The following is a 62,201-nucleotide window of genomic DNA, read 5'->3' as shown; positions in this document are numbered from 1 at the left end:
CGAACATGGGGGCAACATGTGTTTAGGATTTGGACTCGTACGGGTTTTGCCCCTTTCACCAGTCAAACACAACGTGTATCCTTTCGCTGACTGGGCGGACAACACATGCACATATGTAACAACATGTGTACAGACGGAAAAAGATCTGTGAGAAAGATAGATGGAGGAGTTGTGTCCAAAAGCGAGAAGATAGCGGGTACGCGCCAAGACAAGAGGTAGAGCTCTGTTTTACTGACGATTTAGTGCAACACTTGGCTGTTCTCGAGTCTTTCCTTTTGTTTTTGAGGGAATAATTATAAAGTAAATTCCAACCTCCATCCTTATATCCGTTCTTTGAATTGTAAATGTATAAACGTAAAGGATAACTCAGGAAGAAGAGGACGAGGACAGATTTTGTGGCTTTGTTTTGCTCTGTCACTGATCAAGAGGACTGTGGGGAAAGGATCCTTCTGGAGAGGAGAGGATGGGCGTGAATCTTTTGTCTCAGTTTGAGTCCACTCTTGGCCACGACACTCTGTCAGCTGAGCAGCCCAGCAAGGCTAACCCCCGGCCCTCCACCTCTGACCAATGGCTCTGGCATCCTCGGCTCTGGCACTGAGACATCCTGGGGGAATCTTTATTCTGATCACAATACACGGCCCAAATCTCCTATAAAGTCCCACAATAAAGTGAAACAGAGGAGCCATGGACTGTGCTGGAGAGTCATTTTTCATTGGGGATTCTACTTTTACTGATTTTTCCTACAAGATACCTTTCTGTGCTTCAACAAAGAACAAGGAACTGTTTTTCTGCCGCTGCTACTGCTGTCAAATTTTCAAGCACTTTGAGAGACGGCCGTAAGAGTTTGTAAAGCTCTGCGTGTCTTCCAGAGGTATCCATTAGTGTAGTGCTGGCTGTTTGATTGTGAAGGAGACCCTGACAGTATACTTGACAAACAGTCGGCTGATCCATTTCCTTCCCAAAGGAGAATGACGGGGGGCTCCCTTTGCAGTGAGCGGTCCCACTGTGTGCCTGTAAGAGCTGAGAGTTGGGTGGTCTGTCCATCAACGGCAGATTTGGGGTTAGGCATGAGAAAAGCAGCTCACCCATATCACTTTCAAAGAGTGAAACCCTACTCGCCGGCCGCGCTCTGCACGCTGCGGTCTTATACGAACAAAGACACCTGTTGTTCAAATTTAATACAAAGTTTTAATCAGTTAAGGTGTTTGCAGCCAAACAAACACAAATGCCATCTTGTGTTCAGTTTGATGAGTTTCATGTGATTAAAATAACAAGTACATGTTTGTGATTTGCAATTCACCACTTGAAGCAACATCGATTGTGCACAGTTTATGACGTCAGGCCTCGGTCCTCACAGTGTTGTGAAGCTATTGAAGCCAGATACACTTTTCCAGCAACATTCAGCCTGTAACAGGAATGAGACGGTGATAAGCTGTAGGATGTTTGTAGTTAGGTGGTAAATGTTCTCATTCTCACTGCTGCAGGACACCAGGATGTCCTCACTGTCCTCATACTCAGACAGCAACTCTGCGAAACTCTAATAAAAACAAGGGCTCTTCCAAAACCTTCCTGCTTCTCTGTCTCCCTGTAGGCCACCCTGACCAAGCCAAGGACAAGACCTGTTTGAACTCAAATGCATCAGAAATGATTTTTCCGCAACCAAGGTTTTTATTTTCTCATAACAAAGGGAGATAGTTTTTCCTGAAGCAGCTGATATGATGTTTGCTGCTTGCTATTGGAGAGACAATGGGAGGCCTGCTTCATGACTACTTACATTTTACCCATGAGTAATGATGTGCATGGAAATGTAATTGATGATCTCTGGAGGACACCGGTTGATCGTGTTTGGGCAGAAATTACATTTTTACTGAGGCTGAACAAACTGAGGTCAAATGTGATAAGGTTTGGCTTTAAAATGTAGTAATATAAACACATACAATTTGTAAACATCATCTGTAACTTGCTTGAAATTGATTTTTTAAGCTAGCATTTCATCTACTTTAAAAAGAGACATTTGTCTGAATGAATAGGGGCTGTAATCCACAATTAGATATTGTGCACGGAGAGGTCCTAATCTGTTCATTTCCTAAAACAACAAACAATATTGATAAACTACGATGTCTGAAATGAAAGTTTAAAGTTGGAAGCATGAAATTAAAAAGTGTTAATAAGCAACAAGTTAGTTTACATTAAGAGAACTTAACCGCACTTTCATCGCTGCGTGTCTGACACTCTTTAATCCAGTAGTTAAACAGTGGACAATTAAGAGAGACTGAAGTTCGCTGAGGAAAGATGGGATTGGTTTCTACCTACATCTTTTCAGTAGAGGAAAGGCAGATATGAATAGCTGTGGTAATTCGATGAGGCGCTGCCCCTCTTTGGGATCACACACTGAGAGGAGGCTTTGTTTATGTGCCAGATGGATTTATGGAATCAAATAGAAGTTTTCATTTCCTTGTTTGAGTCGACGTGCAGGGGATTAGAAGGAGGAAAAATGTGGGCAAAGACAAAAAGTAGTTATCAAACACACCGTGGCGGAACAAAGGCTCTTTGGTTTTACCTGTTGGTTGTGCTCTGATTTTCCATTTAACTTTGGCTTCGAAGAGCACCTCTAGTTTGGTTGATAGTTCAAGAAAGTTGTCGTGGAGTTCAGGATCCAGCCACCAGATATTCAAAAGCCTCTATTTTTCTATATTTTCAAATTAAAGTTTACAAACACACACACCCACATTTGGCTTATAAACACATCTTGTTGAAGAAAGGAAGAAAGTGAGAAGAATATAAATTGGAAGTCATTTCTATTTAAAACATGATGAACTATTCAAATAATCTACATGAGTTCATTACTATTAATTATTATTTTTATTAGTTGCTGCTTATTTAACGTAACGAGCTGTATCCTCCCGTTTCTTTATGCAAACTTTTTGTACAAACAAGATAACAAAGTTAAAAAGAAGCAGCCAGTTTCTTTGCCAGTCGCATTTAAGTTAGTTTTTCACCTTCTTCACATTCTGAGAGTCTGACAACATCCCCCTTTAAATCATCCGCTGATTACATCAACTTTACTTTATGTTACCGTGAAGTTAGAGCGACTTCATATCACAACATTGTCTGCCTGCCAGCCACCAGATTGGATGTGAGACTCCCCTGGCCATTGCAGACAAAAAAACAGCAACATCATGGATGAAATATGGAACTATTTGTCATGGCATTGTGTGTATTTTGACTTTAAACATGCTCTAATTGGCTTTCGCATGTGAGGAACAAGTGAGGTTATTAATTATCACGCTCTCTCAGCTCTAGTAAAGGCAACAGCTGCAGTTCATAGAGGACTTGCAGGCAGCTTTGTATATAAAAAGCAGGACAGAAATAGACCTTTGTGCTTTAAGATGTGTTACACACAAGTTTCACCATTTTCATCAGAGAGCTGAAGTGACTGAAAGCACAGGCCAATGTAAATGTTGATGTAAATATAGCAGTTAGGTTCCTGATCGTGCTTTTCCTTATTGCACAGTTTACAGTGAGACATTAACTCAACATCCTTACCAGATAATCAATGTAAATAAAGAAGCTGCTGTTTGTATATTGCAGGGTCAGTTCTGTATGACAATAACACAAGATACATTTTTCCACATGTTCGAAGAATATAATTTACATGACCTGTAACTCACACAATAATATCACCTCATTAGTTAAACATTGCTTCATAATGTGGAGAAATCCAAAGCCTGACAGTCCTGTCCAGCATCAGACGGACAGTGGCTGCTGTGGAACAGGTTCCAGTTTAAAATAAAGAAAAAACTAATTGTGGGGAGACTATAACGCGTGGTAGGAAGCAGAGGAAATCGACCTGGTGGTCTCTGTTTGTTGCAGTAAGTACCTTTCCTTCTGTTAAATTCAGTAGTAGGATGATGGAGACAGGACACACACAGCGGCAGCTTCTTCAGAAGAAATGAGCATAACCTTTGGAGTGGCTTGTGACGGTAGTTCATATATCTGGCAATGGTTTTGTCAGGTGGACGGATGTCCATAAACACATTCCAGAGGTCCAGACGTGAGCCATTTTCCAGAGAAGGTGCATAGCAACAATGTTAAAATTACAGGCTTGTTAAGGTTTTTGCCGAGTGATCGCTGCATTATGAAACTTCACGTCTTTGACCCCCGGGCTCTGGAAATGCACATGTGGACACATAGCGTTTTGATTGTTCTCACAAAGCCTGTATATTGTCTGCCTGCTCTCTCTGTGTCTCAATCAGAGCAGAGACTCTGATTCTGCTCTGCGGATGCACCTGGCCCATAAGGTTTCACTCATATGTCCTCTGCCTTGGAATATGAAAAGTGAGTGGTGCTGTTGTGTTTTATCACACTGCTCTGTGGTACAGTATTAGGTGCTATTGTCCAGACGGGATGCCTAGTAAGATTTAAAAGCAACAAGGGCTTTACAGGGACATATCCTGTGTTCGGGAGATTAATCCAGGATAATTTAAACTGGATAGACTTGGATGAAGGGATGAGGTGTGCAAGAAGTCTGAGGGAGGCTGAGACTTTTGCTCTCAGTCTTTGCTCCTGCAGAGGGGCACAGACTCACTGTGGATCGGCCCAGTCATGAGCCTAACAGATGTGGTCCTCTCTCTGTTCCTCGTCCAGGCTTCCATGGCAGTTGTTCAGTTATTCTCTGTCAGAGGTTCAGCCCAGGGAGTATAGGTTCGGGCCTTGCGTGCGCCCTCCCAAGTGTTTACCCTTTGTCCTGTCAGCATGGCTGCATACTGGCTGAAAACAGCCAGCAGTTGATGATGTCCAGGACTGATAGAGGTCTCTGTTTTCATTAAGGAAGGCACTATTAGCCCGTGGTGTGAATTTAACGTTTGTTGTTCGAGGCCAAGCCGCAAATAAATGAATGGTTATCTATAGCTCTCTAATTAGAACCACCTTGACTCTCGTTTCTTTCTCTCCCTCCATCCCTCCCCTCCTTTCTAGTGAGTGATTTCATGACTTTCGTCCTTTGGCGTCACAAGAAACAGATGTGAGTGAGATTCCTGCTGGTTTCTGTTTTCTATTGAAAAGCTGGTAGATGGTCAGATCGATGACATTTTGTTTGCCTGTGAACATGTTTTGCATTTGGATTTATGGAGCGTCTCTCCATTTTCAAAACACCTGCTACATCGGGTAGAAGTCAAATCCCATCTCCTACATTGCAGTACAAAGGAGAGTCGAACTGAAAAATAAATAGTGTGAAAACACGAAAAAGATCTTTTGTTTGACGTGCAATTTGTACAATTTGTGAATATTTTTAATACTAATGAAACAGATACATTTATGCCGTAGTGGTTGCATTATACCTTAGGGAGGAGGCACATCCATCATTAATTTATGCCCTTTAAAGAATATTATCTTGACAAATTATGCTCTCTTCACCAGAGTGCACTCAAACGTGAAATATCACTGAAATATTATGTTTCTTTATTATGGCAACCATGTCCAAGAATGTTGTCCTTTCATCTCCTCATGATTTAGCACTATGTCAAGTGTTAACTATAAGGAGAGCAACATGAAACACAGCTGAAGCACAGCATACATTAAAGGCAACATGACTTGTTATAGGTTCATTATGTTTAATATCTAGTATAATAATGAAATCAACAGCACCATTTAATCAATCGCAGTCCAGCTTCGGCGGTCAAGTAGAAAAACAATTAATGTTGGATCTGAGCGTTTTCTCTGCTTTGTGTTTAACCTGCGGTTAACCTGATAACTCCAAGAGCTGCTCTGGAAAGTGGAACGACTGTCTATTCTTTCTCCTGGCTTCGGAGACCCCTGTCACTTCACATTAGCGCTAACAGCCAGCTGCACCTCGGCCTGCTCTGTCTGGCAATCAGCTCGAGTGCCTGAAACACCTGCTCATGTTAGGCAGTTTCCATGGAATAATGCAGTAATCCCATCAGGAATTGATTGGGATTGGGAAAAAAGGGGGGACAAGGGAAAACAAATATGTGCCTGCACATACAGTAGACTCGATTGGAAAGAATGCCAGTTTGTTTTTTCAAGCGAAGGAAAAAGCTCTCCTCTTTTACCATGGGAGATCAAAGAGGTTTTGTGATATGAAATGGTCTGCATGCACCGCTTTCCAAGTGAATTACAGCCCCTATTCCCTCAGTGCAGTCTGTAGCCCCGTTTTGATAATTGTAAAACAAAATATGAGCCGTTATCTGCTTTGCCGTGGGTATCTGTCTTTATTTATGTGAAAAAAGTCAAAGTTCAGACATAAGGTTTAGCTCTATATTTGGATAAAAAAGCTACTTGCTCTTTGAGATTCCGTGCATATCCAAGAACCTTAAATCAAAAGCCGAACATCGACAGGCTGAGCAAATTATACATGAAGCCTCTCAGCTCCTCACACAATTTTATGTCTTTGCGGTATTTCCTGGATCATACTGTTAGCTGTTTTTGGAGAACATGAGTCCTTTTTAATACCCCTCAAAGCCCAAAGAACTCCCTTCTACTTTAGACACTTGCACAGTTCTGATGTTTCCTCGACAAACTTTTTTCTGTCTCTCTTTATAGACACACAAATGTACACATGCCAGTGCAGCTCAGTCAACCACCTTGCTCTTTAGTGCTGTTGCAGGAGTGTTTCATCAAGGTTGTGCCTCGGTACTTTGGGAGTTCCTCTCCATTAACTTCCACGATTCTTCTATTTCGACAATTATAATAATTTTCACTCCTTCCAGAGGGGAGGATAAGTTTTAGTGTTCCTTGCTAGAGTTGAGCATTCTGCAGAGGAAACATAATGAAGAGTTAGGAGGCAACTCTTCATCCATCATCTCACTAGAGCACAGTTAACACCATCGTGTAGGAGAGCACAGAGCATCTCGCTCAAGCTACTAACATTCATTCGGATATTCTTCATTCCTTCCAGAGCATCCTTTCCACAGCCTATACAATGGGTTTGTGTTATTTATTTAGAATTGTTCTACAGAGCAAACTATGACCTCTAGTGGTGACCAGAAAGCACAGTTTGAGATGTCAGTAGTGTCAGTAGTGAAAATGAAATGAAATTACATTAACTTACATGTGAAAAAAAAGCTTTTTCATGGTGTTGTAACTTGTTTTGCTGCTACTTTCTCATGCTATGCATTTTGCACATCAATTAAAATTGTAATGGCTGAAAATATGATGTCTTCTGTTTACAAAATGTGGATTCACTGATTAACAAAATGTGTGGGCAGTAGAACAGGTCGTCTTCTTGTTGTGCTGACTTTACTTTGTCATCTCAACCTGCTAAGACATGAGACACTGTCTTTTCACAGGTATTCTACGAGCTGTCTCTCATGAGTCTGCACCCACACACACACACACACACACACACACACACACACACACACACACACACACACACACACACACACACACAAACACATTTTTGTATTGCAGTCAGCATGAGAGCACTCATTGACATAATTCATTTCCTAGCTCCCTCCTGTAGTCCATGCAAATCTACTCAGTTTAACATTTTTAATTTGTCATGTGTACTACCTCAGTCTAACCCAAACCATCACAACTAACCGCCTCACCCTTAACTTTACCATAAACTTTACTCTAACCCTAACCAAAACCTAATTTTAAAGCTAACCCTAAAACCTAGTCTTAACCTCGAAACTGCTCTTTAAACACCCTTCTCATTGTGAGAAAATGTCCTCACTTTGGAGAAATGTCCTCAGTCCAAAGCTACCTAAACACACACACACACACACACACACACACACACACACACACACACACACACACACACACACACACACACACACACACACACACACACACACACACACACCTTCAGGGCACCTCCACCTCCTGACTGACTGAGGAATGTTTCTTCTCACTCACCCATCAACACAGGGGGAAATGCATGTTTGTGTGTGTGTGTGTGTGTGTGTGTGTGTGTGAATGAAGGAAGGAAGAGAGAAAAACAAGAGTAATTTCATGGCAGTTTTTATCTGACAAGACAGCGGACAATCAGATGTAATCCCTCCTGTTGCAGTACTGGAGACACGATCACACATGGTCGACCACAGGCACACTCATGTTTCAGAGTGAAGCCAGGTAGATTACATCAGGTGATGGGTATTAGGGGTATTACTTCAGGTGATGCCTTGTCATTTGCAGGGCGCTGCTGTTACATATGGACTCATGCAGTGAACTATTGTAAGAGGCATTTTGTTGAGGCGAAGACAAAACTGCAATGAAATAAACATGTTGTCAGAGCAATATCAAGCGTGTTCCCTCATGCTTGCAAGCGGCGGCGGGAGTGTTTCTAAAGCCCCACCGCCATTTGTGTGCTTAAACACCTGTGGCACACGTTGTATGCAAAGCCTGGGAAAAGCACGGTTGTGGTTCCCTTGGGAAAGTTGGGGTGGAGACGTGTGTGTGTGAGGCCTGAAATAGTGTGTGTTTCTGGGGTGTTTTTCATGCAGCGCAGAGTGTGGTGCTGAGAGCTGCTGTGGTCTCCGGTGTATGTTCAGCTGGATCTGCAGGATGGTTTTAGAAGGGAGGTGATCCCTAACAGGTGCTAACAGGTTTTACCTCTGACGACAAAGGGTTACGTGGTCAGTGCATCATGCGTCACTGCTGTGCATAGGTCGGTCTCAGTGCAGTTGTAGGGCTGTTTCAGTTGCTGCTGTGTGATGTCTGCATCAAGGCAGCCAGGCTTGTACGCCTTCTCCTCTCTGCTGTCAGTGTGTAAGAAAGCCTGTTCAAAAATCTGGAGGTTTGTCTGCCCCACCAGGCCTCAGAGAGCCCTCCATTCACACTTTTCCCACAGGCAGCAGCAGCAGCAGGAGGAGGAGGAGGAGGAGGAGGCCTGATCCTCACAGCCAGTTCTGTGCAGTTGCAGTAACTGGCTGGCTGCTCCTCGCCAGCAGGAAAAAATAAATAAATATAGGGAACTTCACTTCATGACGTTTTAATTGGCTTTGGAGGCTTAGCTGTGGCTCGCCTGTGGTTACCGCGGTGAGGCAAGTGTGGAGAGCAGCAGCCACTGGATGTTTTAGGCTCTAAAACATACAAATGCTCAAGAAACACACACTCAGCAACTACACTCTGTCTGTCTCCCACTCTCTAAAGGCCAGGAGTGCTGTACCACAGAGACCAGCGTTTCCTTTGAAACCACCACTCGAAATCCTACTCCTTCATTACCCTCTGTTAGAAATACTGCACGCTGCGGTGAAACTTCCCCGTGAACCCACCAATGGCTGAAACGGATCTTCCAAACAAGTCAAAACACACTGAGCTTGTTCCTGTTCGACCTCCCGTTCTGCTGTCTGTCTGTGTGTTTCAGTGTTTTGATGTGTTTTGACTTGAGGCTTTTGCGGTGTGTGTGTGTGTGTGTGGTTCCCATGCCATTTGGAGCTGCACTCGATAGGAGCGTGTCAGCAGGGAGCCGTGATGAAGCCTGCATGTGGCATCTGATGATGTCATTATCTGTTGGAGCTTAAGAAGCATGTGTCTGTGTGGCCCCTGTGGTTCTGATGAAATGATATGAACCTCTGTACAAGATGTTTCTCCTGTGCCAGTGTTTCCTGGTCCCCTGTAATTCTGACTGATAGAAACGTCTCCTAATAGAGGCTGCCAGTGTCACACATCTGCTGATCCCATCCATCCAGCTCCAGGAGATTCCTACCTATTTATGAGAAACTCATGCATCTGCTTTCACGCCTCCTAATCCCCTAGCCTCCATTATTCCTGGGAAGTGCACTGTCACCATAGAAATCAAGAGAAGGAAACAGAAAAACAAAACAACTGATAGGGAGGAGAAAAAAAAAAAACTTTTTAAAAAATGTAGAGGAAGAAAACAGGGAGGCAGGAATTGTGAAAATTCTCCAAAGGTCAATGGACTGGTAAAATAATATATATAAAAAAAAGAAAAAATGGAGAAAGAGAAAAAAGAATCAGCCATGAAAGTGTCAATATGGAGTTTGTGACGCATCGTCGGTGCAGGGTTTGCCTCTGCGAATGTGTCTCAGGGGCTCTTTATTTTTGAAGCTTGACTGCAATTTGGACAAGAGAACCAGAGGTCCCAGGGAAGGAGCGGCCAATCCTGACAAGCTGCTGGAGGAGCCCTGTGCAGGGTCACTGTGTGAACTCCTTTCTCTGCAACTCTGGAGGACAACACACACACATGCACCTTGTGCGCATGCACGTACCCGTGCATGTGCATGCACAATGTGAAGGCACTTTGTTGCCATTTAGACGCAAATATCCCCATCGTGTACAGAGTCTTGTCAATGTGTTATTGTTTATTGCGTTTTCCTTTCACCATTGCTGCCAGCCCCTTCACTTCTTTCTTTTCCTCTTCACACCTCTTCCACATTAAAACAAAGCTAAACAATCATTGATATCCTTATTACTCTGACAAGAAATGTCTCAAATAATCTGTGGCCATAGAAACCAAAGCAATAATAAAAAGCAAAAGCCTGTGAACAATTTGAACCCTGCAAGACAACATCAAACAAGAAGCTATTTCCCAACTATTACCCTGTTCAAGGGTATTCAGACAGACACATGAATGGCTCTCCACATACTGGTCCATGCATGTGCTAATTTGTCAGCTTGATGTAATGTAATAAGGAGAGTGAGAGTGAAAGGAGTGTGAGCGGGAGGGAGAGGGGAACCTGACATGTACCTGTTTTGTTCGGGAGATTCCATCATAACCACAAAGGTTAAGCCTCCAGAAGGCTGGCTGCTGACTAGTTGATGGGATTAGAGAATATACAATTGTTCGCTAGTCACATGTCATGAAAAGAGAGGCTAAACCCTTTGTAATGAGGATTATGTGTCCTTTACGTGGAATCATTTCTACACTCTGTGATATTATTGTGTGCTTGGTGAGCTGCGAGGGGCCTGTATCTGATTGCACACCTGAACCAACTACATTGATGGTGCACTTTGACATTTATACAGGTCAGCCTGGTTACAGAGAACCGTTGGCCCAATCCTGTAAAACTAGCACAAGCATGTTTCATAGCACTACAAGGTGTGAACTAATAGAGTCTTAGTGTCTGCCAGCAGAGAAAACTGGATGTGGATCTTTGGACCTCCACACACGACAGCAGACATTTGTCTGTTATTTTGCTTTCACTCAGGAGAACGCAGAGCGGTTTGTGAAACTTAGGTGTTTTATGTGCTGGAAGGATGAAGGCCGTTGGCGTTGTCTTCTGTTAAAAGCCTGTGTGAAGCTGTTTATTGTGCACCACATTAATTGACTTTAAGTGCTCCCACGGGCACCATCAAGTCAAATGAAATAGCCACAGTTGTATAATTTCTCCATCATAAGGTGAATACAAAGATGATAAGAATCTGAAAATTCATGCAGTTTTCCTTTTGGGCTTCCAGGTGTGTGTGTGTGTTATCATGAAATCTGTGTATGAACAAATGATACTCACACTTGTTAGTTTAGAATTCATAGAGCATCTTTTGGGTTGCCAGGTCGTGTAAAATGTTTTTCCAGCATGACACTCACTTTGTTTCACATTTTGTCACAACGACCAAAATCCAATTAATACAAACTACAACACTCTCAGAGCAGAACTGGCCGATATTAATTGATCAAGAGTACTGTTTCTAACCAATCAGAGAAGGTCAAACCTTGTGTGTCACATTCTGAAGCTCCAGCAACACTTGTACTCTGAATGGACTTATGACTTTAATTGTACAATAAAGTTTTGATTTTGAAGTGTGTGAAAGTTTAAACCCTCGTCCCTTGTCTGTGCTTCTTGGAAATAGCAGAAAATCAGAAATCTCTAAACAGTTTGGATCAAACAGATGGAAATTACAGCTTAGTTTTAGTTGACATAGTAACAAGACAAGAGTATGTGAAAGTCTCGATTTTGAGTTTTCAGAAAGAGGAAGAACATTAGATGATCAGAGAGAAAGATAAAGAGAGAGAGAGAGAAAGAGAGAGACACGCAAAGTATTCAGGGCTGTGTGTGAATGCCGCCAAATATGGTGAAGAACAAACAGAGGTGTACTGGGCCCCTGGGGGCCAGTCAGTAACTCTCTGATGCTTTGACCTGTTTGTTTGATGTTGTTGTTGATTGATTTTCCAATTTCACTGCTTTCCTCCCTCTCTAAATTCACATTGTCTATTTCCATCTGTTCACATAATCACTTATGACACCGATGATTCAGGATGTGTGTGTCTGTGTTTGGAACAAAGCACTGCTGAGTGTAAGTGCAAAATGATCACTGGACCAAGCAGTGAAATAAGGCTTGGCTGTGGCGAAAGGAAACATTAGGTCGTGCGCTGCACTGCAAAACACCAGAAACTGCATTAAAAATTACAGTCACATTGTAAATTTACAGCCTGTTTTAGTATTGCTCACGACTCGAATGGACGAGTGAGGCAATCAGTGTGCGTGAAGTTCAGGAATCCAAATTAACTTTGAAGCACACATTTGTGTAATGACTTTTCTTCTATGCCAGGCAGTTAAATTGTGGGAATCAGTGGGCAGAGCGAGTCCGTGCAGCGTACCAAGCTGTCTGAAGTATTAGCCGGCCAAGCTGTTTGAAGCCTGCTGCTGCTCAGACCTTACTGCTGCTGTATGGCCTGCACAGGCTGGAGCCACAGGCAGAAAAGTGTGTCCTATCTCCTCCTGAGCATCTTTCACCTCGTTGTTTCTGTTTTGTGTTCTGCAGCTTTACTGTTATGATTTGGCCTTTCTTCTCTCTCGTCAGTGTCATTTTTGCTCACCAGTTATTCCTCATATCAACAATATGTCAGTGTTGTGTTAGAGTTCAATAAAAAGGGACTCATTTTGAAATGCTACAGTGACTAGCATATATTTATGGGTGTACTAGTTTCTATCTGTCTTTGATTCTCCTCAAGGTTGCAGGGTGCATTTGTGTGAGAAACAAACAGACAAAGCTGTGCGTGTGCGGTCCTGCTAGTGTACTTCTTCAACGCCTTGAAATGTGTAAAATGGCCCTCAGCGGAGCAAACCTCAACACTGCCTATCACTCCATTACCAATCGTGCCGCTTGACTCAGGCCAATGTGCAAAACAGCTGTGGAAAAGGTCTCATGCCTTTTTCTTTAATACAGTGTCCCCTTACAAATCTTTTTCTTACTCTCTCCGTTTTTATCAGAAGTATAGAAATATCCACCCACTTCTACCATGTAGGACTGGTTCTCCTCCAAGTATGACATGATGGAGCTCATCTGGATTGAATTAGGGTGGGGCACCCTGTGGAGATAGAGCGGACGGGAGTGTCATTACTGAACCGATAAAGCCTCGTTAGCATGTTTGAGCTCACGGGGTGCTACAAACGCTCGACTCTTGTCAGGTCTTGTTGTTCAGCGGGATGTGGTCCCCACATTCAGAAGGAGCCGCTGTACCATGATGGTGCACCATTTGGCTTTTGGGAAGCTCCTGTCAGCCCCCGCCACCCCATGCCTGCTCCTGTTTCTGGTATGTTACTTGTGAACCACATGTTGCACAAATTTCAGCACCATTAAAATGCTCCTTCTTGCCAGTTGGGCTGTAAAGCACAGATCATTCTGGCAGGAAGCAGCACTATTTAGCTAGACGAATTACGAAAAAGACACTACTTACTGGAAGCTCTGACGTGTTTGTTACAGATTTTCACAGTCTGTCAGAACTGATTTAATACATTTACCTAACAGATGCATGAAAATTAACACATGACAATGTAAAAATATTAACAAAAACAAGATCCAGTCATGCATGTCCTTCAGTATTTACAATAACTCTTCATCTATACAGTCCCCAAGTACCCATTTGTTCACATACTAAAATTCATTCAAGGGAGCCAGTAGAAACAGCTCATGAGTCATGTGCTGCAGCTTGTGTGCTAAGCTAATACAGTTTGATTGGTTACTACATTACAGAAGCAACATGTCTATTAAAAATAATTGCAATGTTGTATAAAGTAATGGAAAGACACAGACATCAGTACACAAAATATCAGCAAGGTAGGAAGGTAGAGAAGTTATGGCAGAGAAAGGGAAATATGTGAATAAAGCATAAGAGTTCAACATTTAATCATATCAGTGACCTATGTTTAGGCAGAGTGAAGTCTGGGCATCTACTACTACTTAGACTGCTGCCCCCGCTCGACCTCTTGGGGGCACACTTCTCTCCACACTGCAATTAACAATCATTTTGCAGCATAAACATGATCATTTGTCTTGTGTTCCGTTATAAGCAGAAAAAGATGGATGGATGACCTCATGTAAAGTGAAGTAGATGAAAAACTGGAGATCCAGATCAGCACTCTGCTTTCAGGTTTTTCTTTTTGTACCTGCAAGCTGCCCACTTCCATAAAGTGGGTGGTAAAGAGACCAGTACTGGGCTTTGCGTAAGTTGAGGTAGTGGCTTTATTGAAGGAGAAAACACTGGATTGCTGACCTAACAAGAACAAAGTCCAGTTGCCACGACTTCCAGATAACTTCACCTGAATGACTGGGAATCTTCACCGACTGTGTCCTAAATGTTGCACAAACAAGTGGAGCCCCTAAAAGGTCACAATCGCGTGTCATGTTCAGCTCATCTAGTGGATCAGCACAATGTCAAGGCTGAGAGAAGAGAAACGCTTGGTCCTGGTTCACAGACTGATTGTTTCCACTTGTCCTTTTGGTGCTGCATCTGTAAATCTCCTGTTGAATGATTTTTTTAAAGGTGATTACTTCATGAGTGATTCAATTATGAAAAGATTTTCATTTTCCATTTTAATCTCTCCATTCAAATGCCTTTGTGTAATTAAAGGTGAGGACATCTGCATCAACATCCCTCTACCTCTGCTACAGGCAGTCCTCTACTATCTCCACTCCCTAGTGGCTATTCATGGCAGATTTCCGTCCTTGTAAACATTTATGCAAGCAGACGTAAAAGCATTGCTGAAATAGCTGACATTTTTGCTAAGTCTTGTTTGATTATGTGAGAAAGGTTCTAATGAGAGACATCAGGCTCGTTTTTCCAGTACTTCTGGAGCATGTTGAACACTCAGCCCAGGAACCATCAGGCCCCGTTTTCCCAGCCCGCCTTTGATGCCAGCGCAGAGCAATCAGACTAATTGGCCATGGCAATACTGATGAAACATTTCAGAGGGAGAGAAGGAGAAAAACACTGCCTTGGAAAACTGAATCAATATCATTAATCACAGGCAAGAATCTGCTATTAATGTTGTCTGTTTTCAATTAGTGGTGGAACACAGACTTTAAACATGCCCAAGGATGGGATGGGGATTATCAGGCTGGTGCTAGGACCACAGCTGTCCTCGGCGTGACCAGACGCAAAAATTGTGAACTGAGTGTGCAGCAGAGGTCGCAGCACCTGCTGTCACCAACAAAACAACTCATCTCTGTTTGTCAAGGTTATGTACATGGTAACTCACTCCTGCAGGTGCAACTGCAAAACACAAAGGCATGAGGTGCAATTTCTTAGCTGTATTATACCTTTATAATCTGTGTGTGTGTGTGTGTGTGTGTGTGCATCTTCCTTTTCTTTAGACACAGCAGAAGACCTGTCTTCGAAGGGCAGAAGATATGAACGTCTGCCGAATTCAAAACACGCGTATTCTTCCTTCCTTTGATCAAGGCTGTCTGGACAGCTGTGTTGATGTTGCTCTCCTTGAACACCTTTGTCAACAAGACATTTAAATGTTGTGATATTACATTTAATCATTTGCGCTTCATGTACCATAAACCTGCCTGGACTGATTGTTATAATCACTTGTAGGTAGCAGAAACAAGCTGTAAACACACAAAGTTACAGTGTAGACAATGAATTTATGTCATTCTAACAAACAAACCAAACAGTTTGTTTACAGCTTTTCACTGTGTAAATAAAAAAAAATTCTGCACTATTATGCTAATGTTTTAGCTGATGATACCTTGTTGTACGCCAGGGATTCTCCAGATACTGTTTCTGATGACAACACTAAACTATTTAACTTGTAGAGTTTAATTGAAAGTTACAACAGCTCAAACAGCACAAACCAAAAGAGTCTGGTGATAATTCTGGGGTTTTGTCACTAGAAGCTACTTGAACTCGTTACATGAAGTCATGTAATTTATGGCAATTTAAAAAAGTACTTTTGAAGTTTAAATACAATTTTATTACACCCTGTCAGAGTAATTATTGGGGATTAAACAGGATTCAAAATCAGCCCCATGCCAAGGGGTGTGTAAAAGACTCATGAACATGTTCTGTAAGATCCACTCAGTACTGTTGTCGGCCAGGTAACATGAAAGACCCTTTCACAAGTGGTTAGGAGCTCTCCAGACCAGAACAGCAGCCGGGCCTCCGCTGACACATACAGACTGCAGCGACTGTCCCGCCAGCGGCCACGCATCCACCAGAAAACAGACATACCTCCACGACCCTGCTTAACCAAAGAGAACTATGAGAGAACTACCTCAAGTGGAAAGTTTGTTATGCTAATGTGTTGAGGGACTGCAGGGAGAAGTGTCAAGCGTGAAGGGTGTATGGCTGTGGAGGATAAATTGTTAGGCTGCCGTCCCAGTTCATAGCTTCAGCGCTGGTGCACTGAGGCTGTGGGTGCGTGTTAGTCGCCAGAGGGCGGGGGGAGGGAGTGGGGTGCACAGGAGCAGTATAAACTTTACTCTTTACTCGCTTTCTTTTACTTGCTTGCTCTTTCCCACTCCTCCTTTTGCAGTCCCTGACTTTGATGTAGCACTGCTGGTTATGCCATATTTTTCTTGGCTATTGAATCCAAATGGAAAATACAATGTAACAAAGCTCTCGTTGCGGCCCAAGTGCACAGATTTAACTTTTTATGTGACTTTAAAAGATGGGGGAACTATTTGGAGGTGACACTGGCACTCTAATTCCCCCCTAATCCCTAACTCAACACAGAGCTCTTTTGCGAATGAGAAGTCTCTTCCACACTCTATTTAATGCTCAAGCTCTCCTTTGTGTGGAGGTAGTGACATCATCATTACAAGACGTGTCCATTATCAGCCTCCTGATGACAAGCGGGCAAGTTGAATTTGTTGTCATGGATACAGAAACACTGCTGTATATACAATCCATATCTCTGTCTGCAGGACAACAACATCCGTAGGACTCTTCCAACAAATCACACTATAACTAACGACAAAAATCAGCTGTAGTTTAGCAAAACAACACTAGCTCTACTCTTATTAGCCCGAATTCAGTGCAAGCCAGAGAGTTGCTCCTGATATTAATTATGACTATTATGACTTTTCAAGAGAAACGTGTTTCTACCTGTTCAGTTTGTGTTTTCCATCATTGGATCACACACACATCAAAAATGTTTTTGACCGTGGTTACTTATGTTGTCAAATTTCTAATCGTCTCTGGAATGGCACAGCGTAGTAGGCACTGGGGTCACTGTAGGTGTAGTCTGCAGTTTGTGGGAGTGAATGTATCTGTGGGACAGGGGACATCTGGGATATCACTGACTAGATGAGGATTTACAGTCATTCTGAGACCTGAAGGATCCCAACTAAGGTTCTGTTTGGACCCACGAGGATCTCTTTCCAGGCAGCTGTTGGTCTGGCCGGTGGCGCTTCACAGCAGTGGGACTGTTAGTCCTCCAGGCTTAAAGCCAGGCTTTACATGACACTGCCAATGGAAAGATGGAGTGTTTAAAACACATCAGTGGAAAGACCTTCAATGAAACCAGCTTCTCTCCGCTGATAAATAGAGTCGCACCTACTGACAAAAATAGGATGAATTTGAAGTGGTATAGGGTTTTTATCCACAATGTAATAACCTTAACACAACTCAACAAACGATAATGTCTTGCCTTCTAACATTTTTAATATGGATGGTAGACTATTATCTAAACAGACATTAATGGAGCGCAGAAGAAAAACCTTAATGGCGGTGAGGCTATTACTCCACCATTAGGTTGACAATTGTTGGTTTTGATAAAAACATCTTATACATATATTGAACAGGTGGATAGATTTGGTGTAGGCATTCATGCTCCTTTATGGATGAATTGTTACAACTAGCGGGATCATAAAATTGTCAACATTTATTTGTCCAGTATTTAGTTTTTATGCTAATTTCTGCTAAATTAATGGTATTTACTTAATTTAAATATCTATGCTAATATTGAGTGGTTGAGTATTTTGCTCAAACAAATGTGTTTTTAAAAATTGTTAGACCTCAAAACACTGATTTGTAATGCTCATAAACAGGAATTTACAACTTTGGACAGTTATCATGTTGACATTTGATGTTTTCTTCTGGGCTGAAGGGGAAGAATCTAAAAAACAGAGCATCTTCAAAACCAGTAGGGTATAATGTTTTGTCTCATATTCCCATGTCCAATAAAGTAGTTCTTCTTAACTTGCATGTTTGTGTCCATTCCTGTTCCGATTTTCCATCGACATGATGAATCTGACTGAGCTCTTCTCAGTAATGGAAATATGTGCAAACATCCGACCTTTTTTATTGTGTAGTAAAACCCCCCTCCAAACATTTTTCTACATTATTTTACAGCAATGTAATCTAGTTATGGCACACATGCAATGACCTTTATTTAAAATAAGCTACATTTATAAACCTCAGTCCACTATGTAGAAATTTATCATGATCATTTGCATCAAAAAAACTGAAATACTATCACATTAGCAATCGTTAGCACTCCACTCTCAGTCTTATATAGCATCTTACTTTGTGATAATTTTGCCTTTATAAACAGCAGCTTGTATGTGATTGGTCAACAGAGCAAGTTGCTGCATAACACGTCCTTAAACAAGGTTTTATTTTTCACATAAGTTAAAAGTCTGCAGCCTTTGTTATTAATTTGTTTAGATTTCTCCACCCCCTTCATCTTTTGACAAAACTGATTAACCTTGGAAATGATCCCAAAATCCAGTAACTGTACCAAATAAACACTAGGATCCCATTTAATCTGGCAACATACAGGTTGTTGTTAGTATTCCTTTCTATTATTACAAATGTTTATGCTATATGAACTCTCAGACATCAGGCGGTATTGTGCAAACTGGGATGAAATTTCTTTACAATATGAGCAATTTGCTCACAAGACACATGGTTTATGTATTATTTTCTATTTTTGACAGCAATGTCAGCTAATGAAGTGTTGCTGCTGGCATAGTCAGTGATTTGAAATGGCACATGTGCCCTATTTGTACGGTTGCCTTTCTGTCTTTCTGTCTGTCTGCAGTTCAAAGGCATGCATGTATCAGACACAGCAACAGGTCCAGGTTTCTTAGGGGTGCAGACAAGGTCAACAACATGTGCTATGACTACCAACCGGCCCCCTGCGGCTGCAGACTGCATCTGTTACATTCCTAGCAAACAGAATAAAACACAGTCTCTCCGTTTGTTTTGGTAACCTGAAGCATGAAAACATATTAGTGCGTACATCTGAAGGCTTTAGATGTAAAAGTTGGAATTCCTTCATGTGGTTGACCATTCAGTAACTGTTCCACCTTTGGCTGTCTTATGTCACAGTACTTGGAGCTCTGACAGCATAACCAACACAATATGCCCCCTTCCACCCCCATACGCTTCATGTTCGTGCTCTATACCTGGCTCTTCTTTTTGTCGGGAACCCCCACATTCACACAGCTTCCGAATCATCCATCTATGCGTTGTTTACCCTCCCGTCTGCTCCTCACTGTGATTACTCCTCAGCCATGACGTCTTTAACTCCATCTCCGTTCTTCCCACATTCATCTTGCTCGGTTCTATTTATTCCACTCTCACAGTCTGGCTCTTTGACTCCCTGCCTGTGTGTGTTAAATTGGAGCATGGAAACAGATTCCCTTAAGTACCTGCTCTGGAATCTCCTCCACAATGATAAGTCCAGACCCTTTCCTCACAGAACTGGGAAAACACTCGACCCAAACTCAAATTTTGGGACAGGAAAGGAAAAAAATAAGTAATTAAACTGCTTTTGCAACATTTACAATATAAATCAATGCCACTGATGGGGTCACCTCGTCAATCAAAGCATTGGTCAGAATATTTATGAGCATGAAATCTTGGAAAACATTCTTTTGAGTATGGTTCAAATAAGGTGCTCATAAACTGCTGTAAGCTACAACAGAAGGAGCAGATGAGCTGTTGTCATCCATATTTTCCTTGTGCCACATTACTACCTTCTTTGCATGGTCTGACTCTGACAGAGTTTCACACATCTGGTTACTAGAGTGCTGAAACATGATTTAACCTTTGACCTCTCACCAACTGGCACGTTGTCCTCTAGTGAGTGGGAATTTTGAAATTTGACATTAGAGGTCAGATAGATATAGGATTTGCTGATTATTGCTTCGTGTCTTGGATGTTTTATTATTGTCTTTCACACGTGCACTAATTTTTTTATGTTTATTTATAGATAATTCATTAATCCTGAGAATGAATGACTGATATATAGAGAGGACATTCTGTTTGTGTATATAGGCAGAACGGTGTGTACTCATGAAGTTTAGTGACAGAAACTCATGGTGGAAGAAGACTGATTTGATCCCATGTGAAGCTGACATGGTTGCGTTGGTAGGAGTGGACCATCAGAACCCAATGAGCCCTTTCCTTGCTTTCTGTGTCAGTCAATTCCCTGCTGCACCATAAGTGAGTAATCTGAGGCAGTATGGGAAAAAGGCATGTTCACGTATTTGTGTTATTGCTGTTATGTGCTCTCTGTGTTCTCCCTGTCTGTTCTGTCAGGCAGAAGACGGAAAGAGAAAAAAAACCCATTTTTGTGCCTAAATTAATTTCCTGTAGCAAAACATCCAAAGCAATGGTTGTTTTCATCAGTATTCATTTTCCTTTTGTGACTTTGTTTCATGGAAAGAGTGCAAGCTGCTGATAAGTGTCCTTGGAGAATACTGGCTGGTGTAAAATACAAGACAAAGAGTACCTAAACCTGTGGGATGATAGACTTTCCAGCTGCCACCTGTGTCCAGTGCAGCGCTCTTTCTTTTCCACAGCCTCTGTTTGTATCTCACCAGTGGCACTTAACAACCACATCCTTTTAACGCAGCCAGATACTGTAACGCGCATTGATACAACCAACGGTATTGACGGAAAGTTAATTTGAGGTGATTAAAGTGAGTTTCAGTGAGCGGATGCCTTTTGTTCTCATTATCTCAGCGGCGAGGAGGATCATCTCCAGATCAGATTTTCCACAGGATATTTTTCAGTGGCAAAGAGAGTGGTTAGGTTTAGACAGAGAACAGTGTTTCAGCTTTCAGAGTGGCTCTTAGAAGTGACAAAGCTGCAACCATTGTCTTTTGATGTTCTGCATCATATATTACCTCAGACACAATGTCTTATTATGTCACTGAGGATAACGCAATTCATCCGTTTGATGACAAGCCAGGTGATGGTGATGAAATACATTGACAAGAATGAATAAAAAGAGCTCTGTGCACGTGAAGAGGAGAAGTTGCCCTCAACTGCATGACATCCACAAGGCGTACTGAAATGCCTTTAATAAAATACAAACAGCCGTCCTTCATAGCATGGCTATTGAAGTTTCCATGATTGTTGAAGACACACAGGTCTCCACCCTTGAGAAGATTTATTTTCACACATGCTGGGTGAGGTGTCTGCAATTCCTCCCCACCCTGTCATTGTTTGTTCTGCTGTTAAGTGTGAATATGAGCAGAGACCAGGCAGAAACATAACCTTGTTTAAGGGCTTCTCCGGCCCCGCCGAGTACCGTTTGCTGATGTCACACGAACCCAACAGCTTTCCAGACATCTGTAGTCTGCCGTGTCCGTCAGTGGGGCGAGAACCAAACCTTGAGGCTCCGCAGTTGTCCTCAGAGTCAGAACATTTGGCTGCATGACGTAAAAATGCAGAAATGACATGTATTATTCTCCATTCCAACATGATTTATTCACGCATTTGTTAAGCAATACAACAAGTTTCAATACTTTTTTCAGTGCAGTACGCTGGTGTTAATAGGTTAATGGTAGAATACATTGAATCTTTTTCTGTGCTGTGTTAAGTTGAATTGCAAATGACGTGTGTGACTTGGTCCTGTAAAGTAATGGCTGTGTTTTCTCGTACTGGTCTGTCGCTCTAATTACTCCTGTACTGAAGTCAGATTTTTGCACACATACATTTTGTCAAAACGCAGGCTACTCAACTCAACTCAACTCAACTCAACTCAACTCTTTGATCACCTGGACGCACACCAATGACAATATGTTCAGATGAATGCAGACTTTCCAATATGTACTCCATACTGACTTCAAACAGATGCACACATGATGAATTCCCTGTCCAGACACTGAAGCATGCAGAGAATGAAATGGAAATCCTATCAAACTCAATACTGCATCATCTTGCAAAAAGAAAAAAAAAAAAAATAGACAGACATACAGTCTGAAAACACACACAAAACAAGTAATACCCCCATCCCTCTTCCCCACACACATACGCACATGAGCCTGGTTGCTCCCATACATACTTAAACGCACACCTCCCGAATGAATCACCCTCCCGAGTGCCTAGCATCATCAGCATTCCCTGAATCAGCCATCACTGCAGAGCACAACTGCATGACACGAGAGTCTCAGGGGTCAAATGAAATGCACACTCTAAGTGCCACTTCATCTTCAAGGCATAACAGTAAGCAGCAGCTCGAGAGCAAACTCAAATAACACTGGACTGTGTCAGCCATTGTGCTCCTCTTGCCAGTTAATGAGCCTGTATGGTGGTACATTGTAAACCCGGGTCCTTTTGCACTTTTCTGCAGCTACGCTTGACTTCTCCCCAAATGGGCTCTTCTCCAGCCCCTACTGTCTGTTTATGTAGCCTACCACCAAGGCAGCGTGGAATGCACCTCCAACACGCTCCGCTCACACACATCTCTGAGAAGAGGAGTCTGCCTCAACCTGCTGATACGAACTGTTTGTGTTTTATTTTTACACAAGGGTAAATGTTTTGATTAAAAGGCCGTTACTATTTTGCTAGTCACAATGGCTTTGTAGTGGAGGGGTTTGCGGCTGTGCTGATGGATGGACGGCCGCTCCCTGCCTCCAGTGAGCAGTTGAATGAGAGAGGAGCTGTCATCACCTGGCTGCCGACACTGTTGCCTGAAGAGAGAGAGAAAAGCAGGGGGGAGGGGGGGGGTGGGGGTCAAAGAGAACACGATGGCGAGCCAGCGACGGACAGTGTGCTGAAGTGGGAGAAGATGACATAGAAAGGAGTAGGCCTAAAAAAAGAGGGGAGAAAATGTGTGATGGAAGAGGAGAGGTCAGTACTGGGTGCAGCTCACCTCACACCCCTGTCCCAGAAGGCACTGCACAGAGTCTGTGTTACGTAAAAGGAGAAGAACAGGTGGTGCCGTGAAGATAACATCAGTTCTCTATGAAGCCTATGATCAACAGACCTGCTGGGTTGTTCAAGTCCATGGTGAAATGCTCCAGTGACTCTGGAGTCCCATGACATGATGAAAGGTTTCACAGCATCCAGTAATGGGGGGAGTATACGACTAGTTGCTACGCATTGTGTTGGATGGCCACGCCAGAGGATGATGGCATGCTATAAATCTTCAGAGCAAAAGAACTGAAGCTGTGATGGTCTTCCCGGCTGAAGATCAGTTTGTTTCTGCGAGGCTTTCTCTCTTTTTGTGTCTCACAAAAATAACTACGAGCTATAAAACACACAAGTCTATGTTCAAACAAATCTAATTAGTAGCCGAACTGTATACCACACCACACACACACACACACACACACACACACACACACACACACACACACACACACAAACATTCATCAAGAGGCCTCTGCTCTTTTGATGCACATATCAAAACTTGCGAAGTGGGGTGAACACAGCTAATGAGTTTGTGTTAAATAACATTCGATTTTAATGACATTCATGTTTAAATTTCATATTCTCTACAGAGCAGTCAGTGGAGGTGCATTGTAAACTAATCAGATCATGTCTTATTATGAAAAGACTACAATCAGATTTTAAAACAGGCGCACAGTGCCTCCTGTTGGGGATTTATTTTGTTCCATTTTAATTCAAAGTGGACACAGAAATAAAATAAGGAAAATGTGCAGTTTTGTCTTTAGCTGAGCAGTTTGTCTGAATAGCTTGTCTAAGCTGATTATAGGATTGTCAGTGCGCCATCTTATTAGTTTCATCACACCCTTCGACAGCAGAGGAGATACTGAGATGTGGAAAAAATGAAGCAATGGTGCAATGCTGAAAATGTATTATTTCATGGTCTAAGTCACTTGTTTTCATCTTTATGTTATATTAATGCAACACTACATATGATTTGTTGTATGTTTACTTTTAACACACACCTGGCTTATTAGCTGTGTCCAAAAAACCATAGTGTCATTAGTTTTCAAAAGCATTGTGACAGAGGTGTGTGTGCGTGTATGTGTGCAGCATGACACAAAAAGCATGCGCCCTGACCCTCCATTTAAACACTGTTGCAATAATCTTGCAGAGAATGTCAAGCAGTGAAAGGAGAATTACGTTTGCCTCAGCCTGAGAGGATGAGGAAGAAGCTGTTAATTTCCAACAGGGCGAGAGAACTGACATCTGTCACCATCCGGTGTGAGCATCTGGAGACACCGCACTCCTGTACCTCAAATTAAATGATAACACAGTGGCACGGAGAAGACAAAACCACAGCAAACTGTTCTCGTCGATGAGTGCCAGGCAGTGTCACTATGCAACAGTACTTGTCATCAATTAATCCTTCAGCATCATTAGCTTTGATATTAAGAGGAACAGCACGAAGACTTGGATAAACAAAGCATTGAAAAGACTGGCTGTCACAGGGCTGAACCTGACGCCCCAGAGAGACTAACACACAACCCTTTTTATCTCCTCAGTGATCATCGAGCACCTACAGGTTCCACCTCATGCTTCGATGGTGTGACAAGAAGCCATTGTGCAAATATTAATCACAGCTTCCAGCACTTTCTGACCAAATACTGATACTGACTATTACACTTGCAGGAGTAGATGGTGTTTCCACAGTTAATTCAACATGTGACATCTTGTCCTCACTTAAAGCAAAAATGAATTAGAAGGATATTATTGTGTCCTGCACATATTCTTTCTGCACATAAACAAGAGCACATATTACTTAAGATACTGTAAAGATCACTGTACTTATAGGTCTGCTGTTGTAAAACTACATACACATTCAGTATGTTTCTACATAGAAGAAGTCAGAAGTCCCCTCCAAAGAGTCACCTTACCTTCCAACAGAAGAATATGGTTAAATCAAATGCACCTACAGTACCGGGAAGGAACAACACTCCTCTCAGTTGCACTTTGCTAAAGGTTATGTTTACTGCCTTTGTCCTTTTGTTCTGTCTTTTCTGTGTGGTGTGTCCATCTATGTATGTGAGATTTATTTATTATTTGATTTCATTTCTTCAGTAAGAGAGCATGAACCACGCAACACACGGCAAGAAAATAAATGTGCTCTGCCTTGAATCGATTTTTGAATGTCTCAAAAGTTCCATCAGCACATGTTTATTTGAATGAATACACTGGGTTCAGGTCCACCTGAGATCCCACAGGATATTACTTGTCAACCCTGACCTCTCTTTCACCCTTTTTTGTCAGTGCTCTCAGCTCAACAGGCCATGCTTGTGTCTTATATCATAGAGACCTAACTTCTATTACAGTTACATGTATGTCTAAGTGTGAGGAGTAACAAAAGAGGTGCAGAACAAGTATTATGGAGATGTCCTGTTTAGAATAGTACATCTCTTAGCCTCTCATCAAAGTACATGTTTATGTTTTGTATTTATGTTGAAAGAAAAAAAATTGTATTTTCTGATTTAACTGTCTTAACATAGACTCTCAAATGTCAATATGTCCCAGGAATTACTTAGTGTGTTAGCTGGGGCCATTCTAAGAGAGCTTGAAATAAAATCTTAAAAATGTTGAAAGTTTTTTGGTGTTGCTCCTAAGGGCTGGCAAAGAGTCCCCAAATTTAATGTACAGTGTTTGTGGAAATAAAATTAAAGCAGGAAAAAAAAAAGTGGAACATAGAAGACCGCCAACAACTTTTCTAGTTATTTAAAGAAAGTGACACCATAATTAGTGTAGCAGACATAGAGAATAAACTGCCAACCATAATGAAGCTTTTTGGCAGTAAATGCTAAACACTACCTCATATCATTGCCAGACAGAATGCAAATTATCGCATTTGTTTCTGTTTTAACTTTATGTTTGAATCTTTGGTTATATCATGTCATATCATAGTTATGTGTAATCATATTTGTTCTTAATAAATATAGACATGAGATTGCTGTCAATTGTGGAATACTAGGTTGATGGGAATTTGTATTTTTACTTTGGTTTTCCTTTGTATTCAGGCGTTGGGTATTCGTGAGGTGTGATGAATTTAAAGATCACAACAGCATTTTCTGTGTAGAAATAAAATGATTGTTTTAGTCTGGCTGCTGTGGTGCGGTGAATCGCTCCCCGATGTCACTGATGGATAAAGCCCAGGAATAATAGTCGAGCGCTGATACGAACAGCGGTTAGATGGAATATGGCTCTCTCCAGAGGTTTGAGATGCTGTCAAAGGGTTTTCTCTTGGATACCTGTCCTTATTATAACCTCGGTGGTATTGTGGTCTTACTACGCCTACGTGTTTGAGTTATGTCTTTGTAAGTATGACAGACTCTTCTGGTTTGTTGTGATTTTGACCGTTTAACTGTAGACAACGCAGATTGTGAGTGTTGACAAAATAACGTTGTAGACAGAGCAGGAGCTAGCAAAGGAGGCGGAAGTGGATTAGGGTGTTCGCTTTTGTTTGGTTAACGCAACGTTTACCTTAACAAATAACTCGTAATTTAATGTCTCATTACCTATAAGAGGTCGGCGTTAACTGTGTATTCATACAAAGACTGACTACTATTGTTGTGCCTCTTACTTTGTCAACCTGGCTAGTAATGTTAGCCGTAAAGCTTCCTCTTCTGAATAATGAAGCCGGTGGTATAAGAAATAGTTATTGTTAGCTACAGTGTGCCTGTCTTGTGGTTTTATTTTATCATTCTCTTATTTCTTACAGTTACACTCACGAACACATTAGAAAAAGGTGAGTTACCCACTCATTTGTACGCTGTTGTTACACAACAAATAAAGATCAGGTGATTGTTGTTGTTTTCCCATATTATTGTATGTGTATGTTTTGTGTTTTCAGTTGTTTATCTACTAGTATTTCATGTTTGCTTTGTGATGTTCTCCTGGACCTACTGGAAGTCAATCTTTACACCTCCTGCTTCACCATGCAAAAAGGTATCTGTAACTCTTAAAGATGACAGACTGAGCCTACAATTATTTGTTTACTGTACCATAAGCGAGATCTGGAATTTAAAATAAACCTAATTTTGGCACTGATGCATGTTTGATGCTCTAGTTTCAGCTGTCATACTCAGACAAGCAAAGATACGAGATGGAAGAGAGGCCAGATGCACAGAAACAAATCCTGGTTGAGATTGCAAAGAAACTGCCCATCTTCACGCGAGCTCAATCTGGAGGTAGACCCTGTCAAGTTTATATTTTCCCCCTGTAAGAATACAATATACTATAGTAGTATTCATTTTTTTGCCATAGGTTCAAACCACTAGGTTAACATGTCATGTATATTAGCCACAGTCTATCATCTGGCACATGATCTGTGTACGTTGAAAGCAAGTAGGCTACAACAATTAGCTTTGTGTATCCCCATACTGAGTAATCAGCCAATGTATTTCTTTCATTAGTGCTGATTGCAAAGACTAAGTTAGAGGCAGCATGAAGGAAGTGAAGGGTAAGCTCAGCTCAGATGTCATTCATTTAACTGGACATCCTCTTGTCTCCAGCTATCAGGTTCTGTGACCGTTGCCAGGTACTGAAGCCTGACCGCTGTCACCACTGCTCGGTTTGTGAAACGTAAGTCACCCTTTTCCCCTCAATCCATTTAACTAAGGAGATTGGCCTTAAGAAAGAAGATATTCGTTGGTTCTGATAATTAGAAGGTGTTGCGTTGTTGGCACACTACCTCTTAGGAAGAATATCCTAATGATCAATCAGAGCAGTGGTTTACGAAAAGGGATCAGCAGAATATTGGTAGATTAAAAGCTGTAAGTCAAAAAGAAGTAAGACATTAGTATGTATTTACTGCTTTAACATCGCGTCCACATATGTAAAATAACACAAGTTTACTTCTTTGACATAGCGTCCACATATGTAAAATAAAACAAGTTATGTTATATTTTTTCTTTTAAGATGTGTCTTGAAAATGGACCATCACTGCCCCTGGTAAGTTTTACCTTCAATCAATCAATTCGGTACAATCAATTTATGTATGAACTTTGTTCACACCGGAATTTCTTTGTCTTTTAGGGTAAACAACTGTGTGGGCTTTTCCAACTACAAGTTTTTCCTGCTTTTCCTCTCCTACTCGATGCTTTATTGTATATACATTGCAGCAACAGTCTTTCAGTATTTCCTCAAATTCTGGGTGGTGAGTATTTATGAGTCTAAACTATCATTGTCATGCATCATCTGCTACTACAGTCATACCACATGTTTGAGCTGTAGTCAGCACTATTGCAATTTCACAACAATGGAGAGCTAAACTTCCTGTTGTTATCCCATTTCAAAGCCCACAATTTTCTCAGGTTTCTAGTTCTCTTGTTTCTCTCTCTCAGGGGGATTTTCCAAATAAGTCTGCAAAGTTCCATATCCTCTTCCTCATGTTTGTGGCGCTCATGTTCTTCGTCAGTCTTATGTTCCTCTTTGGCTATCACTGTTGGTTGGTGGCCAAGAACAGATCCACTTTAGGTGAGGGTTTGCATATTTATTTGAAAACTCCTTAGATTCTGCTCATTAACCTGCTCCCTCACTGCTTAAAAGATTGATTGATGATTTGCTGGAGGCCTTTGTTTTGTTTTTAAACATACACTCACTGGAGTTGTACTGGTGTGCATTATCTTAATATAGTATACTCCAGTAAGAATCAACCACCTACTGTGACTTTAATTATAATCATATAGTAGAATTATCACCTTTCTGACAGCTTTAGCAAAAACTCTGAAATTATAAATTATAAAAATTATATATATATATATATATATGAAAATAGAATTTATGGCAGAGCAGCTGCATTGGATTGAATTAGTTTGTAGACATGTACATAACAAACTGGCCACTTCATATATGTATATGTGGAGATTTAATTATGAAAACATATTTTAACCCACAGCTGTCTTTCCTTTTCTAGAGGCCTTCTCAGCTCCAGTTTTTGTAACTGGACCAGACAAAAATGGGTTCAATGTTGGCATACGTAAAAACCTGGAGCAAGTGTTTGGAGAGGATCGGAGACTGTGGTTCATCCCTGTCTTGACAAGGTAGGGTTATTGCCAAGACACAGCTTATTCTCCTCTTCTTACTTATTAATACATGTGCTCTTAATTTTTGAGCACATCTATGTATGTATGTATAATATGCTTTATACATAGAATCAAAACACTGAACAAAACAATACTACATAAATTGCTATGATAACTAAGAAAGCAATTAAGTATATAATGAAATGTAGGGGAGAAGGATGGTTGAGGAGGGTGGAGCTGATGACTAAAATGTAGAATGAGAAACTGTAAAATTATATGAGAGTGGGTAATATTAATCGTTACCTTAACTAGATCTATTTTCTTCTTGTAATGTCAGCCAGGGAAATGGCCACTATTTTCCCTTGAAGAGTCAGAGTTCTGAGTTTCAGAACCCCTTATTAGCTAATGAGGACATGTGGGAAGAGTCAGATGATGGATCTGAGGAAGGAAGCTTGGGTGAGTCACTTTTTTGTATTTTGACAAATACTTTGCAGCACAATCAAAGATTGCTCAGCAGCAATGTAGATCATGTGACTTTTTAAATAATTTATAAAGCCACATTTCTGAGAGTTCTGTACTAAAAAGGTGCTTATTTTAAGCTGCCTAATGTCCTACAATAATCCCCATAATCTTAATGGCATCACCAGTTCCTTCTAATTAGGTTTTTAAGCATAATAATGCATTACCAATCAAAACAGTTGGCACTACACTACCACATTGAATTTCACTGATCTGGTGAAACTAATTTCCTACCATAAACATTTGTAATAGTTTGTTGTATTTGAATTCTGACCATAATATTCTTCCACCACCTGGTGGTCACATGCAACGCAACTGTATAAGCTCAATCAATTAAAGCCAAATGAAACAGAAGTCTTCATTTACATGATGAACCTTATTTCTTTTTCATTTCAGTTGAAGATCAAGACCCCTCTGTTACCATAGAGATGGAGGAATAATATATTAATGTAAAGACAATTTACACTGTTATAGAGAGTGTACATTAATATTACATACAGTGTACCATGAGGCAAATGCATTCCAGATCATGTGGATGTTCAGACACAGCAAAATCCGGAGGGGGCCAAACCTGTGGATAAAAACCTGCATTTGGATTTTATTACTTCTACAAAGGTGTTTTTCATAGTAATGAGTAGAGGAACTCATAGATGCCCTACAACAGCATCACCTCTCTTCTCATCAATGGATAAACAACAGTATCAGTTTGATTTAGAAAAAAACATGTTTCAGATATTACTTCACATACAAAGGCAACTCTTATTTACCATGGGTTTGTTTCCTGTGGTTGTTCATCTCGAGGCACAGACCTCTTTGGGTTTAGAAATTACTGTTGATTGGAAAGCTTCTGTTTGGCACTGTGCTGCTACAGGTCTCTGTTTCAGTGTCGAGCTGAGCTTACCTGAACTGACCTCAGCTGTATAGACTCTGCCTGTTTGGGTCTTGCACCATATAAGTTTTTTTTTTTCCAATGTGCATAAACATATTAGAATACCTAACTTAACCTGCGCCTTATCAATGTATTTATTCCTGTGTTTTGGGAGTAGATTTCTCCTGCGAATGTATCAAGCATCCCGATGGGAGTGTAACAGAACCTACCATATGTACTCATCATAACTATTGATTTTAAAAGCCTATTACTGATCAGACTGGTGAAAGTAATAAAAACAAAAATAGGATTCATCTGTAGGTATGTTTCAAACCTGTAGTTTATTAAGTTGTAAAATTAATGCTGAATTCTCAAGTGGACGATTAACATAATGTTGATATTTTTCAGTGGACTGCCTGAATATGCTGTATATCATTTACCTAAATCTTTATGGCTACATTGCTGTTTAATACAGAAATTATCTCCTTTGGGTTTTAAGTCTGGGACAAGCATGCAAGACATACTGTGATACACATTTTCTAAAATAATTACTACTTTCTTGTTTTCTACCATATCAGCCATCCTTAGTAAGACGACACTTTTGTGTGGATGCAAGAAAGAAAGTGAAGTAAAAAAAGCTTTTATCATAGGCACAAAATCACACATAGAAGACATCGGATTCTTCCATGTCTGATTTTCATTTTAGATCTTTGTGAACATGGAGATAACTGTTTGTGTGTGAGTGTATGTGTATATATCTACACTGCTCAAAAAATGAAGGGAGCACTTGAATCACACATCAGATCTTGATGAGTGAATTAGTCAAGTTAAAAATCTATGATTTATTAAAGAATTCATTTTTTAATTTTGTATAATTAGTTCAGAAACAAATGATACCATACAGTGAAACCAAAGTCATTAACGTATCGGTGGTTGTCGTCTGGTTTTTGCATCTAAGCAAGTGAAATTGATTCACAATCACTTGTGCTTCCTAAATGGACAGATTGATGTCCCTGATATGTAACCGACTTGGTGTTATATTATGATGATTAAGTGTTCCCTTACTTTTTTTAACGGTGTATAAAATTACTGAGCCTCATTCACTGGTTGGTAGAGGTCAGTAGTCTTCTGCAATATAATGTTCTATTTATTTTCTACCTGTATGTATTTACATTTTTTAAAACCAATGAAAATGATTCTCCTATTAAGATGTATGGACTTATGTCACTTATGTATTTAGCCAGTGGAATTAGTTGAAAAACATTACAGTTTCTGAGTACATCCACTTATCCAGTATGAGAAAAAAGTTGGGCCTTTATCAAACCTTTCTGTGGTTTGATATTGAGACTCTGCTTCATCAGATCAGTCTTTTTTTACTGCTGGGTAAGTAAAGTGCTGCTTATGTCTGAGAAATCTGAGAATTCTCTTGATTAAAATGTGTGTTGTTGAGGTATGATTATGTGTTTGAAATCACATATAAAACATTAGGAAAGATGTGGATGTTGAGTCTTGTGTTGGTTTATTATGTTTTTTTTCCCTGTGACTGTACTGCTACAGGCAGTGTCTGTATATGTTGTTCCATCAAGTGACACTTAAAATATTGAGGCAATGTGCTTTTATCAAATAGTAGGATATTTATATATGAGAAAATAACAAATTATACTCAGCAGTTAAATATTGCTGGAGCACATGTGCTCCCTTTTGAATTGTCGTTGGAGTAGGGTATGACGTTGTTGCGCTTCCCTTTTTAAACACCTCTGGAAAAAAAGACACCGTTTCATTCGCCTTTTCCATCTGTTAACAAATATAAATTCTTTATTGATCCATCAGTCATTGTAACATGCAAAATAAAATGATCCAAGCTGAACTCTTTAAATTATTGTGTTGTTTTCTCCCTATGAATACTCACAGCAACAAACATAATAAATACAACTGATTATATAGTGTACATATAATTTCATAGTGATTTAGGAGCTTTGGAGATAGTAGCATTTTGGCACAACAAGGAGAACATGAGATACATTCAAATAAACAAGACATACATATCAGTATAGAAATATACCCAAAGCAATTTGCAGATCATGTTCCTCAGGTTGTCCTGGGTTTAGTCAGTGCCAAAGTATCTTTGTCCAAAATGTGTCGGAGCCACTGGGTGAACCTCCGTAGTCAAGATGGTGATATCTGGAAACTCCTGAATTATAGATTTGGCTCCTAGGGAGGAAAAATTTCATATTTTATATTTTTCCTTTTTCAAAGGATAACATGCCCTTCAAATGTCAATATTTATTGTGTCTGTGTGTGCATTTTGGCTTGATAACAGCCCTAGGAGTAATAAAGAAATAAATATTTCTCTAGGAAATCATTAATATCCACATTCAATGTCTTGACTCTTGGTAATAAATGGAGAGAGTATAAACTCCTGGTACAATTTCAGACATTAACTGAATGTCCCATCAAATTTAAATCCTTAAAATTAGGATCTACTGTGCAATAATGAGCATAAAAAGTGGCACCAAAGATCATTATATAACAGGATACTGTACCAAGACAGTAATCTAATACAACATGAACAGAGGTAAGGGGGAGATAGTAAACAAAAGTAAACTGGTGATGAGCTGCAGTGCGCTGGCTGTGTTGGTATACCGTGAGGTGTGGAGAAAAGGCTGAGGAGGATGATATGTCTGGGCTGGACTCTGTGCTCTATCAGCACCCTCACCGCCTCAATCACCGTGTTCCCTGTACCTGCAGATACAGACAAATTAAGGTTATTCGTAAAACGTTGAGTCACATTGCGATCTTTAGAATATTACTTCAGCTTCCAGAAATAAAACTGTGTTAAGGTAAAACTTTCTACACCGGATAAGGTTAATAAAATATTATTAAAAGCAGATTAAACACATTGCAATGCAACGCATGGCTGCATATCATTGACGCATTATGTTAGCATCTGAAAAGAAAAAAAAGAAAAAAAAAAAGGCAAAGAGCTGTGTGCTGTTTAATGCGCCCATGAGTCTGGGCACTTGGCAGGCTTTAATTTCTGACCCTACCATAAGTTCCATTTTTCTGACATAATGAAGCACACCTACAACCTGGCTTTCTTGCCATCATATTTTTCATAAACGAAGACAGACAAATGCTGCTTTGTGACATTGGGAAACCAGGGCTATTAAGATACTATTTTTGTTGGCCCTCATTATGCCATTCAGCAGCTTGGTGGCCATCTCCCAGGCACTGTATAATTTCCCCCATGAGAGCTATAATTATCAGAACAGTGTGAATGAGCCTGTATCATGTGGAAATGCAGACTTGGTGGTGAAGGTCAACTCAAGGGAGATTTCTCAAAATGAATAAATACATGAAACAGTTTTCACATTTGCACAAAAATGGACATCTCTTGACATTTATGTGCTGCTGGAGATGTTAAACTGGAGTCATCAGTAGGTATCAACTGTGCAACAGCCCTCTATTACTTACTAAGGATGGGGTACATGAGCAGCACTTTTCTCCTGTACACATCTGGAGGGAACTTTGCATAGTAGACCTTGGCTTTCTGTGTCTCCTCATCGCTCTGGATCAGAATCTTGCCAATACGGATGGAGCGGCAGCAGTCCCGGAGACCCTGCTCCATGGCCTCACCTGTGGGGAGAAACACAGGACAGAAGTGGGATCCCAATGTTGTCCATTAAATGAATGTGGACTTTTTTTAACATCATTTATTGTCAGTCAGATGACTGAAGGGTACGTTTAATAAAACACAAGTTATATTGCAATAGGAATCACAGGGGTCTACGGAGAATTTTGATAAACTATGGTGTCATTTCTTTTTTTTTTTCCTCTCTTCAAATAATGATTAACTTGTTATATTGAATGTGATTGTCAAGTAGACACAATGGACAACAATAATAAAAATCACTTTAATACATTCAATTGTGTATGGCTCTGAAAACAAAGTCTGCTTACTCACCACACTACAATGACACAGAGCACAACTGGAAAAGTGCACCTTTATTTAATAATAAATAAAATACCAACACTATGCATACTGTGAACTACTGATGGATAAATAAGAATTCCTGCACATCCATCCATGAGTGTGGTGCCTTTTAGAAAGGGTATTTGAGCTTTACTGGAGTCAATTTAATATTAGACCTCACATTACTGTCATAAAGGAATAACACCCATTCTGCATGTGACTGTAATAACAGTCTCATTAAATGTCAAAAAGACAGAGCAGGTCATTCACCTCCACTGAGTCTCACTGTGATTTCTTCACAGAACATCCTCTGCAAAGTCGAGAACTGTACATATCTCCATGCATTATGCTACAATATAATATTCTATTGTATTATTTAATATTCAAATGATCAATCAATTTTACTGAGAGAAAGGAATTGACACTTGATTGAAAGTGTATAATCCAGCGCACATAATAGCCTGACCTGATGAATAAATGAGGAACAGAATGTACATATGTCTGCCCATATCACATATGCATGGAAGACATATTACATGCCTATGCTGTACAAAGACTCTAATTTGGTAGATGTGCTGCAGCAGGTTTAACTTACCACTCCTCATAATGCTGACTCCACAGTTGCCTCTTTCAAACTTGACACCTTCATACTTGTAGCCTGAGGGATAAAATGAAGTAGGAGCACATTTACCACATAATAATTGGAAACGTCTATTATTTAGTTCTATTTAGCCTCATTTTGGAGTTTCTTACATTCTGTGTCAAACATTTAAACCTAGGTGTTGACTTCGTCATTAGACGGAGACGCTCACCTGTTGGCGTGGTCACAGTACACTCTGAGTAGGGGAGCTGATTCAAACCCTCTTCAACTACTAGTCTGATCTGTTATTGGACAACAAAGTAATATTTATTTCATAACAATACTGCACATATACACACTCGCAGTCTGCAGTAATTCATTTATAGCCTTACCAGTCGGTCAGCGCAAAACACAAAATCTCCTCTGCTGGTTGTCCTGAAAATATAAATATTAATAATATGTTAGGGGTTATCACCCGTTACTCATCACTGTACTACTCACCAGTGATTCTGTCTCTCTTTCATTTTAAATACCTCTAATTTCTTCTTGATTTGCCACACATTTCAGCCTGGTATATTTGGTGTCTTTGGGATCTAAACATATAGTTCTGTAGGTTTAGTAAATGTGCTCGCTGAACAACATTAGGACGGCTGTAGAACTGAGGATATGCATGTGGTTCAGTCACGAAAACCCTGTATGATTAATACTGATGATTCATTAGTTCAGCACCAGCGTTGACACAATATCAGATGCATCAGCACTTTGTACATATGGCAACAGACAAAGAGATTATTCTAAACCAGCATCAGGAGCCCAATAAATGTGCAGTATTTGTTGATATAGTTACATGTAACTTGACTAGCATTTACCTGACTGTAACTTAAAGCTGCCTAAAAATTAAGTGATGCCATATGCTGAGCTTGTTTGACTGCTCCTTATGCCTGGCCATCATCCTTTAGTTTCAGTTCCCTATGAGAGCACCTAGAGGTCTGTCTTGAAAATAAACTGGAGCCATTAAATCTTGAATATCATTGTGTATGAGTGCGATAGGGTTGGGAACTCACTTGTCTCTGATTATGGTCTGTAATTCACGGATCTGGTCGTTGAGAGGGAGCAGTTTGAGCTGAGGTCCCAGGTTTTCCTGGCTGACAGGTTCAATGGTGGCATCAGAGGAGGCATCACCAGAGTCGGGCACTGCGGGGACGGTGCTGCTGTTTGCAAAGCGTACCTGCTTCATCGAGTGCTCTTGGCCACTGTTGACAGTATTCAGCCCCTGATTGTGACATGGCATCCTGAGTATGAGATCAGCCGTTTTGTCTGTGCTGAAGTTTCTTCACCAGCGACCCACTTACTGAGGCTTAACCCGATGTCTGACAAAGGGGACAACGTGCTCTTTCTTTACCTTCGACTCGCGATTATCCGATTCAGACAGCTACCACGCAGAACCTGCTTATAATGTTCACATTGACAAACCTTTAGCTGGTCAGTCACGTCGTGTTATATTTTAACTAATAGCTGACGTTTCCTGAGAAACGTTTTGTGAAGTAGCTAAAGCTGCTCACCTGCTAGCTAACACACACTGACAGCGTTGACGTTAGCCGGATATGACGTAAGCGGCGTGTTCACTAACCGCCTTCCTCCTTCGTCAACATGGCGCCGATGTTGGTACCGCTGAAATGCGGCTTTTACTTTCAAAAGCGAAAATTGGCACTTCTTCTTCGACAGACGGCCTCGTATCATATATGGAATAAAGGTGGCACTGGAAACGGGACGGAGCGTAAACGTCAAAGTACATATTTGGTGAGTGAGGACAGTGAGGATCCAGTGTTTGGAAAGGACACAGTGTTTTGTGTGCGACAGTTCCCACACAAGGGCAGAGATGGAGAGGCTTCCTAACTAGTGAACTTCCCTGGAAGTTAGATGTGATCATATACTCATCATTTCTCGTTTCTGTGCACAACAGGCTCATTGACATGTGAATATAATGTCAGTTTATCAAATAACTCGGCTTTGAAAAGCTAGCTAACTAGCTACAGTTTCAACAAGTTGCGTTATCTATGGTAACATCGTGATGTCATGTGACGGTAATACTACGGTGAATAATTTAATTAAAGCTCCGTCCTGGTTACTTATTTGACCACATGTCAAGCAACTTATTGAAGGAGAAGTCCTACTATTCACCCTGCTAAGTGTGTAGTCGGTGGTTGTGAAGAGTCTGTCAGTAATTGTTAGGTAAGGCTGTCTGTCCCCCTCTAATGTTAGTGCTGATGTAACTGTCACCATGTGTAAACAGTCTGTTACTGATTAATTATTAATTAAGTTTAAATCGACGCGACGTCTTTTATTTAGTCAATAAAAGTTCCCACAGTTTGTATTGTATTGTATTGTAAGTGTTATAAACTAACTTAAACATGTGAAACTAAGGTTAACTTTGTGCAACACTGGTATAAGTAACTACAAAATGTGTGTACAATTGCTCTAATGACAGATGCTATCTCTCTGATGCCTTGTTTTTACTTTACTATTCTATTTGTTTACGTTATGTGTTAGGTCATCTGGCTAGTAAAAGTAGCACAGCACTGAACCACTAATATCAGCAATAAGTACTAGCTGTAAGAGTGTTAGTATAATTGCAGATACAGCATAGGTCATCTTTAAGCTCAGTGTGCTTATCTTAAACCACCCACACTACAGTATATCTTGCATCATGGTGCACTCAGTCGCTGTAGGCGTGTTAACCTTCATGTTTAAACGATGACTGTGCTTTTTTTCTGGTTTATAAAAAGTTTTTTTAGAACCGGGTGCTTTGACATGACATGTGATCATAATTTTACATTGAAGATCTAACCATGTGCTGATTTTATCGTTTGCCTTTTCAATAAAATGAATTTCATTACTTACACATATTTAAAGTAGAAAAACAGCTGTCACCAAGAAACTACTGTAAACCCAGCTATAACCAAGCTCTCTTTGTTCATATGTTTATTCATTACCTTCACATAACCTTTAAACTTTAAACCTTTAGTCTCTGACTATGGCGACATAGAACTGTGAGTAACTTGGTTAAACTGGAAGAAAATGTTTAGTTGTTTTAATTGGAATAATTTGCAGTTACTTTTTGTGGCTGTTTTGTGTACCCTGTTATTGCTCTTTGGTATCTCCAAATAATAAAATAAAGAACAATCAGCAGAAATCAGAAACATCAGTCAAATAAATAATTTCATATGTTTCAGTTGAGTTCCCCTCCACATTTACGATCAGCAACATGGAGTACAAACAGAAGCGAAAACAGTCGACAGATATTGGAAGCAGCAAAAGTAAGTATTTTTGAGAAGAAGTTGTGAATACACATCAAAATGAAACAGTACAATAAACCATATTATTTTCACAGCATTTACAGGTGACAGACAAACGAACATGTTGGCATGGGCATGCAGGAGGAGGCTTAAGTGCAGATCCAAAAAATGTGGTGAGTACACATCCTCCTTTTAGTCTTTGGTTATTACATTGAAAGAATAACTAATTTTCCATCTGCAACTAATAATAATATATAATTTTCATTATATCAAAAATATTGACATGTTATTCTCAAACCCCAAACTGTGGGGTGTGTGACACATTGAAGTCACTGATCACGTACAGTTTCCAAGGCTGACTTATTGATGTAGGTATAGATTTGAATATTTCATAATTTATTATTTTATATTCTCTTTAAATACTGTACAAAAAGCTTCTAACTCAATCCTGTGACTTTTTGATGACTGAAGATTGTCAAACATCTTACTAATCACCAAATTGCCCAATGCTGGACACTGGTTTTGTGTTCATATATAGTATATATATAGTCAGACTACTAAAGCTGAGTCAGACATGAACTGTTTAGGAAACAACAAACTTTTGTAGACTTTTATTTTGTTATACATTAACTGTTCATCTCCTCATGTTACAGATATTTTCAGTAGTCCGTTCGTTAATCCTCTCTTCACAGTGTTGCATATAGCCTGATGTATTTGATTAAAAGCAGCTGTTGGGCTCAGTTTCACTGTAATAGCACTGTAACATGGTATCACTATACTGAGTGGATTAGTGGAATTACTGCATATTCTGTGGTCTGCAGAGAGTCCCTGTAGCAGGTGTGTGGTGAAGCGTGGGTAAATAGTCATGTTGGCACCAGTGGGCTCTCAACCTCAGCTGGGATGACAGCCCAGGTGTCTCCTGGGACTTGTAGTGTCAGGTGGGATCTCCAGGTCCACCTGGAGTCTGCTGTCGTTGCTTCTCCCAGATCTCCCAAGGGACATCTGTTGACATTTGATGTTCCATGTGTATGATTGTCACACTGAATGCAAAATGCAAGTGAATTGCCAATATTGGCAAACATAGGGTAAGTTAGAAAATAAACAATATAGTATAGTAGATTATTATTGGCTTGTGTCTCATAGGACAGCCATGTTAATCAAACTATGGGCATTATAATCTAATTAAAGGCTTTATTTTTGTTTGCTTCTCCTCCACAGCTGAAGGAGGTAAATTCGGCTAAGATCCTGTCTGCCATGCTGTCTTATGTGTGGCCAAAGGACAGACCAGACCTACGGACCCGTGTTGCTGTTTCTTTGGGCCTGCTTGCTGGAGCTAAAGTATGTTGACAGAAAAACCCTAAGTGAAACCCTAAATGAAAACTTAGTAACAATAGCTAATTCTCTCCCTGCATAAGTTAAGAGCCATCTTCTTTCAAATGGAACTCTCAGGCTGACATCTCCAAACCACATCTAAAGCTGCTTTCAGACATGCACTTAAACCCTGAACATATCATGACATTTGCCAGGTGAGCTGCATGTGAGAACACAAACGTGTGAGTCAGACCACCTGGAGATTCCCTGAATCCTGTCTCATAAGCCCCCTTGTTCAAAGTCAGAGTAATCTTGGACTATAACCTCTGCTATGTCATGTCTTGCCTTCTGTATGCTCTACACAGACTCCCCCTCACCTTTCTAAAATCGAGCGGATAAATGACTCTAACAATCTTCCTTTGTGTGTAACATGTGTTAAAGCACAACTTTGCACAATGTCCGAATCAGAACTCTATGTCACTTTCCAGAGTATATATGTGTTATATGTAAAAGAGTTTTTTATGTGGAGAGCTTCTGTCGAAGCACCTGATCTAGGCTCACTGAACAGTACCACCAGCAGTGCAGACATATTTGCTTGGTGAGACTCACCCTTATATAATAGAACAGTCATATGGTACCGGTGGTGCCCTTAAGGGGCATTTCATACAAACCATACAGTAGTATCCCATTAAGACATTAATGCAAAATCTAATAAATAAATAACTAAATCATGAGTAAACAAATAAATCATGAGTAAAATAAATATACAGCCCTGTTCCCACCAATATTAACTGACTGAGGCGCTCGCTCACAATGAGGAATGACAATTCCAACCTCCACCTGTGGGGCCAATAATGTGTCAAAAGGCGTGCAGTAAGCCAAAAGGTCAGAGGAAGAAACAGAAGAACAAACAGTGCAACCATAAATTTAATCAAATTGAAAATAACCACATTTTGTAAACTTTAATCATTAACTCAGTCACCTCATAAAGTTTGACTCTAATTTCCCATTCCGGCTTCTCCGTTGCCAGAAACTTCTCTCTGCCTGCTACAAACATGGTGGCAGGTTAACACTGGCAGCTTGCTAGGCTGTTGAACATAGATTCTGTCCATTGATGCCGATGCGTAACCTCGACTGCCATGTTGGATCAGGGAATCTGCGCCTAATGCATAAATGGGTATGGAGACAGGTTCATCAACAACTATAATTGCAATATTGCGCTGATTTTACAGTATATTTTTTAGCTGTTGGGCTTGTTACAGAATCCAAGAAATATATTTATGATAGGGTAGTTAGTTAAATTTAAAAAGCAGATTATTTAATCAAAACCCATGTCTTTTCTATGTTGTGACACTCATATACTGTAGTATTTAAGGTGAACTCCCCCTATGTAATTCAGATTTTATTGTATTGTTGTAAGATAAGATCAGATAGACACATTTCACATTTTATTAATCCCACAGTGGGGAAATTCCCATGTTCACAGCAGCAGAATAAACAGAGACAAGCACAAGAAGAACTTCAAAAACAAAGAGGAAAAAAAAATCTACAAATAAGAACCCCATATGAACATTTTCTGGGGGCGCCACTGTATGGTACATTTGCCCTCTGACAAAGCGCTCTGAATATCAACTGCTGAGAATTGGCTGCACATTGTGTTTTTGACCTACAGTACAAATTAAACCTGGAGCAAAAAACATAATTGCACTGATAAAACTAAAAAGGTGGATGACACAATAATCAGGAATCCTCTGCTGATTTATCCAGGTAGGTCTCTCATCCTGCCAAAATATGGCTTGATTGTCATCTTTTAGCATTAAACTATAAACAGACGGGGAAACATGATAGGATCACGGTACACTAAAAAAACAAACTGTCTGGCCCAAACCACTTGATATTTTTCCTTCAATCACATCAAACTAAAGCTCACAACAGCAGCCCCTCCCTTCTAGCTCTTCTAGGATATAAAAGAGTTAGAAGGGATTTTGCTGTGTGTATGTGATTTGTATACTTCAAATGCCTTGAAAAACAGCATCTTCTTTATTTGCTGAACTTGTTAAATGACCATTTCTTTATACATGACTGATGTCAGCTTTTTGATATTGAGAAGGGTGATAATTTAATGATGTAATGGTGTTTTCTATGTGTAAGACTGTCTCAGTATAGTGTAGTAGTGTTAGTGAAAGCAAGAGCCAACCACATTCACGTGTTGTATGTACTTCTTTCTGAAACAAGATGACCACTCACATTTAAACCGATTAAAAAAACCTGTATTAAAAATTGCATGCATTTTAAACCCACACCATTTTGGAAATAATTAATTGTAAGCATCAGTCAGCGCATGATGGATTTCATCTTTCTTTGTTTTGTCTCTAATTTACACCCTGGAAAACAATCACAAATTCACAGCTCCTAAATATGCATGTCCTGCTGCTGCTTAGCATGGCTCCCTCTAGTGTGTGCTAAGGAGGAGAGAACAACACACATGCAATTCAGTTGTCTCCTCCTAGTTTCCTGCTTGGCTGGAGTTAGCCTCAATTTCTCCAGTCTGTCTGTTTGAACTCAAACCACCAGCAGTGTCGAGGCAATTTTTAAATCAGCAGAATAATTATGTGGTTACAGTACATCACACCTCTGCACTACACATTATCAGTGACATTTTCATTTCTAATAACTGAGCTTTTGTTTTTGTTGGCCTCAAATGAAGGTCTTCCTCTGTGTCACACTATAAGCCTAAGCTAATTCTTGATAGCCTGAAGCCTCCACTGCAGTACTTGACACAATATCTCTATTATGAAATGACATATCGGCAGGTACAGATTGACATGCTGCCGATTTAATCTCCAGTGCTGGCCGTTAATGGATTAAAAGAGCACATCCAGCCTTATCATGTATTAGTGGTAAAATTGAGGACGTGTTTTGGCCCTGCGATAATAGGCTCAGGCTATTTTTGTGTCATGTTCTGTTGTCTTGGTAGCAAAGTGGCAGATATTGTTTTTGCTTGAGGGTCTCAGAGGACTTCTGTTGTCGAGTATAATACCCAAGTGTATAAAGCAAGAACCCAGGAGATGTAGCTTTTGCAGTATAAATGGTGAATTATTAGGTGTCCCTTTATCTTAGCAGGGTCAACATGATTTTTTTTTTATTTTTTTTTTTAACTGATTTTATGTAATAATGTTGTTGCCATTATTTTAAAATTATACAGTGCAGAATTTGACAGAAATAAAGGAACAAAGAGAAGAGTTAAAAAAAACGCCCTCCCCTGTGTTCGGTGTTGAGAGGTTCAAATGAAATGGGTTTCAAATGAAAATGCTTTGCTGTGTGCTGCTGTGTTCTCTGGCTGTCCTAATGTGCTGCGGACCGCCTAGCCTGAGTCACACAGCTGTCCCTGTGCTTTTAATTAGCCTTAATAACCATTTCAATTCCATTAGCAGGAAGCACCAGCACAGCCAGTTAAGAAGAATGCACACGTGGCCTGCACACTCACAGCATAGAGTTCATACATATCCTTGATTGCACCTGAATAGGTTATGTTTGGTCTCCTTCCCAATAACAGTGAAAAGCTATTTTTCTACCCTATGTATGTGCACATGTGGTGCACATACATAGGTGCTGTAGAGCCACATTACACAGGTTAAAAAAATGGCACTTGACTACACAGAGCATATGTCTATCTAATAGGCTGTTTGAACCTATTTCCCATTTTTTGCTTCCTCTCTGAATGTGTCTTCCTTCCCTCCCTCTTTGCCTTCCCAGATCACCAATGTGATGGTGCCCTTCATGTTTAAGTATGCAGTGGACGAGCTTAACCAGATGTCAGGACACATGCTGAACCTGAATGACGCGCCAAGCACTGTGGCTACCATGGCAACGGCTGTGCTGATTGGCTGTGAGTCCCTGACTTGTATTGCACTGGCAGGTGCCGCGCTCATCAGAGGGGACTGTGGGACTGCCTATTATCTACAGGCTGACCTTTCCCAACACATTCATATCAATGCTGCTCCGCAACCTCTGCCTCTCCCTCACATTATTTACATTATGTGCTCCGCTCTGCGTCGGAGTTCACTTCTGTTAATCTACATGGCCCTCTCATGAGCACTGACGACTTTTCAGTATGATACCTGTGTGCTCCCAAGGCAAACATAGCTGGATACACTTCTAAAGCAGAGGGGAAGAAATTGTTAATATGCTTTGAAAATAGTTGGGTATCTTTTAGTATTACATCTAGGCCAGGGATGTTTCTTTCACTTCATCCCTTGAGAGCGCCTCCTCTTTTTTCTCCTCTTTGTTCAAATGGGCCCTGTGAATACGAGAGGGGTTAGGGGTGAGATGTAGCGTGAATGTGAAGTTCCTTGTTGATTAGAGTATTTTTTTCCACTGAGCTGCTGATGAAAAGCAAAAATAAATAAATAAATAAATATTGTAAACCTTACTCCTACTGCAAGTCACTCTGGGGCCCAAGTTAGATCAGCTAGGATGCAATGTACACTTAGCCCTGTAGCCACTTATTTTAATGAGCTCACTTAGGTCTTGCACACTAATGCTCCCCGGTGAGTAATTGGAGCACATGAACAGGACTCCAGACAGGATGAATTAGGATGACGAGGAAGAATGAAAGGGATGCTCTTAAAGAAAGGAATTGTATTTTTTTTTTATTCTCTCTTTGCAATGCCGAGGGCCCAGTACTTGGAGCCTGTGGTGACAGCCGTAATTTGTCTGAAAAGGTTGCACAGTGCTCATCCTACCTTGTCAGATATGGACACATTATTCATTAGATGAGCATTCCTATTTAACGCCACATTACAGCCCCATGAAGACTGGCAGACAGAGCGATTATTACCCTGACTATGGTCTCAGCAGACGAGTGATGTTCACACAACTCGGTGAAATCTCCACAGGAAGGCCACGTGTCATTCAAACACAGACTAATATTAATATGACAGTCATGCTAGCCATCTGCTTGTATAACAGTTTACGACAAGTGTAAGGAATCTAATAACTGACTTTCTTGGAATAAAATGTGTGATTTTATTGAACCACAACTCTACCATAAAGAAGGGCTGTGTTGCTTGCATCTATCCATCTTCCTCCAGATCAGCCAGAGAAAGTCTAGACTCAGACAGTAGTGAAATTAAGTTGGTTGACTGACAACTAATAGCCACATTTTAACACAACATTTATATTATAAGCTCCTTTCCCTCTTCTAGTATTCTCATGTGTATTCTATTTCCTGTCACACACTCAAACACAACACACCTGTGTACATTCAGAGACCCTCCCTTCCCACAGGCTGCAGTATGCTGGCCTGCCATAGTATTGAGGTTTCAGACAGCATCCTGCTCTGTAATTACAGAGGCTGCTGCTGTTGCACTGCAGGGCTTGCAGACCACAGATTATGTGAATACAACGATGCCACTCCACTTTTTACAAGCGTTTACTTTAGAGCAGTTGTTGAGCCTCAACCCTGTCTAGTCTCAACTGCCTTATTAAACTGCATTACACTGTACAGGTTAGAAAAAGGATGGTGCAGATTCATTTATTGCTGCTTTATTTCAGTGCAAAGGGTTTAGTATGAGGATATATTCTTGCTTCCAGCCCTGCTTTGTGAACCTCCCTGCTTTTCACAGCAGGTGTGCTAAACTCTCGTTCTCCTCCGCTATCCCAGATGGTGTTTCTCGGGCTTGTGCAGCCCTCTTCAACGAGCTGAGGAACACTGTGTTCGGCAAGGTGGCCCAGAGCTCCATTCGACGCATCGCCAAGAATGTCTTCCTTCACTTGCACAATCTGGATCTGAGTTTTCATCTCAGCCGCCAGACAGGAGCGCTGTCCAAGGCCATCGACCGCGGCACACGGGGCATCTCCTTCGTCCTCAGTGCACTCATTTTCAATCTAGGACCCACAGTCTTCGAGATGGGCCTCGTTAGTGCCATTTTGGTGAGTTTCTGTGTGGGAATGAGACACAGATGAGTAGTCATTAGCTTTGGTCATTAAGTTATTGTAGGATACTATCAGAAACCCTGCTTACAATTTTCTGGCTCTGATTTCTTGTTGCGGTTCCCGTTTCAATCCTTAATGTTAGCTCAGGATCTTTTATCACCTTGACACTCTTCACAGCAGATTGTCCGGAAATTAATTTCAGGGATATTGTCTCATTTACATTCTAAATGGAATATGAATCCCCATGAACTTTTGGTGGCAACACAGAGCCCATTAGTGTCAGTGATGAATCCCAAAGCTTTGTAGCAGCTTAATGTCCTCCTGCAGAGTATGCCCTGAACAGATGCCCCCTCCTTGGCCACCACAGAAAGGCTTGTCTATAGCTTTGTGCTATTATTCCACTCAGAACTATAATGTCAGCTTGCTGTAATGAGGGCAGACATCATTGCCCAAATAGCTAAAGCATTAGCACTATCACCTTCTTTAGTTTCCCCTTCATTTGTAACACTCAATTTCATAGTGGAATGGTCAAAAACTGTGTGATGTCAAAATACCTTGTGATGCCAACAATGGGGCCTGGTGAACTAACGTGGTCAGTTGATTTTTTTTTTTTTAATAAGAAAACTGAGTCACAGCTTATAAAAGATGCTTTGTCTTGACTGCTTTTCTCTTCTGCAGTATTACAAGTGTGGTGGACAGTTTGCAGCAGTGGCCTTGGGCACTCTATCAGCATACACTGCTTTCACCATTCTCGTCACTCAGTGGAGGTAACATTGAGGATGTTTGGACTCATTCTGTGTCTGTGTGTAGTTCACTCAGCTGGTATAATGCTCAAATTTGTTATTACTTGTCAAAGATTCAGTAAATAGATCTGTTTATCTGTGTGTGTGTGTGTGTGTGTGTGTGTGTGTGTGTGTGTGTGTGTGTGTGTGTGTGTGTGTGTGTGTGTGTGCGCCCAGGAAAAATCCTCACTTGTAGGTAGAAATGCGTACTTGAAAAAGTGCTTACATCATTGTGCATATCTCTCTGCACACAGGACTCGTTTCCGGATTGAAATGAACAAAGCAGACAACGAAGCAGGCAATGCAGCTATTGACTCCCTTCTTAACTATGAGACTGTTAAGGTGAGATCCAACCCACCACACGCATACACACATCTCCCGTACAATCCCTCTTTTTAACTCTTCACAGCCCCACCCACTTCTCTTCATCAACCCTTCCTTTCTAGTCTTTTTCTTCTTTCACTTAAGCCAGGCACATTGACGTGAACAAATATTTACTCGTCCGTGATAATAGTCTTTCACTGGCTTGATTGCCACTGTCACAATTTGCTTTTTAATCAAAGAAAAGCTCTCTCTCAATCTCTTTCTCTGACTCTCAACACTTTCACATAATCACATAATCGCTGTGTCAAAACAAGTACAAGATAAATTTTAAAGTAAATTTTAAACTAATCTCTCTGTTAGAGTTTTTTTTTTATTGGGTTACTTGATGATGGTCATATTATGTGTAGTTACCACAGAGCAGTTGCATATCGTATGTAGCCCACGCCCAGCGTGGCAGTGTGGTCATTGATTTTTTTCCAATACAGTGAGTTCCTATTTGAAATGGTAAACTGGATCAATGCCAGTTCTGCAGTATTATTCAAAATTGCCTGGGCATCAATGTAGTGTTGGGTTAACCACAGTACAACGTCTCACATCCAGACATTGGAGTTCACAGTTGTGTGTACAGATGTGATGCTGAATTGACTTTTTGCCACAAGTAAACATCCATCACAATTTCTAAAGGCCACAGTGACGTCTTCAAATCGTTCATTTTGTCAACTTACACGAGAACCTCAAGATATAAACGTTATTATCGCATAAGAAAAAGAAAAGCAATAATAATCACAGCAGAGAAGAAAGATGTAAGGATATATTCCTAAATAATGTATCAAATTTATTGCCAATAAATAATTTCTGTGTTGCTCAGGTAATTGACTAATCTCTTCAGCTCTGAGTTGACTCAGTCATACACACATACACAGAATTTTACCTTGCTTGGATTTAATTATCAGTCTTATTTGCTCTAATTCTTTGTCTTGCTCTTCTTCTCTCTGTGTCAAATTGTCCACCCCTTTTTGTAAATGTCATTCTAGTTGCTGCAAACAATGAGAGATTTATCACCAAACACTCAGGACTATTTCCTTGGTTTAGTCAATGACCCAAATTGTGTCTCAATTATTAGTTTTTGACTGAAAGTGTCTGCAACTGGAGGCTCTATTTTAAATAGAAATGTCTCCCGAGGACCAGGATGATTTATGGGTGTATGTACTCTCACAAACACCTGACTGTTATGATGTGAATATAAACATTGCTTTTTACTTTTTCTCTTTCGCATGATTATCCTAAATCTTCATCTTTTGCTGTTTTAAGCCCTTTTCTAGGTAACCTCCTTACACACAGTGCGCATATGAACATAATCACCATCCAGTACTGGCTGCTTTGTTGGCTGTTCCAGATATATTTTGGTACCCATGTTATTTTCTTTGCTGTATTATTTTGCATCCTGTTTTTCTTAATGTTTTGTTCTGTGTTATTTTGTGTCATCTATGTCAATGCGGCCGGATTTAGCATCACTCTGAGCTGTTAGTGTGCATATGTAATTAGATCTCCACCCACTCAGAAATCCGTTCCACTTTCACAAAGGGTTGGATGAGAACCTGAACGCGGTGCTTTGCACTGCTTTGGTTTGTCCTCCATGTGCTACTTTTCTCTCTCTCTCATGCCGATTCCCTGCATTTCCCTATATGCAAATCAATGGCAAGTCAGTAACAGCACAGCACCACTGCCGTTAGCTAGAGAAGCAAATCGCCCACTTAACCGGAGCAGAGAAACAGTAGTGCAAACTAAACAAACAGCAATATTAGGTAATTGGCATCAGAGTTGAGGAGGGTCGTTGTTATGATTATGCTGTAGTGTGCTTGTGGCTGATTCATTAGGCCTTTTTTTCTAAATGATAGCTGTATGTCTTAATCAAAATTAGTGCTGCTTGTGTGGCGTAACACTTAAGAGAGCTATCTGTGCTCTGTTGGTAGGTGTCTGTGTACGCTGCTACAGACGAAATACAGAGGCTGACGACAGCTCCAGTGATAAATACTCTGCAGCAATTCTTTTTCTTTCAGTCTTAACTGCCTAATAATTTCTAAATTGTTGTTATGGCACTACCACTGTCCTCTGCCAAGGCTTCAGATTCATAGCCTGCTCAGCAAAGCAGACTCTGGATTTTGTTATATCACCCTGCATGTCCTTTAAGATCAGTGGGGAGGAGATGAAGACACTGAGACATGAAAAAGTGCTTTAGAGGCCAACTGAGACCCAGACAACGCCCAGAACGGTCACTGAGAACAAATGTAGCCTTGAGGCAGTCTGCACTAAAGTGTCTACCTGCCTAACACTACTCTCCATGTTACCTTAACCTTTAACCTTAACCATATTTTATATTTCTCCCTCTTTCTCTCTCAACTTACATTTTCTTTCCTTTTGTGAATCCTCTTGCTGTCTCTGTGCCCTGTGCTCCCTTCTCTGTCTCTCTTGTCGGTTGCAGTACTTCAACAATGAGAAGTATGAAGCTGAAAGGTATGATGGATACCTGAAGATCTATGAGTCATCCTCTTTAAAAACCACGTCCACGCTTGCCATGCTCAACTTTGGCCAGAGTGCCATTTTCAGTGTTGGCCTAACTGCCATCATGTTGCTGGCCAGCAAGGGCATTGCAGCAGGTGAGTGAGGGGTCTTGGGTGGTGTGTATATGTGTGGTAAGGTCTTGAGTATTTTCCAGTTTTTGGAAAAACATGCGTTCACTAAGCCATGAAAAAATTGACAGAATCCAAGTGTAAGTGTGCAAAATACATGACGTGACCTGAATTTACGTCTTTATGCTCACGATCTGTGTCCATAGCACAATGGAGAAAATTGTGCATTTTGAAATATGAAAGCTTAAAAAAAACACAGCAAAACAAAATCAAATGGACAGATGAAAATAACAAGTAAAACCCTGACTGAACTGGATAATAGAAAGTAAATGAGAACAAAGCACAGCAAGCATGAAAAAAGGCATGAATAGGAAATAAAGTAGCCTTGATGCAGAAAATGAAATCACAGAGGGTGGAGATAGATTCAGACTGTAACATGCTTTGTCTGCTTTCCCAACTTGAAAGGAGAAATGGTTTGAGTGGCACTTTTTTATATCTTGTATTCAAAGATATATACATGATACAATAGAGCAGGATAGTTTTTGGATGTGATTTGCATTTCTCTTAAGTTGTTCTATGGCTGTCGTGAAGGTACAATGACCGTGGGAGACCTGGTGATGGTGAACGGCCTTCTCTTCCAGCTCTCCCTCCCTCTGAACTTCCTGGGTACAGTGTACAGAGAGACCAGACAGGCCCTAATAGACATGAACACTCTTTTTACCCTGCTCAGCGTCGACACCAAGATCAAGGTAACTTGTCAACATGACATTCTCTTCTCCATACTGTGGCAGTAAATCACAAAAATGTTTTTTTGTTTGTTTGTTTCTTCCTCAAAAACATTAGAAATTGACTTTTAGGTAGTAGGAAGGGGACAGACAATTTAGTAGGAACCTTTGAAGTATGGTTGATAGTTCTGGAGGTCTGGACTCTGTGGTTGACAGTCCATGTGTAAAAATGTGTCATGCTCCCTGAACCACTCTTTCACAATTTGAGCCAGATAAATCCTGGCATTGTCATCTTGGACTATGCTTGTGCCATCAAGGAGGAAAGAAAATCTATTGATATAATAACCTGGTCATTCAGTATATTCAGGTAGTCAGCTGCCCTCATTCTTTGAACACATAACGTTGCTGAACCTGGACCTGACCAACTGCAGCAACCCCAGATCATAGCACTACCCCCACAGGCTTGTATGGTGTGATGACACTAGGCATGATGGGTGCAGAACTTCACCTGCCTCTCTTCTTATCCTGATGCGTCGTCACTCTGGAACAGAAAAAACCTGGACTCATCAGACCACATGACCTTCTTCCATTGGACAGTTCTTAACCCAGTTTTAGTAGTTTCATCAATCTCCTTTTCTTTGCTTGATGCATGCTAATAATTTATCCCTTCTGAAACAAATTTATATCTTTTCCCAACCACAGGATGTGTCTTCTGAAATGGTTGTTTAAGAAATTAGAAGCTACTCACAGCATCAGTTAGTGTTAAATAACTTGTTGCCAGCTGAAACATAATCATCCGTTCAGTAATTATCCAATGGGAGGCTCTTTCCTATTTGCTTAGTTAAATCCAGGACGGGCAGTGTAATTTCAAATTTCAAAAAAGATATTTTGAGTTGTGTAGTATTGTTTTTCACTAGTGATCTAATAAAAAAGGATCACCCCTACTATGGGGACATATTTTTTGTTGTTGTCGGTTTGCCTGTGATTTTTAGTGCCAATCACCTTCTCAATCACTGATAGCTTCTCTAAACAGCAAGTGAATGATCACAATCAAGATGTGGAAGAGTGAAACTGTTCAAATGTTCTGTTTTGAGGTGTTGGACTGCCTGTGGTTCATATTTGCCTTTGTGTCAGTAGTATTTTTACTTATTTTTTGTCTGCAGCACTACTTTCGTCATCACCCCTTTCAACCTGTTCAGCTCTAACCAAGGATTATTTACAGGATTGATAAATTATATTAAAATTTTTTTCATGTAATTGGTTAATCAATATGAAATGCCACTGTAATATCCCTTAGCCCAAGGTTCAAATTACCTGATTCATTCAATATTAATTTTCTGTCCACAATGTAGAACCAACACACCTGACATTTTTCCTGAGAAATTAACTTTTGCTTTGTTGCTTATTTATTTTGATAAAAATGTATTATCAAAGTAAAAGCTAATTAATTAATGTCAGTGGACCAATCTATTCATTGATTAATAATTTCACATCTATCAAAATTTCTTATACATCTCTTTTCTACCTTAATGGACAAAAGGCTTTACAATTTGCCTCTTATTCACCAATTCTCACACACACCTCAATGGTGGCAGAGCAGAAAGGCACGGACCTGACCACTGGGAGCATCTTGCAGTTCAATTTCTTGCCCAAGAGCACTTCATCATGTAGACAGGCAGAAATGGGTATCAAATGGCTTGCTCAACTTCCTGAGACACAGCTGCCTACTTTCCTTTATATGGGGGCAGATGTTACTGTTAAAGTGTCTATAATTCCACCTTAAAAACACACTGAAATACAAAGTCATATGGTTTGTTAATGAACAATTAAAAATAGCCTAATTGAATGTTAAACATGTAAACCTGGTCTTTCTTCAGTCTAACAGCTTTTAGTTGTTTCTCTGAGACATATTATCGCATTTATCGTTTTCTTTTTTTTTTCTCTCTCTCTCTCTCTCTTTTTAACGCGTCAGCCCATCTTGCGTCAGAAGAGCACACTTAAGTGCAAATGTGCGCATGCTGCCTAACAATATGAATGCCATTCTCGTCTCCAGCCTGTAATTACAGTAGGAGACATGAATCTGTCCTGTTATTTTTCACTCATCAGTAATACTCCTCTCCATTGTGATTCCCAGTGGAATGGCACTCCCCAGCAGCCCATTACTGTCTGGATGCTTTTTTTGTAGAACACATTGGCCTATTATGTAGATGTAAAATAATTTACAACTCCCCCTTACTTGAAACTCTTCCACAAAATAAAAAATAAATTATTTTGGCTCTTTTCCATGTTGTGGGGTGTGAAATTATCATCTGTCTATACTAATGGACTGTGAGTTATTTGTTTTAATTGGCTGAGGTGGATTGTGGGTGATTATGTTGCTATTAGGTAGTGTAGACATGAAACAGGACAAGCTTTTACTCTCTGGTTAAGGACAGCTCTTTATTCACTGCTGACCTTGGCTGCATCTCAGCACTATGGCTGGGCTCAGTACGTACAGAAAGTTTTCACGCCTATTGATCCTCCCGTCACCTTCAGTCACCATGAAGGACAGCATGTGAAGGTTCTGACTGTCTTTTGAAACAACCTCCTGAATTTGTTGTGAATGTCTCTGCTTAACACAGTATGTGGTAAGCTATGTTTTCTAGCATTAACCTTTTTTACAAGGTGTTGGAGTAGCATTGCATCATGCCAAGCCTTCTCTGCCAGTGGGTGTTCTCTATCTGTCTCCCTTGTTTCCGTTTCGTCTGTCTCAACCCTTTCAATGGTTTACTGTAGGAGAGGGACTTCGCACCGCCATTAGCCATTACACCACAGGAGGCCACCATCCGCTTTGAGGACGTGTATTTTGAATATCTGGAGGGCCAGAAAGTCTTAAACGGAGTGTCCTTCGAAGTGCCTGCTGGGAAGAAGGTGGCAATAGTCGGTGGCAGTGGGTCAGGGTAGGTCAACTTTTACAGTAGAACACTGACTGTCAAACCTTTAGCCAGCAGCATGTTGTCTCATCTGTATGTGTAGCTAGTCTTATCATCAGATATCATCAACAGACTGTGGGGGTGCAGCTCACAAACAGAATGATGCTGATGATTGGTTTCACGTCTGGTTTGCAGGAAGAGCACTATTGTGCGGCTGCTGTTTCGCTTCTATGAACCTCAGCGGGGGAAACATCTACATAGCGGGGCAGAATACCCGAGACGTCAGCCTTGACAGCCTGAGGAAAGCTTTGGGTGTCGTACCGCAGGTCTGTGACAGTACCATAAAGACAAACAGTTAAAACTTAAATTTATCAACACCACGTAATATTCCCCTTTCTTATTTAGAGCTTTTTCTCCTTCAAGAACAAGTGCATTTGTCTAGATATGTATGTGTATATGTATGTTTCTAGTACAAAAGGTGATGTATATAGTAAAGTTATTATTGGTAATTATATACAACAAGGGGGCAGCATAGAACAATGTAACATTAACAGTTACAGCCTTAGAAATAAGCTGAATTCAGTTAGGTTTTCATTGCAGTGAGCTCAGAAGCTGATCTGAACAGATGGTACATGAACAGTATTTTGTCATTTGCGTTCTTTCTCTTTCTCCCTCCTACCCTTGTCTTTGTATCTGCAGTCCTCAGTTACTGTCTCAACTGCAATAAAAACATTCTCTGAAGCCTCATTTTCTTCTCTAACTGTGTTGTTGTCAGGATGCTGTTCTGTTCCACAACACCATCTTCTACAACCTGCAGTACGGGAACATCAACGCTACACCAGAGGAGGTGTACCAAGTGGCACGTCTAGCAGGCATCCATGATGCTATCCTGAGGATGCCCCATGGCTATGACACCCAAGTTGGGGAGCGGGGCCTCAAGCTGTCAGGTTTGCTGCCATTATGTTTTAACATGATCTCTCTGCACAAGCAAGTGAAAGGGATGTGTGTTTTATGTATTTCTCTGGATGGTATCCTAAAATTAAAACAAACAAACAAAAAAATTATCTCAGTAACTAGCGGTTATTTTATTTCTGGTGCAGGGAAGTATATTGATAGAGTCGCAGATAAGAGACTGGAATTTAGATTATTGGATAATTTGTATTATTGGTTGTTCTTGTCGTTGGTTTTATCTGCAGATTCTTCTATAAAATTTCAGAAGTTTAACAAAACTGTGTTTTTTGTGTTTTTAGTCCAAAGTCAAACCATTTTATCATCATAAGAGAAATACCAAACAGCAAATATTAACTCTAAAAAGCCACCTCCAGTGAATGTTTGGCTTTCTGGCTTTAAAAAGACTTTTACGTTTAATCCTTTATCAAAGTAGCTGTAGATTAATTTGTTTTTCTGGTATCACTTTTTTGTGTTAAAATGAGAAAACATTTTCAGAATTTAACAGACTATTTTAGTTGTCAAACTTAATTACATCATGACCTTTTTTTGTGACCCACTCAGTATCTAATAAAAACAGAAATAGTCCTACCCTGAATATCATCACAGTATTATTAATCGTGAATCATTTTGTAAAAAATGTTTTGATGTGTCAGTTTTATACAGCTAAACAACTGAAGGCACAGCTTGCACTCTTGACAGTTCCTACTGTATACAGCTGCTAGGAAGAATAAAACCATATAAGAGTCTTAATTGTCCACACATCATCTTGAATATTCTATGTCTGCAAACTAAGTTATATATTAGGAATGGTAGTTTCTATATTAGGAGGGAGGGAGGATTTATGTTTTCACATCCATAAATGATCCTAATAGGTTTGCATAAATATGACATAGTGTTTAAACTATTATTGATGAGATGATGTCGTTTAAAAGTGTACAATGAATGAAATTAACGTACTAATTAGATTTGACCTTATTTTATGCCTTTTATTCGTGATGGGACTTCATCTAGTGGTAGTGTGATGATTTTCTTTCTATGTGATTAACATTTTCTTCAGTTTTTTTGTATGCACTCGTTTAATGGCATGTTGCCTAACAGTTAAAACTAATTCTCATTTGATCTGCAGCGATAGCAGACTCTGTAGTATTTGGCTCCTAGCATCACTCTGCAACTCATTTAGCCCACGTATACACAGTGTGTGAGCACTTTCACTCAACATTCAAGACGCAATTACTGGCAGCACAGATTTCTTTATGAGGAGTGAGTGTGTGAGTGAGAGAATGGACAAAATAAAGACATGACTAACTTCTCATTAATTTCGCTGCTGCTGTACGTGACAGCTGCCAGTGAGTTTGTGAACGGAGGGGGGGCCCACGGGAGGGGGGTAGTCAGGGCTGCGAGGGTCCTAACTTCCTTCATTACGGTTCTCCTCTGCCGGTGATATTTATATCTGCTGAACGGCGCTTGCTTTCAAGAGGCCACACACAGCTCATATGTAATAAAGTCCGAGTCAGACGCAGTGGGAGAAATCTTTGTGTCCTGCTGATTTTTCTTCACAATTAAATGAAAGTCTGTTGTAACAGTCTGAAGCCTGTAGCATTGTTATTGTCAGAGTGCTGGCCCTCCGTTTGAGGTAATTATCTGATGAGAAGGGCCAGACAGAGACCTGCTGTATCTCCATACTTCAAACCTTTTTGCTTTTATTTATGACATCTGTTGTTTTGTTTCAGGAGGGGAGAAGCAACGTGTCGCGATTGCCCGCGCAATATTAAAGAATCCCCCCATCCTCCTGTATGATGAAGCAACATCTTCACTCGACTCTATCACAGAAGAGGTGGGTCTGACGGGGGCACTAAGACCAAACACAGACATGCGTACATAACGTGTCCACTAATTCTCGCTCTCTGCAGAACGCACATGTGTCTGCATACACATTTAGCAGAACAAACACCCACTCGGTCACCTGCTGAAGGTTCACAATAATTTACCTCACTTCTGCGTCACATACCTGCTGTGACATACAGCCCCCTCTACACACACACACCACCTCCATGTTCTCCCTTGCCACCTGCCACTGTTTTCTCACAGCTCAGCTTAAACCCCACAGTCTTTGTAAATGTTACATTTAATGAGAAAGTTCAGCTCTTCCTCTCTGAACTTCAGGAAAGAGAGTGGGACAAAAGATTTGATTGGTAATTTAGAATTCCCATCACTTTTCATCACAATAGTGTTTTTAAATTATCATATGTAAACACTGGAAAGAAAGCATATGAAGGTCCATGTTGCAGAGGAACACTGAGTTGACTTAGCTTCTTCCTTAAATCAACGTTCGGCAGTATATTTCATATATATTCTGTCATTCATGCACTTCTTTTTCTTCTTATTTTTGCAGACTAGCATTATTATTGCTATCCTAGGGGAACTGTTTTCTTTTGGATTACAGGAATGATAATGATATTTGTCGTCATGTGCTTTCAGAACATCCTGACTTCAATGAAAGAGATGGTGAAGGACAGGACATCGGTGTTCATCGCTCACAGGCTGTCGACAATCGTTGACGCAGACGAGATTATAGTGCTCAATGAGGTAAGAACTCATGCTCTTACTTTACTTGATCTCTTACCTTCCCTGATTAACATTTCCAGTTGTAAAGTCAGTTTCATAGAAGTAAATGATATGATGGTTCAGAGTTTCCGAGTATAAACAGGAGCTGTGTTAATTGCTAGTCCAATTAGACGACTTTGCATGAAGGAAGAGATGATGACCTGCACTCTGCATGACCCTCGGTGCTACTTCCAGCAGCAAGAATTTAGCAAGTAGTCTCTGTTTTTGCCACTCATTTATTTTCTGTTACCTTTTCTTTAACGTACATGATGAAAACATGCCTTGTTTAGCTTTTCTCATTAACTTCAACAACAACGGGTCACTGTTAGTTGAAGTGAATGTATTATTTTCTCCATAAGGGCTCATTAAAGCAGTCAGACTCGACTGGCTGTTTTGGTCAGATGGCGTGTCTTGTTTGTCTCTGTGACTAATAATGTATGGGCCAGTTTCCCAGACACTGATGAGGCCTCATCCAGGACTAAATGTGTCTTTCAGCGATTTCCATACAAATGGTTTGTCTATACAGTTTTTGGTCAGTGGTCTTTGAGTCAGGCTGAAGATGCCATGGAGACAAAGAAATGTGCAAATGTGAATCTTTGTGGTGCATTGTCCCAATATAGTACTTCAGAGAAATATCCAACTGATGACAAAAATGCTGCAGTACATAATGGAGTGGGCTTGGAAATGCTATAAAGCACATAAGGAGACCGAGTAAAGTCAGTTATTATCTGAGAAGTAAGAGTTAAAATGAAATATAACAGGTGAAGTGACATTTTCCACCAGTGCTTGAGTCAGATAGATAGAATAAAATGGGAAGGGAAGTTTCTTTGAACTGCGGCGAGCGAGCATGTGTCGTTCCATGTTTCCAGAATCAGATGGTAAGGATCACAGGGTCGTGGCGAGGAGGCATGTTTGCGTGTGATGTCGCCATGGCGTTTGCTGGTGTCACCAGCAGAGGACTGCCTGGGGTGCTCATTAAAATAACGAGCGGAAGCAATCACGTGCTCATCTGCATGCTCATGGGAGGTGGGGGGAAGGGGGTGCCTTCATTTGTGTTTGACTGTGTGGGAGGTATGTGTGTTTTGCGTGTGTGGATGAGTGTGTGTCTGCGAGTCTGTGTTTTTGAGAGAGGAATGCAACAGTTGTTGGGGAGGCGGCAGGGATTCTAGGGGGGAGCTGACTCTCTGCAGAGAGTGTGGTCAGTGTTGTTTGGTCATGAAGAGATTCTAACTATAGGACTCTGTGTGCACGGCCGCATTTTAACTGCAAACGTTTTTTCTTTGCTAATTTATGTTTCTTTTTTTCCTTTACTCTCCTTTTCTCTGCCAGGGTAAAGTGGCGGAGCGAGGCAACCACCACACCCTCCTCAGTACCCCGGGCAGCTTATATGCAGACCTGTGGAACACCCAGAACAGCAAAATCCTGAACAACAGCAAGAGCTCGCCCGAGCTGCCGGCTGAGCGGCTGTCCCAGAAGGAGGAGGAGAGGAAAAAATTGCAGGAGGAGATACTCAACAGTGTGAAGGGCTGTGGGAACTGCTCCTGTTGAGAGAAGCTGCCACCTCAATGTCTCTTCATCCCTCGCAGATGGCCTACGCTGGAATCCCTGGTTTGTGTGGTACTGGCAAGGTGGGGAGGGGTTGGTGGTCTACTACCCACTCCCACTCCAGCCAAGCCTCCACCCATGTGACTGTCCCTCCTCCGTCTCATGTGAATAAAGGCCACTGCTCGCCAAAGTGAAGGAGGAGGAGCAGCAGAACAGGGAGCAAGTGTGTTGAGCACTGGCTGGTGTCCAGAGATGGAGCTTCTATGCCAGTTGCCTCAGCTGAAGCCAAGCATAAGAGACCTTGTATATCACATACGTGTGGGTAAGACATCTGTTAGTCAACATGGTTGCCCCCCCGCTTCTCCTCATTTTTGACATCAGGTTTATTGACATCTTCCATTGCACTGGAAACAGATGAGAGTACACGTAATGACTTACATATGCCTTGATTTTGACACAAAATTTGTATTGATTTAATTTTTTAAATTATTTTACAAATAAATTGAATCTTTATTTAGCTTGTTTACTTTAAGTTTGTCTACACATAGCAGTTTTCTCTGCGATTGAGTGATCACTGTTATAATCCAGAATAACAAAGATTGTTTTGCTCTGTTTGTTTGTGTAACACTTTCATAAAGCAGATACTTCAGTGGAATTCAGTCTTAAAGCACATTGCCCATGATACTAGTGTGTGTTTGATACATGTTTCCAATGCATGTTCTTAAAACTATCAAAATCTGGCAGATAATCAAGTCTTCTAGACAAATCACAACATAATGTGGATGTTTGGACTCATAAAACAGCTGCACAGTCTCACACGCAGTTACATTCATGTAAATATAACACCGAGAATAACAAGAAGTAACTCGAATATAAATCATGAATGGTTTTCACCACATTTGGAGCCACATTTAGAGGCGACTACTTGAAAGCCTCCTCTGGGAACATATCATTCAGTCATATTATTTAGCCTTGGTTGACAGGCCTCTTCTAATGAAAAGTAATTTGTGGGTTTTTTTGGATTGTGTGATATATATATATATATGTTGACTTCCTCCTGAAGGTTACCTGTAAATGCAAGTAAGTCCTCATTTTCTGAGGGCTGCTATGCTGTGATATGCACATTTTGTTAGGATATTCTATTGTATCTCTAAGTGTCAGGTGTCCTGGTATTCTGGTCTGTGGGTACAATGCAGACAGATTAATAAATGTTTGTCTCCAAAGTTTCCAGATTCTGTTGTTCTGATGTGCGCTGGGTGAGATGACCGCAAATACTGTACAAGACCATTTATGTGTTATCTCTCTAATGAAACGTATTTAGAAGAACATATTACTGGAATATTTTGAGATGTATGTTTATTCGCTCTTGTCAAGCATTAACATTGATAATGATACCATTCTCATATCTCTCCTTCACCTTACCTTGTATTTAAAGGAGCCAGAACCTCTCTTTGCAGAATGAGACTGACATCACTATGGAAACAATGAAGCTGCACTCAGCATCCAGTTAGTTTAGCTTAGCATAAAAGCTGCAAGTTAAGAAGTAGCTAGCCTGGATCTGTTCATAGGTAACACAATCTAAATACCACCACTTCTAAAGCTCACTAATTAACATGGTAACGCTTGCTTGTTTGATCTGGATAAAAACCTAAGAATAGAAGTGACAATTCACTGTTTTATGTGCCGTACTATTTGTTGGCTCTGAGCAGTTGCCAGGAAACTAGCAGAGACCCAAAGAAGTTAATGGTTCAGTCAAATAGTCACGCACATAACCCCTGTAAAATGGCGAACTGTAGTTTTTGCACTTTGTACTTTGGTTGTTGGAAGAAACAAACAACATATAAGATGTTAATTAGTGAGCTTTAGAGGTGCTGATGCGCTGATTTATTACCCTTGAACAGGGCCTAGTTAGCTGTTTCCAATCTTGGTGCTGGCTAAGCTAACTGGCTGCTGGGCATTTAGGCAGAAATTAGATTGATTTCAATCACGTCAAATAGCCACATTCCCTAAAATCTGAAACGATTCCTTTAAATATATATAATTAACTGTATATATGTTCACATTAGGCCATCTGAGAGGGTAGAAATCGCTCTTTGCACGAAATGCTAGCATAAACCTTGACACGGGGTCACGAGTTGACTATTAGCAATACTGGATTTACAGGATGTGTGTATTTCTTTCAGCCTTTTAATGGCGGCTCTGTATTTTGATAAACTTTTTTTTTTTTATTCTGGAAGTTAGAACTATTCTTGTAATTTCATTTTAATCCATTTAAAATTTTATACTAAAAAAAGTTAAATCTGTGTAACCCATGAGAGCAATCAACAAAATTATTGGGGATTTCCTAGTTGACAGATATTGATTATTGAATTGAATTATCGTATTCAGGTGAATACAACTGTATAATATGCGTCGGTGAAGCCGAAGCCTTAAATATATTAAACACAACAGTGATTCTAACACTTCGGTATTGTGTTCATTGTCTGCGGGACAGAATGACAGTGCAGCTCTTTGGATCTTCCTCTGGGACCAGACACATTAGAAAACATTTTCCATGAGGCCTTTCAGGCAGGAATATAATTGAAACTGACAATAACAAAAACATTCACATAACATGCCAGACCAAGCCCCGTGTCGCTGCAGAGTGAAGCCTCCATCACCTCCTCAGGAAGTCTCACGTTATAGATGAAAGTAGGCTTTGATAGAGCCCTGCATAAAAGCAAACCAACTGGATGATTACTGGCTGGATGGGTCTCCTTTCATGCGTCAGATGTCCAGGCAGATGAGTTGATGTTAATGACGTCCTTCTAATCTAGCCTAGGAAGAGATTATGAGACTATTCATTAGTGACTCCCAACAACGTTCAGCCGATGCCCTAACAGGTTAGTCGCTAATTATTCACTGAACATAATTCACTATGATCTGCCAGGGTTCTGTGAGAGAGCCTTAGATATTACACAGAGCAGGGCCCCCCCCCCCACACACACACGTCTTTGCTCAGGCAAAGCGTTGTGTGTGTTTGATATCGTCAAGGACATAACACTCTTAAGTATGGAAGTTACTGAGCAATTGGAGATGGACTTATGTGGGGAAGCTTTTTGTTTTCTGGCTGTTTAAACTTAAACTAAATAATAAAATCTTGTTCAATGACCCTTAATTATTCTGTATGGCATGCATGCGATTCGTGCTGCTGTGAGCTGTCTGTCTGCAGGAGGTAATGAGGAAGCTATCTTCCTGTTTACCATATAGCATTCAACAGGCGCGAAGGCAGACCTGCACCCAAAGGCCTCTAATAACGTCCTTAATATGGACTGCGGCAGGAGAGTCGGTCCCTAATGTAAACCGTGACCTTCTACTGAAGGAGAGATTTTCAAAGAACATGCTGCAAATGTGCAGACAGAAGCATATCTTCTTGTTGCACCCACTCTTTCTGTCTGTACATACCATATTATCCTGCGTGGTGATTCACTGATGGATTTAATATGTATTATCTCTAAACGAGCCGGGTTTTTGGTCCAATGAAGGCAGTTGAGAGTGTACAGGTGATAAGAGGAGTACGGCCACACACGTCAAATCCCCGCTGACCCTTCAGTGGCCTGTTGCTGAAGTCTGACGCACTCTTTTTCATCATAATAACAGGCAGAGCAGGCTGAGGCTCAGGGCGATCCCTCTGCACCAGATAGTCAGCTCACTCCCATCCCACTACAATGGAACTAGTATGTGGCCAAGGGCGTCTACGCCTTGATAAATATGCATCGATGCCTCAGAGAAGATGTAGTTATTTCCACCGTTTTGTGTGGGAGTGTAAATTTATGTGCGTAATCCCTGTGTACTATATCAATGCTCCTGGTCAAACTGAGAATGAATATTCAGACGTGTGCAC

General features: G+C 40.6%; 3 protein-coding genes across 3 annotated transcripts; 2 read left to right on the top strand and 1 right to left on the bottom strand.

The window, feature by feature from the left end:
* Positions 1–26,513: 26,513 nt before the first annotated feature.
* On the top strand, positions 26,514–32,246 carry zdhhc15b (zinc finger DHHC-type palmitoyltransferase 15b). Its single transcript, XM_026358515.1, has 11 exons — positions 26,514–26,652; positions 27,057–27,083; positions 27,189–27,283; positions 27,405–27,525; positions 27,850–27,919; positions 28,256–28,288; positions 28,373–28,493; positions 28,681–28,813; positions 29,253–29,379; positions 29,699–29,817; positions 30,277–32,246. The coding sequence occupies exons 1-11, from the start codon at positions 26,535–26,537 to the stop codon at positions 30,318–30,320; spliced, it is 1,008 nt and encodes a 335-aa protein (XP_026214300.1). The 5' UTR covers positions 26,514–26,534; the 3' UTR covers positions 30,321–32,246.
* uprt (uracil phosphoribosyltransferase (FUR1) homolog (S. cerevisiae)) lies at positions 30,837–36,915 on the bottom strand. Its single transcript, XM_026358516.1, has 7 exons — positions 36,366–36,915; positions 35,694–35,736; positions 35,534–35,603; positions 35,317–35,379; positions 34,223–34,384; positions 33,392–33,490; positions 30,837–32,959 (listed from the first exon to the last, which is right to left on the bottom strand). Exons 1-7 carry the CDS (start codon positions 36,590–36,592, stop codon positions 32,853–32,855), a joined length of 771 nt encoding a protein of 256 aa, XP_026214301.1. The 5' UTR covers positions 36,593–36,915; the 3' UTR covers positions 30,837–32,852.
* Positions 36,916–36,951: 36 nt separating this feature from the next.
* abcb7 (ATP-binding cassette, sub-family B (MDR/TAP), member 7) lies at positions 36,952–59,536 on the top strand. Its single transcript, XM_026358514.1, is given in 17 exon segments — positions 36,952–37,101; positions 38,535–38,618; positions 38,693–38,770; positions 39,816–39,935; positions 43,665–43,797; positions 45,574–45,842; positions 46,524–46,612; positions 46,882–46,969; positions 49,434–49,608; positions 50,173–50,330; positions 53,082–53,245; positions 53,414–53,462; positions 53,464–53,544; positions 53,994–54,165; positions 55,900–56,003; positions 56,648–56,755; positions 58,103–59,536. Coding segments are annotated over 17 exon segments (2,241 nt in total). The 3' UTR covers positions 58,322–59,536.
* The last annotated feature ends 2,665 nt before the right edge of the window (positions 59,537–62,201 follow it).

This window comes from Anabas testudineus, chromosome 10, assembly GCF_900324465.2.
Source record: "Anabas testudineus chromosome 10, fAnaTes1.2, whole genome shotgun sequence".
Taxonomy (NCBI): domain Eukaryota; kingdom Metazoa; phylum Chordata; class Actinopteri; order Anabantiformes; family Anabantidae; genus Anabas; species Anabas testudineus.
This window is presented reverse-complemented; position numbering and strand designations above follow the sequence as displayed.

Excerpts from the sequence above, each read along its gene's own strand:
- zdhhc15b (XM_026358515.1), top strand. The coding sequence starts at position 26,535 with ATGGCTCTCTCCAGAGGTTTGAGATGCTGTCAAAGGGTTTTCTCTTGG. Across the intron at positions 28,494-28,680 it reads ATTTCCTCAAATTCTGGGTG|GGGGATTTTCCAAATAAGTC; the intron begins GTGAGTATTTAT and ends TCTCTCTCTCAG. Across the intron at positions 28,814-29,252 it reads CAAGAACAGATCCACTTTAG|AGGCCTTCTCAGCTCCAGTT; the intron begins GTGAGGGTTTGC and ends TTCCTTTTCTAG.
- uprt (XM_026358516.1), bottom strand. The coding sequence starts at position 36,592 with ATGCCATGTCACAATCAGGGGCTGAATACTGTCAACAGTGGCCAAGAG. Across the intron at positions 33,491-34,222 it reads GCTCATGTACCCCATCCTTA|GTACAGGGAACACGGTGATT; the intron begins GTAAGTAATAGA and ends CTGTATCTGCAG. Across the intron at positions 32,960-33,391 it reads CCTTTTCTCCACACCTCACG|GAGCCAAATCTATAATTCAG; the intron begins GTATACCAACAC and ends TTTCCTCCCTAG.